The sequence below is a fragment of the Parasteatoda tepidariorum genome, chromosome 8 (assembly GCF_982258835.1).
Source record: "Parasteatoda tepidariorum strain Cologne lab strain chromosome 8, Ptep-v5.0, whole genome shotgun sequence".
Taxonomy (NCBI): domain Eukaryota; kingdom Metazoa; phylum Arthropoda; class Arachnida; order Araneae; family Theridiidae; genus Parasteatoda; species Parasteatoda tepidariorum.
The window spans coordinates 81,369,857-81,441,945 of NC_141762.1; the positions used below are offsets into that span (position 1 = coordinate 81,369,857).

The following is a 72,089-nucleotide window of genomic DNA, read 5'->3' on the forward strand; positions in this document are numbered from 1 at the left end:
CATATTTGCATTTGATTATGGGGATTTACTTCGTTTGTGTGAAAAATAAAATTTGAATTTAATTGCGGATACTTGTTTTTGTTGTTTTGACGATAATTGAGATTAATATTTCAGTAACTCGTTTCTGTATTTTATGACGATTAAGCGTATGTGTATGAAAGAAATTTGACGTTGAATTTTTTATGTGTATGAATAAATGTATAAAGTGTAATGTAAATTCTATTATATATATATATATATATACATATATATATATATATATATATATATATATATATATATATATATATATATATATATATATATATATATATATATATATATATATATATATATATATATATATATATATATATATATATATATATATAACGTCACAAGCGGGAGGAAACGGATGAATTTTCTATTAATCATAAAGAATATGGACGTGTATTACTTACTTAATATTAGATGTCAAAACCACACGTGTTGATTAAATTTAAAAGAATTTAGTAAAAATGATCAGTTTTTGTTATACAAATGAATATTGAACACATATAATACTTTATAACAACGTTTTAAATCCAATCACGCGATAAGTATATAATAAATCTAATGCTGATCTATTATCTATAATAATTGTCATCGGAATGAATTCTTAAAATCCTATTTAATCCAAATTGTCATGACATAATTCGGTTCGATAAATAAGTCAGTGAAGCTGTAATTTGCATTTCTCTGGTAGAGTCTTCTAGGAATGCGAACGTTAAGAAGAGGTTTCCTGAAACCTGAAACTACGCTATTACCAGATGAATTTAAATGCCACTTCTACCCTGACATCCATGCTTTGGAACTGTTCTCGTTTGGATATCTCAACTAAGGTAGTAAGTGCTCAATGTTTATAGCTTCAGGGTCTCAGCAGCCTTGGCACCGCATGAATTCCATTAATGGTTAAATGCATATAGGGCGCAAAACGGATTATTCGACTAACTAGAAGGATTTGACTCAAACAATCATACATTGTAGTAAATGACTTCACGTTAAAATAATCGGGTTAGAAGTTTGGAATATGTTTACGCATAGTGCATTTATAATATCGATTATTTCAGTGCTTAAACCATTTGGCTTTAGATTTGAACTGGATTTATGATATAATATGGGGATGGTATTGCATAAATTTTCACTTAATTGTAACCTGCATAGTTAATAAGTCTCTCCCAAAGGAATACATCATGTATAGTTTTTTTTTTAAAAAATATATGAATTAAGTGACATTAAAATTATGGTTTTAAATTGTTTCATAAATGAAAAATATAACGTTGAAAAAAAAAACTGGATAAAGTTTACATTTTTTTGCCATAGGGAAACTGAAAAAGAAGAAGTTAAAACTACATTAATCATAGCGAAACGAAACAAAAAAGATTAAAACTGTTAGTTTTTAATCGAAATGAAACTGAAAAAAATGGTTAAAACTGGCATTATTCAAATTTAAAAGGAAGAAAAATTGTTACATGGAAATTTATTATAAGCATGGCTTAGTTATAGGGAAAAAAATTAAAATTTATATTATTTAGTAATCGTGAAACTGAATGCTATAACTGACATTATTACAAAGTGGAAATTGCTATGATTGAAACGGAAAAAAAATTAAAAAACTGAATCATTTTTTAAAAAAAAATTATTCTGTTTTTAAATTTCCATATAAATCAATGATATTTTTGCACTCTCAATCATATTGAATCTTTGAAACATCATATCATATAGTCCTTGGACATATGCAGTCTTAATAAGGTGTTAAATTGAACAACATTTTAATTGAAGTTGAAAATCTCTTATAATCTTGTAAAAGTATCATGTAACCAAGGTAAAGATGCATTAGTCCTCATGATGATAATACTTAATGTCGCATTGTATTAAAATTACAACAAGTTTCAACGATATTTTTATCCGACAAGCTTCAAAACTTCTAACAATGTATCAAGATCAACCGCACCCTTAAATGTTCACTGGTAATTGGCATGTAATTGATTGATACGAACAGCGCAATATTTATTTAAAGTAAGACTATCTCTCGATAGAACTTTAAGTAATAAAGTATGGACTAATTTAATTGATTTCTATGTTTACATTATTTGCAAATTGCAATTATCTTTAATAAAATGTATTTGAAATTGATTTCGGACGCTATTTTTACTTTGAGAAAAATAAGTATGGACAAAACTACCATAATATGGTAAAATTTACTGTGAATGTCTCGATGTTTCACCAAGAAGCTCAGTTCTTTTTACCGAAGCGTTTTAGCAATGATTGTGGTAAAATTAACAATAAAATATGGTTTCATAATATTAAATTTGGCTTTATAATTTAATAATAAAATTATAATAAAATTCGGCAAATGGGGTCAAATTTGGTAATTTTATTATGGTACCTTAAAGCATGGTATAAAAACTATTTATTCGATTAAATTTGCTTTTCGTATTTTTGTTTTGTATTAAATATGTGATAATAAGAACTATAATTTTGAAAACTAGAATTTCCTTTAATTGAATGGAAAAATAACGAATTAATGCTCTAAATGTCGCACGTTTTGATTTTTATTACCAAAATTATGGATTCATTTATCACATATCATTAACATGCAATACAGTAATTTTACACCAAAAATTTTTTCCGTGCATTCAGATTTTTCTTACATAATTAACCCACCCTATTTTCAGATGTAAAAAGTTTATTGATTCTAACGCAGATGATAGATTAAAATGTGTTGTAAGGAATAAATTATGCTTTAATTGTCTCGGATTTTACACAATGTCTAAATGTAAGAAAATTCATTTAAAATGTAAATCTTGTAACAAGAATCATAGTACAATGTTACACGGAGCGAACTTTTTCTTCGATAGACAAAATCAAAACAAAAATGCGGGTGTGGCGCCAATGAGCAGGGAAGAAAGAAATAATTCAGTTTCGGAACAAGAAATTGCGCAATCACAAATGCAAGATGGAATTAATAACAAACCGCAAGAGACACCATGTTTATATTCTTTTAATGTAAATAAAAATGTTCTTCTTTCTACAGTGAAAGTTAAAATATTGCAATCGAACGGAAAATATTTGCATTTAACAGGGCTATGCGATTCTGGAAGTATGAAATCTCTTATTACTGAAGAGGCAGCTAATTTATTGGGTTTAAAAAGATCGCGTTGTAGGTCAAATTTAATTGGATTAAAAAATACAGTATTTCCGATAACTGAGAAGATTTATTCGCGTATAAGTAATGATGAGGAATCATATAATAAGGAACTCGAATTGTTAATTTTGCCAGAAATAGCCGGAAATGTTCCTTCGGAAGAAATAAATATTTCTAATTTGAATTTACCCTAAAACGTAAAGTTCGCTAATCCTAATTTTTATTTACCTCAAAAAATATCGATTCTTTTAGGAGGAGACGTATTTTATGAATTGTTAAAAGGAAATCAAATTCGATTAAGGGGTAATTCTATTATTTTAATTGAAACAGTTTTCGGGGGGATGGTTGCAGGTTCGATCCCCTCTACACACCCACATGATTCCAAATGTTATTTCATACAGGACAATGTTGATGAAGGGTTAAATAAAGTTTGGGAATTAGAGTCAATTGGGATAGTTCCAAATGATAATACAGATGAGGAAAGTACTGCTTTAGCTCTCTTTAAAAATTCTGTAGATTACAAAGAAGGGAGGTATCAAGTTGGGCTACCATAGAAACATGATTTTAGGGAATTAAACGATAACTTAACTGTAGCCAGAGGACGGCTAGATCATTTGATTAGAAAATTTGAGAGACCCTCAGAACTGTATGAAGATTATCGTGAAAATTCTGAAAGACTATGAAAATCAAGGCATCATAGAGAAGGTCCCAAAAGACAAAGTACAAGCAGATAAACCGCTATTTTATCTACCATTTTCCATGGTTTACAGAGAATCAGTCAGTTCTAGTAAACGAATAGTTTTTGATGCCAGCTCACATGAAGAAGGTGAACTTTCCTTAAATGACTGTTTATACGCAGGACTTCTAAATCTCCTGATATTTAACATGCTTATATTTTTTCGTTTGAATGCTGTGGTGATCTTAGCAGATATCGAAAAAGCGTTCTTTCAAATATCGTTGAATGAGACAGATCTAAATGCAGTGAGATTTCCTTTTCCAAGTTCGAACCCGGCCATAAGTGAGCATTATGACATAAATATTTTTAGATTTTGCAGAGTTCTTTTTGGTGTCAATGCCAGTCCCTTCTTGCTTTCTGCCACAATTAAGGAACATATCAAAAAATATCAAGAGTTGCATCCCGCTACGACGAATATGCTCAATGAATGTCTATATGTCGACGACTTCATAGGAGCTCTCGACGACGTGAAATCTGCCTTTCAGATGTCGGACGAAGCCAAGAAAATTATGGCAGAAGCAAGCATGAATCTGTGTAAATGGAGTTCAAACAGCAAGGAACTGGTACAATTATGGAAGGATTGCGGGTTCGAAACCCATCCCATTCATTCGAAAGCCAATCCTGCTGCCAATTTACACAAAGTTCTAGGACTGCCATGGCATGTGCATGAAGACTACATCTCTGTAGATCTGAAAGACTTGCTTAAATTCGATGGAAAAGAAAGCATGACAAAAAGAATTGTTTTAAGAACTATCGGAAAACTGTTCGACAAATTGGGTTTTCTTAGTCCGTACACAATAAGACTCAAGTGTTTACTCCAAGACTAGTGGCTTAGAAAGTGTCCGTGGGATACGGAACTTCCACCAGACATTCGCCAACAACTTATTCAGTGCAGGCCTGAGTTAGCTGTCATTTCTAAATTACAAGTTCCTAGAATGATTCTAGACTCCAGTCTAGATGATGCCAAGGTACTTCAAATTCATGTATTTTCGGATGCCAGCCAAAGAGCATACGGAACAGCAGTGTACCTAAGAGTGAAGTACAGTGGCAGAATCACAGTTAATCTTATCGCATCAAAGAGTCGTGTTGCTCCATTAAAGAAACTGACTCTTCCAAAACTAGAACTAATGGGTGCATTACTTGCAACCAGACTCGCCAAAGAAATAGAACAGATTGTAAAACGAAAAGGATCCCCAACAGTTCATTTTTGGACAGATTCCCAGATCGCATTGTTCTGGATCAAAGGACCTCATCATAAATGGAAACCGTTTGTTTCCAATCGAGTGAAAGAGATTCAAGCCCTTAGCAATCCTGAATCTTGGTCACACGTTCCCGGTAAACTTAACATTGCTGACATTCTTACGAGAGGAGTTAGTGCAGAAGTTCTTCTGAAAAATGAGGTCTGGTGGTCAGGTCCCGAGTTTTTAAGAAAAGATGAGATTTCAGTGTTTGATTGCACTAATTCTATTGCTGAAAACTCTTACCTTTCAGAGTTAAAAAAAGGTTCCTCTGTTGAAGAGGATATGTGTTTTGCTTTAACTAATCAAAATGTTATGTTTTATAATTACCTACTTAAACTTACCAATAATTTTTCTAAACTTGTTCGTATAGTTTCGTATATTTTTAGATTTATCTATAACTGTAAAAATCCAAAGAACAAGGCAGGTAGGTATTTAGATTCTGAAGAATTGAACAAATCCGAAACTTTTCTCTTAACATTTGCCCAAAGTGAATACTTTAATGAATGCTTTAATGAAAGGTGAGAATGTGAAAGGTAAAAGTAAATTGTCTTCTCTTAATTGTTTTATTGATAAAAAAGGGTCTTATACGTGTTGGAGGTCGAATTGTAAATTCAAGTGTTAATGATTATACTAAACATCCAATTGTCCTTCCAGCAAAACATCCCTTAACCTATATGATTGTACATTATTTTCATTTGAAATATTTACATGTCGGAGCACAAACTTTGTTGTACTTAATACGTCAAAAATATTGGCCTGTGAACGGCAGAAATTTGTGCAGGTTGGTAATACACAATTGTGTTACGTGCACAAAAAACAAACCAGTTTTAGAGCAACAATTAATGGGTCAGTTACCTAAAGAACGAATCGAACCTTCTCCTCCATTTACCATGACAGGTATTGATTTTTGTGGACCATTTTATATAAAATTTAAAGGACAAAGGGAAGGTGTTTTAAATAAGATATATGTTGCAATTTATGTATGTTTCTGTACTAAATCAATACATTAAGATTTTGTAAGTGACTTAACATCAACAGGGTTTATAGCTAGCTTGAAAAGATTTTTTTCAGAGGTAAGGCCTCTAAACAGTTTCACAGGTAAGGCCTCTAAAATTTTCACTGACAATGGACGAAATTTCGTGGGTGCAGACGCTGAACTGAAACGGCTTTTCAAAATTATTAATTCACCAGATGAACCTTTGGCTCAATATTTTGCCGAGGAAAAAATTGATTGGCATTATAACCCCCCAAGATCACCAAATTTTGGAGGATTATATGAAGCCGGCGTTAAATCTTCTAAATTCCACCTAAAACGGATAGCGGGAAACTCCAATTTTACTTTGGAAGAATTCATTACAGTTTTAGCAGAGATTGAAGGAGTATTAAACTCCAGGCCATTGACTCCATTGTCAGCTGATTTCGAAAACTTTGATACCCTAACACCTGGGCATTTTCTTATTGGGAGACCCATCACTTCCATTACAGAACCCCAACTTGCAGATATCAATGAAAATAGACTCAGTAAATGGGAAAAGATTTCTAAAATTTCTCAAAAAATTTGGAGACTTTGGAAGAGAGATTATTTAAGTAATCTCCAAGAACGCCACAAATGGCAGTTCAGTAAAGATAATGTTAAAATTGGAACTTTAGTGTTGGTGAAAGAAGAGAATTTGCCAGCAACTAAATGGTTAACAGGAAGAATTGAGGAAATATTTAAGGGAAGTGATGGGAAGGTAAGAGTTGTAAATTATACGTTTGCCACAAGGCAATATACTTAAAAGATCAGTACGCAACATTTGTATTTTACCTATATATTAATTCTTGTGTTAAAATTTTCATTATAATTGTAAAGTTGAAATTACGTGTATGTATATTGTCAATTTTTCATTTTATTTTATTATGTAATAAGCATTGTAATTAATAATGATTGGATTTAAACATCCAATCGGCGGGGAGTGTTAAGAATTGCCACGAGGCGGCGCTCATATCATATGACACATTATTATTCAGTTGCCATTCAACTCTAGAACAGAGAACATCCTCCTGTTACTCAAAATGATCTTGTCAATTTTATGTTATTAAGTTTCAAAATAAATGTTTATGTTTATAACAGTCCGCTATTAATTGATCAATATATCACGAACACTAAACAATTAATAAAGCAAGTTTTATTTATTATTATTACATTTTCTTACTATTTTTACAAAGCTAATTTTACGCATCAGTTATTAGTGAGGAAAAGAGGATAAGAGAGGTATATTTTTGTTATGAAAATATATTATTAACTTTTCTATTACCTTTTAATTTGAAAAGTGGTGCTTGATAACGTATCTCTGCGACAAGCAGACATATCATAATAGATTCATGATTCGTGAAACATTTGCACTTGAATGCTTCATTGAATTTATCATATGTATTTCCTTAATTAATGAATATTTAAATTTCATATTATTTCTCAACGTCCGTCAATCACAAAATTTGTATGGCTTTAAGTGAAGGTATGATATAAATTTCTAAAATTTGCAGATTGATGCTTATTAAAATATGAGAATAATATGAATAACAAAATGAAACTACTATTCCGTTAATAATTTTGAATAAAACCTAGTATGAAACATACTTTTATAACTGATTATATGTGGCACATTTATTCGGTCAAAGTCAAAATTTCAGAGAATAATAGAATTGTTTTCTTAATGTTCCCAAATAAATTCATGTTCACTAAAACTGCATACGTTATATTATAAATAATACGCGTTTCAAAGTATCAAAAAGTTTTCATAACTATTAAATTTTATGAACACTAAATAATTATATTTTAACAAATACTTAACAAGCATCTTCCACTTTTCATATGTACCTTTAAAAAATAACTATAGTATTTCATAACGTATTTGTTAGTTGCATGTAGCATGCATTATTGTATATTTTGTCTTATTTTATTACTGACGTTTTACAATAAATCAAAAAAAGATGGATGAACAGATTTTGATACTAAACTAATTTTTAATTAATTTGCCTTATGATTAATTTTTGATTAATAGCACCCATTTGTGTCATATACAGTGAAAAACCACAGAAAACTACCCCGTTTTACTTCAAGGGAAAACTAATGTGTATATTATATATTTTATAGTTTTAGTAGTTTCATGGTGTTTTGTTTACGAATATTACCTTTTTACCACGTTTATATCAACTTGCTTCGTGTATGTCTGTTCGGGTGGAACTTTGCAAACAATTTTAAACTAACTTCCTGACTAGCTACAGACTTCAAATTTGGCACATAGTTCAGAATTGGATGACAATGCGTGAAAATGAAGAGAAAGAAGACATACAAAGTAAAAGATAATTAAAATTAAAGAAAAATTAATATTTTCGCTACTGTCTTTTGTGGTCGATTCGATTATTTCAAATTAGCGTCACATTAGTGAAAAGTTTTGTGTACAGTGAGTGAAAAGATTGAGATTTTGGAAGTGAGTACAAAAAAAATCAAAATCACAAGGAATATTTTTAAAAACCACGTTTTTGTAGTGGAGAATAATAATTAAAAAACAAAAAATTGAAAAACGAAACACGTGGTGTGCATGAAATACATAACATTACACATACACATACACATTTTCTTACTCATACGCATTCTCATACATATGCTCAGCCACATGCACATCCACATATACATCCTCATACACACAAACCACAAAAATAATAATAAAAGAATAATAATTAAAAAACAAAAAATTGAAAAACGAAACACGTGGTGTGCATGAAATACATAACATTACACATACACATACATATACACATTTTCTTACTCATACGCATTCTCATACACATGCTCAGCCACATACACATACACATATACATCCTCATACACACAAACATATTCCGCATACACATTCAGATGCAATTACAGATATACATGCACATATTCCCATGATCACACATACACACACTAATATAACATTACTGTTATGTATTTCATGAGCCCCAGGTTTTTCGTTTTTCAATTTTTTGTTTTTTAGTTATTATTCTCCACTACAAAAACGTGGTTTTTAAAAATATTGCTTTTTATTTTGATTTTTTTATGGTACAGCTGCACGCTGTAAAAAAAAGCATATTTAGTCATTAAATTTTAAAATATTATTAGCAAATATATATATTTGCTAACAGTGCTGAGAGTATTATGAAAAATTTTGCAAAACGAGATATGAACGTAATGTTGTCAGATTTTGGTTATGTCTAAGAGCTTTTGAAAGATACTGTCAAACTAATCAGATTTGAAAAATCACAAGAAACACGAAAAACTCAAGCGCCCAAAAGAATATCACTTTTAAACATTGACAGAAACTAATTTATATCCAAATACTGACAGTTTGACTGCTTTTACTCGACATGACATATGGTGGGGTGCTAAATCTGTGTTAACATTTGACAAGTGGGATGTTGAAACAGCGGTAAAAAATGTTTTCCTTAACTGCTTCAGTTAATAGTTTACGCGCAATTATTTTTCCCAACTGTATAAAATCTTTTAATTTGTAGCACTAGCGATAAGTAGAAAAAGGCTGAAAATGATCATATTTTTTCTCTTTCATTTAAATTTATTATTTTGCACTTTAAACTTTATAAAGCAATGTTTTATTAAGTACTATTTAATTTTTTACTCAAAAACTAAGAAAAAAACTGATGCATAATGATCGAATAATACACGATTGTTTAAATATTAAATTGTTAGACGGCTCTAATAGACAGTGCTAAATGGCTTTGATATCCGTTAAATTTACAGAAAAAAAAATGTCATATGGTTTGATGTTAAAAAAAGAACTGATGCATAGCATTTGAATAATACACAATTACTAAAACATTAAAATACTGTCAACTGGTCTCAATACAATAATCTGTTAAATTTGCAGGAAAAAAAACAGTCAACTGATTGTTATTAAAAAAAACAATTATGCAATAATTCACAATTGTTAAAATATTAAATTACTAGGCTTTGCCGGCCAGATTGCTCATTCTTACTCTGCGAAAAATCTGTTCAATATGCAAAGAAAAAAAAAACTGTCAGTTGGTTTGCCAGTATAAAACCCTTCATTTTCCTGAAAAATAGTGCTGTTTAAAAAAAAGCCTGTCATATAATTACTATTATAAAAAAACACTGCCATAGTAACAAAGAAACTCTTTTATTTTAACAAAAATTTCCATAAAATAACTATGACAGCATTGCTGTCGGTGCGTGACGAGAGCAGCATTCAACGCTTGGATTCGAACCTGGGGCATCTCGTTGGGAAGTGTTATCAAGTAAAAAGAAAATTTAAGCTGTTTTTGTCTTAAAATTCTTAAATAGTAAAATAATATTTAACAGTATGAACGTTTAAAACATATCTACAGAAATATGATAATCAGGTAGAGTATCAATTTGACACTAAAATCGAATAGCAGTTTCATTTATTCGATGTTCAAAACTATAAGCCAATTGGTAAAAAATAAGAGCATGTATGTAAAATAATTGTAAAATGATTTTTAATAAAATGTATAGTTATCGTAAAGCATTAGACTGTGAGACAAAAACTAAAAATTAGATAATTGTTTTTAAACAGTTGACAATTAGGCTGAAAAGCGAACAAAAACCATTTTATCAACAAAATGGCTTTAAGCAGTCAAACTTAAAAAGAAAGTCTGCAAAAAATTTAATACTTATAAGTAGTTTTTACACTTTCAAGTTTTTACAGTGTGCAGATAACCGATAAAAAAAAGAAAAGAATCTCTATTTATCTTTTAAGAGTTTTGTTTTGAAAGAAAAATGTTTTATAACTCGAAAAATTACAATTATTTTTTACAGTCTATAGGCTCCTAGCTTTGCTTTTAGTAAAAGCACAATATTTTGCGTTCAACTTGTAAAACATATTAAATAAATATTATTAAAACCACAGTAATTACGAAAATAAATGCAAATAATCTGGAGTGGGATTAACACTTATGGCACTCTACAGCTCAGCATTACTCTTTCCGCTCTCAGTAGTATTTGGGAGAATTTTCACAATCAATTTAACGAACTCAAACCATAGTTTTTTTTCTACTTATCAGGCAACTTTTAAATTTTTAGAAATATTTTATCGTAAAAATCATTGCTTCAAAATGATTAACATAGATTCGTAAAAGAATTCAGAGTAAAAAAACGAAATTATTTTTTAAAGAAAATTAAACTAGGAACTATAATAATTCCTTTCGCAATAAATGACTTTGCATTATTATTTATAATTTTAGGAACACAGAGCAACTATAAAAAGGCAAGTTGGTGAGTAGTCGAGCATTTCTAATGCTAATTGTAGACCAGCCCTTAGAGCAAGAGTAGTCTGTTACAATTTCACGTCAAAAGAAATAATCAGAATAAGGAATTTTATATATTGCTGTAGCTTTTCCCTAGATGGCAACTCCAATTTTACTGCGAACTGCATTTTTGTAATATCTGGCAGCAATAAAATGTAAAAAAGTTTTGCATAATAGATAAGATGGTTAATGATGTTCTATAAATTGTTGTTGTGTTTAGTTAGAGTTGTGTTTATTAGCAGCTATTGTTTATTTGCTGGTTACATAATTTAGAAGTTTTTTGAGACTACGAGTTAAAATTTTATACATGGTGAATGATTTATGTGATGAGATTCTTAGTATTTTTTTATTGGTGCCGCATATAAATTATTTGTCTTTATATTAAATATAAGAACTAATTATTTTAATTTTTATTTGGTTTCTGCAATTTCTGCTGTTTTTGCATTAGGAATAAAAATGAGTATAAATATTAAATTTTAAAAAACGATGAATTAAAAGTTTCAGCTGAGGAATTAGGTTTAAATGTTCCACCGGGTGCCAAAGGCATAGAGTTAAAAAGCTTAAGTGAAATTAGTGATGTCTACAAAAAGGACGATGAGTTTGTTCATAATCATATTCAAACCATTCTGGAAAAGAAGAACAGTTAAGTGGAATTGTTGGCTATTAGAACCAAAACTAAATTACAATTGAAACTAGTGAATCTTGCCCAGGTTGGAAAGAGTAATCTAACAAACAAATATGTGGAGCAAATTAACGCCCGGTCAATGCCCATAAATTGTATTGCAGAAAGACTAATTAAAAGTCTGAAAGCGTTAGTCATGTCGGTTTTCGTTAAATCTGAATCCTTTAACTTATTTTTTCAATCCATTCGAAAGGCTTTCCAAACGAAAAATGTACTAGAGAATTTAAAAGCAAAAACTCTGTTTTACGTTTTAGAAGGAAAAATGAAACATCAATATGCTAATGCTTTAAAATAAGGAAGATCTGTGCAATAATGAAAAGCTTAAACATATTATTTTAAAAGAATTTCAACAGACTCTCTAAGAATTCCGGAATCGGTTTCGATAGTTTTGAAATTCAGCAATTCAAAATTTTGTAAAATATGCATCGGAACGGAGCTTATTGCAAAATATTTGGTTATTATTGTCAAGTACGAAAAGTTAATTGTTTAAAATCTCTATGTGATCTCATGGCGTCAGATAAGATGTTTGGAAAAGTTAATTTAGAACAAAGAATCCATATCGCAGTTATACCAGATGAAACATGATTGAATACTAAAACTCTTTGTTGTGAATGCGAAATTTTTATAACAACTAGAGTTAAATACAAAACTGAAACACTTACCACCAAGCCATTTTCAAGTTCTGAAAGAAGCAGTTTTATATATATAAGGCAGTTCACTTTGAAGTTTTTGGGTGATATGGCAGCAAAATGCACTTTTTTCAACTCTTAAGTTATTCGTGTCTAAAAGAGGTAGACCAAATGAGCTGGCCAGTGATGGTGGTATGTGTGCTTATAAAGAGTTAAAGGAGTGGATTACCTGAGAAGTTGTCAATTATTTATCTAATGAAGGTATCCAATAGAAATTTAATCCTCTTTCAGCTCCAAGTTTCGGTGATTTATGGGAAGCAGCTGTAAAAGCCATGAAATATCATAAGAGGCAAGCAAGCAATTCAGTAATCCTCATTCATAAAGATTTTTTAACGCATGTTATTGAAATTTAGGCGCGTTTAAATTCACATCCATTAATAAAGATTTCGAATGATCCTGACGATTGCGAAGCAATTACGACATGACATTTAAATTTTTTTTAAATCGAAAATTGAAAAAGAATTCTAGAGCCAGACGCCATTAGTGAAAAACTCTACAACAAATGCCAGATTGAAAAACAACTATCTCATGCGGTTTGGAAACGATGGTCTTTGGAATACCTGACCCAACACCAACGAGGAAAGTGGAAATGCCAAGAGGAAAATTTACAAGTGAATAACCTTGTAATTATTAAAGATCATGTACCCTTTCAAGTAGAAATCAGGGAAAGTTTTGAAGGTATATAAAAGTTAGGATAGAAGATTTCATGTGCTGCAAGTGAAATGTCCGAGTGTCTAAATTAAAAGAATGATTCATAAGCTGTGTTTATTTCCGATCAAAAAAAGTACCTTGAGTTTGGATGCCCATAAAGGCATCGGCCTTGAGTATGTTGTAACTTATCCCTAGAGGGAAAACCAATTTTATCGTGAAAAGCACTTTCGTAGAGTTATATCTGGAAACAGTAAAATTTAAGTAGTTCTGTCTAACAAATACGGCAGCTAATGACTTTCGATAAATTAGTGTTGTGTTTATTAAGATCCATCGGATGCACAAACAGTTTCATGACTAAGGATAAAATTGTTTATATGGTACTAGATATTTCAGGCATGGATGCAGAATTAAAAAATTATTTTTGGCAAATATATGATATAAATTTATACATCACTTGTAAGGTAAAACGATAGTACCTTCCTTTCTACAGTAGCATCGCACAAAAGGCATCGTACGGTACAAAAACAGCACAAGAGTAGTATTGTATTGAACGATATGACTTCTTAATTCATTTATTGAAACGTGACTAAGCTGGCTTAAGGTGACGACAAGTTCTTGGGACAAGACAAGTAAATTTTTCTTTAGAATAGTCACAAAAAAATGAAGTGTTCTTTAAAAATATATAAAATACAATAAATCAAACTCATCATTGTGATCGTTTTGATAAATATAAATCTGCCGTATAAATGTATGAAATAGTGAATAAATATATACTTTGAAATAATAGGAGTTAAACTGAGTGGGAGGAAAAAAAATGTCCTAGAGAAGTAAGTTCAAACGAAAGATATAAGAAATTTAATCTTCAGAAGAATTCTACGGAAGAAAAGTTCAGTGTCACTAAAAGAAAATATGAAAGAATATTTGTCAGAAGGTGTAGTTTATAGTTATGGGAAAGCGTTTGGTGGTCATACGGTTGTCTAATAATTCCGAGCCGAATTGTCCAAATACTTTTGTAGTTTGATGGAAGATTTTGACTTATTTTATTGGACTGGTTCTTTCGCTATGTTATCATGAGCTTTTACTGAAGCCCAGAAAGAATTCTAGTTCTTACTCGAGGCTATTTTTCAAAAAAAAGAAAAGAAAAAGAAGGCTTAGTGTTTTGGGAATGATTTTTTAAACAATTGCAAGCATTTCATAATAAAAGTACTTTTATAAATTACTAAGCGAAAAAACTTTGTTTATATACAGTTGATTATTGCTGAAGAAATTCGATAAAAATATCATTCAACTTATTTATTTATTTATTAAAGTTTATCATAAGACTGCAAGGCGCTATGATGCAAACAGAAATCACTATCTTAAACATGTTTTTATGAATATAAATTGAATTATTTCAATGTCACTTAGCTCCTTTCAGCTGTGCACATATATATTATCGCTGAAGAGGCTGATATGTCAATCTCATGACTGATAGAAAGGAAGTATGAGTTCCTGCGTTGACAATAAAACATTTTCTTTATTCTCTTCAACAGGAGTTTTCAGTGTTCTCCATTCCCCAAATTGTGGCCCTGGACTAAAAAAATACGATACTCTCATTCACCTATAGATGGAAGTATCATAAAGCTACTTAGCACAAAAAGTTTAGTATTTCCCATCGCTTACCATAAGTGAAACAACCAGATAAACTAATAAAACAGCATTCCGCACATAACTCAACCACAACTTTAATCTGACTTCAAGGACAATTACTTTCCAACCTAACTACAATGTTCCCCCAAATTAAAAAAAAATACCCTGTTCGAATGTTCAGTTAAATTTCTTTTTACGGTTTTGAAACCATGCTTGTTGCAAATGGGTAAAAAACATAGAGTTTTGTATCACGGATCTTTAACACTATTAGTTGTGAGCGGTTTAAAAGCCGTAAAGGTAAAAAAATATTCTTAACTGTTAATTAAATGGAATATATGTTAATTAATTACATGTTAGAAAATAATACCAAAATTAATTGAGCGCCCTAGGAGTCAATAATATTATTATCTTGATTTTCTACGTTCCTTCTGAATAAATTAGCAACATTCTTTATTAATTTTGCTTTCTAGAGCGTAGGTTATTTTTTTTAATTTCAATTTGTACCTTGTAACTAAATTTATTAGGAATAATTTTCGTCAATAATAGTATGGCGACATTTTTACGTTTCTCCCCTAAATAAATTAGTACATTAGTACTATTTTTTTCAGTAATTTGACTTACGAGCACATAACCATGTTCACGTTGAACATGGTAATAATGAAAAACAGATAATTAAATATTAAGGAACGTGCAATACGCTTTTTTTATTAATGAGAACTTCAAGCAAGCAACTTTTCGGTTAATTTAAAGCAACACAGAATACAACTATAAACCCACGCCATATCGTAATTAATTGTAAACATGCGACAATTCTGGTATGGTGCGAAAGCAAAGCTGCTTGACGTAACGCTCATAATTGGTGAATGGAAAGATTTTTTATTAAAAAAATTAATCGTACAATATTCTACAACATACATTTTTTAATCTTCTCAAAATGTCATGCAACATTCACTAGTTTCTTCAATTATAAAAAAAGAAATATTGTCAAAATGAAATACAAGAAAAAGCAAAAATAGAAATACAAGAATTATACATAAACCTTGCGAATGTGCATGATACATTCTTCCAGATATTCTACAACTTTTTCCGGATCTTTTTAGTGATTTGCCCTACATATAATTAAAATAATGCAAATTTGGTTTTACTTTAAAATCTTCATACCTAAGGAGAAGTGAAAAACAATTTGAGTAGAAATAATGCCTTAAAAGAGTTCATGTGTTCAAACACTAAATTTTCGAAAATTATAAAAAAATTATAAATCAATTCAAATTATTCTTAAAGGAGATGAAAACAAAAGCATTTTTTTCTTTTTGGGCAGTAATAAACTAAAAGGAGATCTGTTCCCTAGAAGCTTTAAGATATTTTTTAATTAATTATTTTTTAAAAAAAACTGAGCTCCTATTTCAGCTAGCACAAAAATGAAGAATAGCTTAAGTTTTTATTTAATTCTTTTTTATTCTCTCAGCTTCATCTTGGTTTACAGCAACGGAGTATTTCTCACTTGTAGATTAAGTATGTAGAGTATGTTTATATTAAATTTCCAATTGTGCTATGGCAGTGATTCTCCACCTTTTTTTAGTCTCGACACACCTTTAACGATTTCAAAATTTGGCGGCACACAAACAAAAAGATAAGTTTAAAAGTTGCTTACTTACCTATAATACACTGTGTAAAATAGTTTTTGATAATAATTTGAAATGTAGAATAAAATAATATAATATGTACTACACAAACAACAGTACGTTTATTAAGAGATTAATTACAAATGAATAATAAGAATACTTTTAATGAGAAATTTGAGTCAAGAAATCTATGATGTAATAAATCCTATAATAATATATTTATTATTAAAACGAAGATCATTTATAAGATCATATATAATCATTTTATAATTTAGAACATACAACGGAATTTCTCACTCTAATTCTTCCTTTAATCAAAGTAGGCTATTTTAGAAACAATTCACAACCTTTAATTTTAGAGCTTTTAAATGTTTTCAGGAAAGTTGTAAACAAAAATATTTGCCTTGTCTTGAAAAAGGAAAGTAAAAACATTAAAATTTGAAATGCTGATTTGACTCAATTAAAGTAAAATTCAAACATTTTGAGAAAAAAGGGACGTGACTTAAGAACCCTTTCCCTGAAAATAATCCTTTTCGTATATCTTTGCTCTTTGAATTCTGAGTCAACTTTATCAAAAACTCAGAGCATTATTGAAACTGCTTTGGAAAAAGTTTTAAATGCTTTTTTTCGTAAGGAAAAAAAAAGCCGGAATTAAACGAACAGAAACAACCACTGTAAAAGTCTTTCGCTTGAAGTCATGCAGCTTTATCTAAAAAAAATTGAGAGATTTCTAAAGTGATCCATTTAATCTTAACTCCAAGGATTTATTGAACCATAACTAATAGCATCAGATAACTAAGAAAGAATGCTTCACGCGCCTTCGATACGTATATTTCTTTGCCGTGGATTACACTCCCTCAAAGCGTGTTAAAAAGAATCTGAAAAATTACACCTCATTGCAAGAAGAAAAATATCTATAAACATAGAAAATGTTGCTTTTAAACAAGAAGACTAAATATAAACTTATCGTTGTATTTGTCCATTCGTTCACTTCTTCTATCAAAGCAGAGAAATGAAATAAAAACTGCCTCAAGCCATTTTTCAATTCTTATAGAAAACTCTCCCACAACCATCGTTAGTGATTTCATTCGCTCAACCATGAAATGCAAGAAGGAAGACCGAAAAAAAAAGAGGAACAAAACTGAAGTATAAGCAAAAATAAGAAATGGTTAAAGGCATTATTTGAAAGCCATAAAGAATGGTTGCAATGCGAAAAAATTTTTTCAAATAACTGTTAAAGCCACGGTTATAAAGTCGTTAATGATATTTATTAGTGAGGAAGGCGATTTTCAAAAAATATAGTTTCGCGATAAACTGTCGTAGCTAATTATTTATCTCATGTTACTACTGTTCGATTTTAAATGTCAGTTTTTAAATGTCTATTGAAAATGGAAAAAAAAAATAAAGATTGTTTGTCTGAAAGACAAAAATAAATATATTTTACAATATAAAAATGCTCTTCTGAAAGAATATTGCCAAAAGAATGAAATATAGTAATAAATTAAATAATGATATAACGAAATAAAGGTATGACGTTAACTCAATTTTGTTGTTCATTACCATGCTATGCATTTTATTAAAATAATCTAAAAGGAATTAGTGAATTTTACAAGATTTTTTTTCGTTTGTTTAAGATTTGGATTTTAAATAAAAAAGAAGTTGTATTTTTTTTTGACAGCATAAGATTTATAAAATTTGCAATACATTTGAATAACCCTTAATATTAAGAAAAACATTTAATAATTGATAATACATTAGAATAAAAAATATATTCTAAAAATTTAAGCTTGCAGATAACTTTTTCTCTATTCCAGAGCGGAATTTGTGATTATACTATCACAATACCCTCAAGTTTCAAACTTATGGCATTTGCCTAAATTTATAATTTTACTTTTGTGACTGTGCCTTGCATCTAGTTTTTTTTAACTGCGACCGTGGGCCTTCCTAAGCCAGTTGCCCGGATGAACGCTCACATTTCATGTGTGTTGTCGTACGAGTAGGTGACCAAAAATCTTCCTTCTCTGCATATTGAGGAGATAAAGTTTATTCTCTGATATTTGATTATTCTCTTATTTTTATCAATTCGAATATATTAAACATTTTTTTTTCATACATTAATTTGGCGAGATAAGGACAGAACATGTAGAGAAGGAGACGCGTGTTCCTTTCGAAGCTTCAGATATAATTTGTGGAGTTCCAGCACATCTTCATGAGCTATCAAAGTGTTTCTTGTGCTTTGATAAGTAGTTTAAATAAAAGACAATGGATCCAAAGCATGTTCTCCTTTCCTTATCATATGTTCCTGACCAGAGAATCTGAGGTAAAACTCCGCTAACTCCACGTGCCTGAAGCGGTCGATGCGGCAAAACTAATTATTTTTATTCACTCTCTGTGATAGGAAATCAATATTGATCTACTAATGTAAACCATTTTCTTAAGACAATTAAATGAGAACAACTTATAAAAAGAAAATTCGGTTTTACAAACTTAAAAGTAATAACGATGGAAGTTATAATGATCAAAAGTTATAATGATGGAAAAGTAATAAGTTGAATAATAATTTCTTTCCATTAAAAAAATACTGCTGACTCCACCGCTATTTCAAAACATTTTCGTCAAGTGCGATTCTTACTCTCACAAAACCAAAATTGCACAATGAAACAATATAAAATTTTACACACATCTGGGAAAATATTAAGGGATGGATATCAAAATGACACTGATGCAATCATTAGATTTTGAGTAATTACATTCTAAAACTGAGTAGTTTTTCGCAGTACTTATCATAATTTATATTAACGAAAGTTATTAGTAGAAAAATTTTACTTTTTTTTAGCAGACGTGTCCAAATGCCTCTCTTTTTAAAAAAATTAAGTTAGTTTTGTAATAATTTAATAGCTAAATTGACACGGGAATTTTTTTTAAATTTTTCGAACTGTTATAACTGTTTTACATGCATGGACATGTAATCTACTGGTTGCACAAAACTGTGTATTAATTAAATTGTAATGTATTTGAAAAAAGGAAACAAATAAATAATTATAAATCAACGTTACACATTTTTTAAAACTGCATTTAAAAAAGAGTATCAGCATATATTAACAAACAAGACCAAAATACATGAATATCTAATGAGTTAACGAAAAACTGCCATATTACGAAGTGATCCAAAAGGAATTGAGAAATCAGTTCTGGGGTTGGTGCGAACAGCGAGCAGGTTATTGGAGCCCTTGGTAGTTAAGTCATTCTGTTTTAGATAGTCATCCGCCAAATCGATTAAAACTGACGAAACTATGTATATATTTTAGTTTGTTTTAAAAGTGTCGTTGAACAGCCTACCCAATTTTGAGTTTACGACTATCAATGCTTAAATCCATACCCTTGCAATTTTGAATCTGGCCCAGTAGATAAGAGAATTCTTAGATCAAGCCGTACTAAACCGCATTTGCGTTAAATGGAGAGGAAAACCATAAAAGCCTCCCATGTTTACCCCGACGGCAATGAGATTCTAACCCATGATTCAACTACTTTTGAGGATAGTTTTACTTCAGCACTGAGATTGGTGCAATCCAGGAGCAGAATCCCTGGGTTTCACCCCTGGATACCCCTGGGATCCAAACCTGGGTTTCTCATTAGGAGGTGAAAGCTCCATCCCTTGTAATTTGTAATTTTGAACCCAATCCAGAAGGCAAGAAGACATTTGGATGAAGAATTGGGACAAACTAGTCTTCGTGAAGGTGTTTTTGATGGAACGACGTTACTGCGTTATTAATTGCGTTACGTGGAGAAGCCAATGAAAAGGTTCCCCCAGGTAAGCCAAACGTAAAAAGTATTCAAACCCATGATCCGTCTACAGGGATGATATTTTACGTCAGTACAGCCGTTGTTGAGAGCAAAAAGCAGAATTCGTAGAAACCAGCTACCACTGACATTCGAACCTGTTTCCCCTCATTGGGAGGTGTACATCGAGACTGATATTCATCAGCTCTTTTATTTATTTATATGTTTCTTAGATGATTTACCCATCGCTCGATGCCATTAACTATTTTGAGTTTAAATTATAGGTATAAATCGTATTTATTATTTCTTTAACAATACAAAATATATCAAATTCTCAGCACATTTTATGTGGGCAAAATACTATTAACGTAAATAACGTGTGCTTTTAATAAGGTTGTTTCTTATTATAAAAGTATACTGTTATACTAAGGAACATGTTTATTTAAAGTAGACAATGCTATTTTTTTCCACGACAGTTTTCTTCCTGATATCGTAAATTGCATAGTGGATTACTTTCTTTCTCAATTGGAAAACATTTTTCCTTCTCGTGAAGAAATAGAACGTAAAACTACCACAAAGAAAAATTCTTGCTTATTCAGCTACCAGCCGTCAGATAAAGATCAATATATGCCGTTTGAAACGCGGACATTTCATGAAATAGTGGTACGTGTACTAGATATTTGTGAATAAGAAGAAAAAAAGAATAGGAAATGTTTGTTCGCATTACCTTAAAATATAATTTAACATTTTACGGAATTTCTTTATTCAATGGCTAGCTGTTGAACAACCAATTTACTGCCAAAATTTAAATAAAATTATAACAGCAATTTCATAAATTAAATGACACAGGATACTACAAATTGTGCAAAAACAAATTATTTTTAAACCAAAACGTTTATACATTAATGGTGTGTAAAACTTTTAAAATGTGTGTCCAAACTAAATTTTTAATTATAGTTCACATAATTATTTAAGAAAATAAATAACAAACAACATGCAACAAAAGTGTAATCTCATATAAGACCCTTCCATGCAATTATAAATAATACATATTTTTGTGCCTATTTTTTCAGTTGGAATGATAATTTTCATGAAATTTCAAACAATCCAAAAGGTAGTCTCTTAAAGTGCAATAAACCAGTGTTCCCCAACCCCCGGTCCGTGGATCAAATGATACCGAGCCGCCTATTTCATTGAAACTAAATTTAAATTCCTAGGTTTATACCTCAAATTAAAAATATCTGCGTTCCATTAAAATTTTATTTATTTAAATAAAGGGGCCCCCCGAAGGTAGTGAAATAAATTTTTTAATGTTTGTAATGTATCATTGTCTCCGATTACCCCCAGATGGAACCGTCTCATTGCGAAGAAACAAGCTCAGGGTTCTCATCGATTTAACGTTCCAGTAAGTTAAAATGTTAAATCACTTTATATTTATTTTTTCGTGAAAACTGTATTTAACTGTAAGGCATGTTTAGATACAATTAAATAATAATTGATAAATCAAAATAATCTAAAATATAAACAATCAACATCCCCCCCCCAGCGGCCCGTGGTAAAATTATCAAACATTGACAGGTCCGCTGTGATAAAAAGTTGGGGAACACTGCTATAAACGACTTGATACGATCAATGCTAAATGTTTTGGATCTCGTAGAACTTTTAACAGTTGTCGAAATTTTAATCAGATGATAAACTGAAAAATAATATCTGAAATTTAATACATCTTAAACTTTATTGTATGATCAAATTTAAACATGAACTGAACTGTAAAAGAGTCGGTTCCAACACATTAATGAATTTGAAGCAAATCGATCATTGAATATTAGTTTATAGTTAAGACATTTTTCTTTTGAAAATGTGTACTACATCATTATTTTGAATAAAATAAAGTCTAGTTTGCAACTTATAGTTTAAAACGAAAGAACAGCACTGGCGTACAATCTCGTGTAAAGGCTTTTTTATATGCAATAAGTCTAGACCAGTGATTCTCAACCTTTTTTTTTGCGACGGCACACTTTTAACGATTTCGAAATTTGACGGCACACATTGAAAAATATAAGTTTAAAAGTTACTTACTTAACTATAATACACTGTGTTAAATAGTTTGTGATAATAATTTTGAATGTGAAATAAAATAATATGTACTACAAAAGCACAATTATTAAGGGATTAATTATTTATTTCGACTAATTTTTTATTAGTTAGTAACAGTTATTTATGTTTTTTGCTAGTTATTAATTGTTTGCTTGTTTTCTATAGCTAGTTTTTTTGCTGATTATTAATTCTTGTCAACGTCAACTAGTGTTTTTGCTGATTATTAATTGTTAGCTTATTTTTTGTTAGTTTTTTTTTAGAGCTTTTAATTGCATAGCTTACTTTAATGATTAGCTTTTATTTAAGTTTGAAAATTAGTATTTAGCTTGCTTTCCTTTGATAAATAATAATTTTAATGATCATTAAATTTCCTACTTATTTCAACACTTTTTAAAATTGTCAACGACAGTTTAAACACTTCCTTCTTATTTTAAGATTGTGAGAGACTAGACAATCGCTGACAAAGATGTTCCCGCGGTTAAAGAGTGGAAAAATTATAATATATATATATACACTTTTCTTTAATTTAAACTTTACTCGTAATTAAAAAAGCATTATAATTTTTATTGTATCATTTCTAACATTTGGCGGCACATTTTAAGAATTTGGCGGCACACGAAAGTGCCGCGGTGCAGTGGTTGAGAATCACTGGTCTAGATAGTTTTAACTGAAAAATTTTCCTTTAAATTTCTTACACTTTTTGTCCAGCAACAAATAATGAGCTAAGTAAAATGCTGTTTAATCAGACACTACACGGAGAAGAGAAATTCTGGTAAAATTACCATATTATATGGTAAAATCTGGAAAAAATTCATAACCCTGGTTAATAAAACCAAAATATACTATATTAAACCAAACATTAAGCTAATTTTTCCGTTCATATGGCAAAGATTTAGCATATATTCTAGTTTTCCAAATTATAGTCTTTGTTACCACACATTTAGAAAATATACAAAACTAAAGAACTCAAACATGCTCAATTTTATCATGATAAAATAATCAAATTTTGAAATGTTTCTAAATTTAACATATATTGTAAAATCACATTTTATCGTTAACTTTATTAAAATAAAGTTTTGTTTATTAAAAATAGGAAACACTCACGAACAATATACAACAAAGCACAATTAGGATCATGCAAGAAAAATATATTTTTGCAAGATAATTACCAAGTATATTAATACAAGATAATTCTTACAAGATAATTAATAGTACATTTGTTCTGTCGTCTCGCTTTATAATTTCATGTTTGTTCCTATTTGTTTTTTAAAATTTATATATTACAAATTAATGAATTGCATATTTTCGATAAATTCTTTCGTAAATAAGGAATTGAGCAAGTGATATCGTTAAAAATATAAATATGTTGATAATTGAAAATTTCTAACAGAAAATCAAATTCCACCATGTAATATATAAAAAAAGACACAGTCATATATATAGAATTCTTAAAAATAGAGCTATCATACTGAACATACATTTAAAATTATTAAATTGCATTTTTTTAAACTTATAAACTATAACAAGTATACGCTCATATAATTTCTTTAATAAAAAGGACTCATTAACTGGTTATGTCTTATTGCAATATATAGAAATCATACAAAAGGACTAACTTAATAATATATATAGAATTCCAAAATTTGTCATAGTTTCCCAAAGAAAACTTTTAACATTTCAAGTTTCAGCTTAAGTATTTTTAACAGCTCTTTTCATTTAGTATGTAAAGGATTCGTTTTATTCACCATGCATGGGTTAAGAAAAATGTCTGACAAATTCACGCAAACTATATATTTAAGATAAAACTTTTAAAATTTGATAAATTTTTGTCAGCAACCAAAAGGTTTCAAATGATTGGAAATGTTTTTCCATCTTCTAAAGAGTTATATGTTTGTCTTCAAACTACATATAAAATACTATATAAACTAGTACATTGATTCATACAAGTTACCGATGTTGATGCATATATGCATAGTTAAGTTCAATATACGCTGCTTCCTTTCAAAAAGTAATTTATTCCAAAATGTCTTTTCAAATACCAGAAATAGTTCAGAAATATCGTATTCCAAGCAAAATATATTATACATACAAGTTGCTTAGAACATGTGAACTGTCTATATGTAATAAATTCAGAGTTGCACTTTAGAAATAAATGTTATTTTGTATTTGTGGCATAGTTTTAAAGCACTATAAATATTTTGTATATCGATTATGTTTCAAATAGTTAAAAAAAGTGTAATTGAATATAAAAACTTATGTAAACAATTTAAAAGAATTAAATAATAACAATTAAAAACATTTGAAATATCACAATTGTGCATAGTTGAACAAACATTCACATATGCGTACTCCAAAAAAACTTTTTTATGCTGTTTTTTTCATAAATTATGCTAAAAATTAAGTACACTATAACAAAAAATTCGTATCATTTCTCGGTAAAAAGTATCGGCACTTTGGGTGAACCATCTATAAAATCTTTTTTACAGTAAAATATTATACCGTAATTGTTACAATAAGATTTATTTCATTATAGTAATTCAGATATTTTACGATAATTATTGGTGTAAAAATTACAGAACATCAGTTTTTTGTTCTGCAACATGTTTCGGCAAAAATTGATTATACTGAAAAAAGTACCTTATCTCTGAGTGCCGATTCTTACCGTATTTTGATCTAAACATTTTTTCAATGTAATTTTTAGTAATTTATAGATAAAAATGAATACATTTTTAATTCATAAATTACATTAAATTGACCAAAGAAATATTTAAAATTTTTAAAATGTGAAACAACCACAAACTTTAAGATTTAATTTCAATGTCTAATCAACCACCTAAATTTCTTCGCCTTTGAGTCTTAAGTCTTTCCAAACTTGTGAAATTTTAATTTAAACTTGAGTCATATCTTTTTTAGACTTTCAAAATATCCTACAAAATACTATGTCCTTTATTTAAATATACACTATGTTTTAATTTTAGAAAGATATTATTTACTCTTAATTTTTATTCAAAACCTGAAACTATTTTCAAACTTTTCCAAGCTCGAAATTTCTACCCACAAAAGTTCACCCTAAAAATACTTTTTGAAAACCACTTAATCTTCATACACTAGCATAAAAGAAAATAAAAGGCATTTTAATCTCACAGTTGAGAGACTAAAATCCCAGTTATCCACCAAGAAATATTTTCAAGTTATTCTTTTCAGCATCTGATCTCTTATTAAGGTAACCGCCTAATCCATACTTCGACGTAGAAACATTTAACTTCATCCTTTTCATCAATTTGTTCCATCCTTTGGAACAAATTGATCCAACTAGCTAATATTTGTTCAAAGTTGGTGGAGTAAAATTATTCAGCACAGGAGGGATGGTACCCCAACCTTGTGCTCCGTCCATCAATCCTGCGATAAAACCAAAGCCTGTTATTTTGTTACATCCCTCCTACGTATCCTGGCGAGAAGGTTTCGTGTAAATCCCTCATCCTTTTCTCTTTCTTATCCTATTTCTCCCAGTAACCTGTGTCTTTATAGCAAATATGACATCCTAATACTTTGCGAGTCATCATCAATCTCAATTAGAAACTATCTGTATAATCCTATTCCCCAGGGGTTGGTTACGTTTTAGTTAGGGTGTGAAGGAATTGTTGAGTTGCGTTTTTAATTTATCTCAGGGATAGTTTTATTTTCTTTGAATAAGGTTTAGCTCAAAGATTAAGATAATGGGTATTTTACTGCATTGAAAAGAATTTAAAAGGAATGATTTATTGATTCACATAGAAAGAAATAATCAAATTGAAAATTTTAAAATGCTCTAAACGTAAGCCACAAAAAAGATGGATTCATTCAGCATAAGAATGTGGGAGAATTAAAGAGCTTTTCCACTATAGTAGTTTGAATTGTGTTTGTTTTTTTAAATAGCTTTATATCATTTATGGAATTATTTCGATGATGTGATGAAAATCAAACGATCCGCGTCATTCAGAAAAAAAACCTTTTCCTTGACAAAATATGATTATAAAACGGTGTTCTGTGAACACCTTCGAAAATTTTTCACATAGCATTTACGAGATGGTCCTTCTAATCAAAAGTCTATTGCTTAATTTAAAATAAATTTTACATATTAATCGTCTTTTGTTTTTACAGAAGTGAATTATTGATATGACTGAAGTAAGATTGATATAAAAATATAGAAATACTTTCAGTATCTGGTAAACTGAAACAGTTTAAGACCCATGTAAACTCAGAAAATAATCCACCTGAGACTTATTTGTTCGAAAAGTAATAGCTAGAAGATTTTTTAAACCGATATGTATATATATATATTATTTGAAAGATATTGCGTAGTGGCTGCGTAAAATGAAGGAGATGCGTTTCATTATTTTGGAGATTTATTTATTGTTAACTTATTTTAAGAAAATTTAAGACCATTATCCATTTCCTGCTGTGTCTTCCTTTTTTATATTCGAAGCTATATTTCTAGAATTATAAAATATATTAATTCTTTTAACAAGAAATATCGGTGGGACACATTAGGAAGCTTTAGTTATTGAAATGCGTTTATATTGAAGAAAAGTTCATTTTAATTCATTCATTAAATTGTGTGACAAAAAAAAATTATTGGAGAGAGAGAGAGAGAGATAAATCCGTGGCCAAAATTATTTACTTAAAAAAAAATTTTCTGTTTATTTGTATAATTTTTCCATGTGCAATCCATTTCGGACAAATCCGTGGTCAAAATTATTTAATAAAAAATTCCTTTACTAAAAAAACTCCTTTGTTAGTTTATGTAATTTTTTCATGTGCAAATCCATTTCAGGCAAATCCGTGGCTAAAATTATTCACTAAAAAAATTCTTTATTAATTTATACAATTTTTCCATGTGCAAATCCATTTCGGGCAACTCAGTGGCTAAAATGACTTACTAAAATTTTTTTTCTTTGTTAATTTATATAATTTTTCTATTTGCAAATCCATTTGGGAAACTCCGTGACAAAAAGTATGTACAAAACAGGCAATTCATGTTCCTTTCTCTTTTCTATTTTATATTTTTTTCTTAAATAAATATTCATTTTCTAAAACTATTTATAGTCAACTTCTTTAAATTATCCGGTATAATATTACCTTGCGCACATCCATTTTCGGGACCATCCTTGGTAACTAGCAAATCAAACGCACTTCAGTAATGCAGTAAGAACACACTTTTGTTTTGCAGTAAGAACTCAATTTTGTTTTCACATTTTGCAATCTGGCAATCTTGTTACGAAAATATTCTAAATCATTCTTGAAGAATTTCCCGTTCATGTAAGTTCATTTGAATTCGCTACTCGCTTTATAGATTTATTTTATGTTTTATTCTGCTTTTTTCTTTATGTTTAATTTTCTGATTTTACGTGTTATTTTTACTTATTGTGTTCTATTTTATTTGTTGTATTTTTTGTAAAAAATTTTGAGTGCTCCTCACACTATTGTATTGATATATTTTGCTTATTGATACAACATTAGAAATATTGATACAATATTAGAAAGCACTCTTTTTTGCGGATATAATCGTGTGATCTGATGAAAAGATTATAACTTTTATTTTCCGGATTTTTTTTAAAAAAATTTTATTCTTTTTCTTCGGATTTTTTCTAAAATTATTTTTTTTTTATTTTTTATCCCCCAGTTGTTTGTTATTTTTTTGTTATTATTTTTCTTTCCCCCCCCCCTTTTTCGTATGTCTGTAATTTTCCCTCTTTTATCTTTATTTTGATATATATATATATATATATATATATATATATATATATATATATATATATATATATATATATATATATATATATATATATATATATATATATATATATATATATACAGAAAAAGAGAGAGAGAGGCAGCGAGAGAGGTTTAAAACATTTAGATGCAAATAAACTTTTTAATAAAGTAATGATCATTTCGAATACTAAATAACTTTATCGAAATGAGATTAAAATGCAGAAATTATCTTTCAGATTAAATTATCTTCTTCATAACATATATATTCCTCATACAACATTGCTAATTAAAATCCTTTTCTTTGCTCCATATCATAGGTTTATTGCAAATTGACTTAGATCTGAAGAATTACAATTTAAATCCATTATTCCGTTCGTAGAGTATTAATTATATTTTGTAAAATGAGTTAATCTATGAATGACTTCTTGAAAATTTATCTGACATGGATTTAAATTCTGATGTTTATGCAATTATCGCTCATCCAAATTTATATAATAGAAAGATTTAAATTTATAATTGATGAATCTCAAATTCCTTTGCTCAAGTTAAAAACCTTTAAGAAAATAGATTTTATTTGCAAATGTATAGAAATAAAATAAGGAGTTTTGCTTGTCTGTGTGTATAGTCACCCTTATAACTCCAGATGTGTTTATGTTAGTATCCGGTATTTTAGACATTGGGTAAATGGGTCAATTTTAACACTCGAACCTAAAAATCTGTCAAAAATTTCAATTTAATAAGGGAACGTTTTAAAAAGGGAACTTTTCCGAATATTTACGTTTTCTTTATTTGTTATATTTATTTGTTATATTAATTCTATGATCAAAGTGAACGTGATATCATTGGTGGACTGTGCCACCAAATTAAAATTTCTTATGGTATTTGATACCATTTGTTTGTTTTTTTAATTTATAATTATGCTTTAAATAGGTGCTTATATGAAAGTAATTAATTTACAATCAATGGTATTCGAAATGAAAAAATTAATAAATAATGTAAGTACTAAGAGCAAAATTAATGGAAAAATAGTACGAATTCGATTAGATCGATTAATTTTGATACTAGATACTAATTGAGATAAAAAAAACTACATTCTAAAAAGCAAATTTAATAGAGAACTGGAATCAAGTTACAGAAGATAAGCATAAGTGTTTCGTACAATTATTGATATTAATGATGCTTAGTTAATTTTGATAGTAATTAATAATGTAAGTAATAAGATACGCACAAAGGCAAAATTAATGGATGAATGGTACGAATTTGTTCAAAAGAGTCTAAAAAAATCACCTATCTGTTACTGACGCCAATATTACATCATTGAATTAGTAGTAGATAATAATTACATAAAAAACTACGCTGTGTGCTAAAAGACAAAATTGATGGAAAATAATATTAATTCATTGAGGAGAAAGTTAATTGTTTGATTGAATCCTGTGCTGCTTTATTAATTTTCATAATAGATAATTTTGGTATTATGATAATTGATGCAGTTTTAATCGGTACAAAATATACTATTATAAGAGCGATCGGTGTATTCAGTACATAAAAATAAGTCATTATATTAATTTAAGGACTTTTGGAAAGAGTGCATAGAGGACGTTGCTGTATTTTCAGATAACTGAAAAAAGTTATCCAAGTTATTTAAGACAAGTCTTAACTAAACTAGCTTAGTTAAATACTATTGTAGATTTAAAAATAAAAATTAATTGCAATTGGTGAAGTATCATATTTGGGACAGATATACGTTCTGATACACGTCAGGCAAGCTAAGAAAGGCTGAAAATTGAAGACTTAAATCAACATAAAACTAAAACACAATTGCATTATTAGATTTATGTGATTCTTTTCGAGAATATATATTTAAACTTTTATTGTGATAGTACGTGCCTTAGGTGAATTAACAAAAGAGAGAATGATTGGTGTTATTCATTGGTAATATAAGCCTTTCAAAATTAAATAATTTAACTCTAATAAACATAACTTAATAAACATAAATTAATATTTATGTAATACTTCAAATTTATACACACTAATTCTAAATTAAACAACATTAATCTGACCCTTCTAAGTGTTGGTTCTTATTTATCACAAAGAAGAGATAATGACTAACTGTATCCTATTAGTTTTTCTAGCTAAAAATTGTCTGAAACACAGCAGACTTGGTCTGTAATTGAAAAATTAATTTTTCCTCAACTATAGAATTTATTAGGGTGATAATCCTTCAGCATTTATAACAAAAAGTGCTATTTATTCTACCAAATTACAACGTTGGACTATAGCACTACTTAGTTACGTTATTAAATTTTCTTATTATCCTGAAGCTAATTTAAGGAATGCAGGAGATTTGTCTCGTCTTGTAGAAAACGCTAATACTGTTGTATTAATATAATATAATATAATATAATATAATATAATATAATATAATATAATATAATATAATATAATATAATATAATATAATATAATATAATGTAGTATTCATATAATATAATAAAATTCAATATAATAACTGTTGTATTCACATATATATTGGTTTGTTTAAATGTAGCATGTAAAATTGACATGTAAAAATGTCTATGAATTTTTGTTTTGTTTGGCTGGATATCCATTTATTATTCGCGTTTCTCGTGAATTTTGAATACTTAATACTTGTAGTAGCATCTTTATTTGTCTTTTTAAAGCCTCTTGTTTAGTAGATGTGTTTGTTTTGTCAATATTGAATCTAGGAATTTTGAAGTATATTTGAACTTTAATTTTGTAGACTTTAGATTTTCGCTATGTAGTAAAATCATGTTCACTAATTTTGGAGGAGAGCTGTAGGGGTTGGCTTTGGTCACCGCACCATACAGAAAAGGCTGAATCTAGATTTAACATTTACAGGTGAATATTATGTGCGAAAAATCAATTTGATGAAGTGTGAGGATGTAAAATAGCAATAATACTTAATTCCATAGCAATGTTACATTATCATTGTTAATATTTATCTGTTGGTAATATCATCGTTATAGATAAAAATAAATTGTTGTTTTGGTAAATGTCCTCAGTGGATAATGTTATTCAATATCCACACACTAAAATTGTGTTTTTAAAGGGAGCACACAATAAATATATTTAAAAAAAACGAAGAAGCATGTAGGTATCTCTTATATATTTTTATTACAGTAAAAGTTGCAAATTTAAAATATAGTTAGCAATAAATGTTTCCCAATTGTGAAACAATAATGTATCTTGATTGTGGTAATAAAAAAATAGTTGACTTTGAATTTATAATTAGTGTACTTCTACACAAGTGGAATATTTCAATAATATTAAATTTTATTAAAAGAATATTACTGTGGTATTTTATTTATACATTTCATTATCGTATATTTGTCGTAATTTTGGCAGAGGAAATTTTCGCTCAAATTGAAATAGCATTTTATGTATAATCAGTTAGGGACATTAAGTATTTTGACAAATGTTTAATGATAAGCTTTTGAAAATGAGTTTATATTTGAGATTTCGAATTTAGTTCCGAATTATTTAAACATTTAAATATTTCCTTTCAGTACTTTCTTGAATTTTGATTCTGCATCCACACTCAAATGCAAATTTCGTTCGTGTAAATAGTGCGTTCTCGGTTATGTGCACTTAAAAATTACCATAAAATATTTAAGAACATTTGTTTATTTTCTTTTCAAAAGAGCAATGTCATTATCGACATCCATAAGACCTCCAGGCTCTGATTTCTAATGACAGGCGCCATCAGTGTAATCTCAAGATTTCAGCGTCATAAAAATAAAGAGGGAAAAGTTAACTCGAGTTGGATGTTATAAAATGGGCGTTATAATCTCGCGTCTGTTATAACCAGTCACCCTACACACCCGACTTCTCCCTTAAATTTCTCTAGCTTTAAAGATGCTATAATGAAAGCGATCCATATTCACGTCTGGCAAAATTTCCTTCTAATATTCTAGAAGCGGAGTTTAATATTGCACAACAAATCCTCAATCAAGTCCCCTTTCCTTTCCTCTTGTTATTATGCCTCAGTACTTGACCCCCACTTCAAGATATTAGGGGTGGGAGGTAACAGAAAGTGAGTTAAGTGAAGGGGAAGTAACAGGGGAGTGCCAGCGGGCTTAGAGGAACGCGAAGTGATCAAGCATCGGTTGAAGTAATAACTGTCATTTGAGTGTGAGGGAAATTGACAACGATATATTTTTAAGGGTTTGAATTTGAAAGGTAATGTTTCACGACAGAAGTGTTAATCTCTGTTAGATGTTTTGAAATTTTGAAAAGCATTCCCAGGCAATGTTAATCAAATTTTCTCCATATTTTTATATCACATTAAACTATCAATCTTCTTTAATAAAAGATGTATAATTAGGATGATTTTCGGTATTCTTACAGCATTACTTAAAAATTTAATTCTCTAATACAGACATATATTCTAATACTCTAACGTTAGGGAAACAATTAATAAAATATTTTCAGACGATGTATTTTTTAAGGCTTTCCTACCAAGAAGAGAAAATACCGATAATCCAATTATTCATTTTTATCAAGTTTTTGGTCAAATATTTCTCAATAATAATGTACACAGATTTTAACTACGGATAGATAAAAGTTAAAGTAATTGCCATTTTTTTCTCTCAGCAGTTATTTCAGCAGGATAGTGCTTATATCGTGCTTAATAGTGCTTATATCGTGCTTAATAGTGCTTCTATCGTTTTATATATTACCGCTTGGAGGACAACATATTTGAGGAAATTTATTAAATACTACTCCTAAAAAAATGTTTCTGCTCTGAAAGTGCAGAAAAAAAAAACAGTTTTAAGTCTAAGTGAACAACTAGGTCATACTAAAATGTGTAGAGGGTTGACAATATGACACTAATCAAATGTTTTAAGCACGTCTAGAAACAAATGTTTCTCTAAAGAGGACACTTAATATCAGAACCTTACAAATTATGCGTAGTTTTATAAAGTATGGTTATGCCTTGAGTAACTATAAATGGACTCTTTGATACTTTATTTAAGAAAATTTTGTACTTTTTCACAGTTTCTTGTTGACGTTCTTTGACAAAAATTGCAACTTTTATTTTTATTTCATAATAAAGATCTAACTCTTTTGATTCTGAAACTATTTTAGTTTTTATTCAAACAGCATTAAAAGTATTGTTATGATTTTTCAAAAGTTTGTATGCTGACCAGTAGCACTGTTACCTGCTCATTTTGGTAGTTCTTTTTCTTTCTCAAGACCACACATTTCAACACAAAAAGAACATTTTCTCTAGAACTACTGCTCAATATACCTGATTTTTGATATAGATAATCTTTATATTATTATCATTAATTTAAGGATCGTTATTACCCAGATATTTATTCGAAAAAAAATTATTAATAAGAATGTGATGATTTACTACATTTTTTTTGTTTCGAAAATGTTTATATAATATTTATGAAATAATTTTAAAAAATAAATATTCTACTTAATATTATAAATAAAAGCTTTCTCGAGACTAATAAAAATAGAATGCTGATTGGACGAAAAAAAATATTTAGCTTGTGTGTCTCCTCCCGTTTTCGAAAACTTTTAATACAAACGATACTCTTTTAATATCATGGAATTTTGTTGCTTGCTGTAACCTTCTAATATTGCATCTCTGGACTTGGGCTAAATTTATAGATGAGGTAAGTTAACCAGGTAATTAAAATAAAGATTTGTAATATTTACTGCCTCGTGATTTTAGATATGTAAAATAATTTTAGTAGTTGCTTTAGAAATAGCATTATGGATTCGAAATTAAATAAATCACAATATTGTAACAAATCTAACGTGTAATATAGGCATGTATAACATCCTATAACATATATTTATTCAGTTGTACTGTATGGCTGAGACGATAAGTTGAACATAACAACATAATAAATAACCTAGACGGTACTGATGCAAAAATGATATTTATAATATTCCACCAAATTCATTGCTACATTAAATAGCTTAAATTTATTGCATTTCAAATATTTCAAATAAATGCGTTTTGTCTCAGACAGTGAAATAATGAAAACGTTTTTAAAAGACATTTATAAGAGTACATTATTTGCAATATTTATAAACATTTACCATGTAAGTATATAGCAACATTAATTGCAAAATTTATTGCTAAAATATTTAAGATAAACTATTTGAATTTTCAATAAGCAAGAATGACAGCCGTATAAATATTAAACTAACTCAGAACATTTTTTAACACCAAAAAGTATTTTTAGAAGCAACCCGTATTAGCTTTTTTTTCTTATTTCATTTCCCTCATTTAAAATGTGGAAATTATTTCTTAAAAGCAAACATTTCAACGTCAAAAAAAAGGTACTGAATATTTGCTTTTATTCCGTCTTAAATCATCTTCAATGTAAGCAGCAATTTCATAAATTCTTTTTTATTGCGCTGTTACTTCTCTACAGGGCAATCAATGTGTTTTTTATATCATTTTAAGTTCAATACTTGTAACTGAATTCCACCGTATTGAGCTCCCTTCATCAAAATTGACGTTTCTAAATAAACAAATGAAAAAATTCACTAAAAAGCGATAAAATTTCCTGTAACAGCTTTTAAGCATCCTCTCATTTGATGATGCGGCAAATATTTTCACACAGCTTAAGTTATTCCCATTAAAAGCCTGCGACCGTAAATTTTATGGTTCAATTCCGAATTTACGGTTAATTTAATGTGTATTTTAGAACCACATTCTTTTTCATATTCTTCTATAAAAAACAGGTTGCAAGAGTTAGGTAAGGGGAAAAAAAAGGGAAAATGATGTAACTTTAATCCCTTTTTCTTTGCAGAAAACTTAAGCAAGGGAAAAAAATGAGAGCTGTTCTATATCTCATGACTAAGCTATAAATAACATTCTGAAGAAATAAAAGGACTTATAGGGGGTCATGAATCAGCTTGAAGGTAAAGCGGAGAAAGTTGATACAAGGATCATATTTCAGTGATACTGTGTGCCATAAAAATTAAAGCCACTGAACTATAGCAGAAGTTGAGTGAACTATACAATTTTCTGAAAGTGTTTTCAGGGAGAAATAAGTTTCATGTATAAACAGCGTATCATCTTAGATACTGTAAACAAAAATGAAGCCTGAATAGAAGAGATATTAATACCAGAAATATAGTTTTACTTTAAAAATACATATATTTTTTGTATTTTTTAGAAAATCGTTATTGACGTATTAAGCGCCAAGTAATCAATTAATGCGATGAATCGATGCATATTATTGCTGATCCACCATTTTCTTGTTTAAAGCGGTTGAAAACATTCTTTAATAATCTATCTTATAATTTTTTTCTTCTGTGATACCATAAACTAGGATATTTCTCTATATATTTGGCGATACTACAGTTATTATTCACTTTGTTAGGTTCTACTAAGTAATCATAGAAGCAGTGTTAAAAAAAATTGTTATACGATAGGTATTTATTTAAATTCGTTTTGCTAGGTTGTCTTAAGTAATAACTTAAGTAGTGTTGAATAGTTAGTAATAGGTTGCGAATTAATTTAGAATAATTTGGTATTTTTACAGAAATAAAAGCTTTGTTATAGAATAATTATTCAAATTTACTTTCGATTACTTCTTAAATAGTTATATTCCAATCAGGTGAACCGGGTTCGAATCCCATTGATGGCTGGTTGATATGAATTCCGCATCCGGTTTGTGCCGGTCACAGTGCTGACGTAAAATATCCTCAGTGGTAGACGTATCATTAGTCAGAGTCCCCTTACAGTCAGGCTGACCATGGGAGGTTTTCGTGATTTTCCTCTCCATGTAACGCAAATTGATACTCATGTAGTAAGGTGCATGAAGAAAAAACAGGGAACCGCATGTAATGGAATGGTTGGATCAGTTTTCTTTCTTATTTCATGACAGTTGTGGAAATCATTTTAATACTTACACTGCCAACTCTACCGAAATGTTCTGAACTCATGCTTATGATGCTTTGTGTGATTTAATGGCTGACGGCTAGATTTAAAATTATCACTAAAATTGAATACATATAGAACTTTGACAGTATCGCAGACATCTCTGAAAAATATACGTACTCTTTTGGGAGTTTACTTCCGCTGAACTCGGGAAGCGTTCTGCTCTCATTCTGCTGGTTTTGGAGATGTTACAGTACTTTTTTCATCGATTTCTACGATCATCTGTGCTTTTTGTAGTCAAACTAATACGTTTTTATTTCAAATTATTGAAATCAAGTTTCCGTGTCTAGAGATTAGAAACTGAATTCGTTAAATTCCAATTTCTGAGAAGTACGTGCAATTGCACAATCATGAATAATATGATTATTGCAGAATAATAATTATTATAATAGATAAATAATTATTTCTGAAATAGGTCGTTTGCACTATAAAATTCATTTGCTTTATAACTATTGTAAAAAAAATATTGTTGGAACATTATTTCAGAACAAATGCCTTGTACTCCAAATTGTCTTCCAGCTAAGGCTAACAACATTTCCTTTGGTGATTTAGGATACATTAATGCTTTAGCTTACTTGAAACCTACTGGCATGCTAATGTCAAATAAATGAAATTACTGCTGTAAGTATGCCATGGCTTCCTTCTGAAAGACAGAAAAGAATATTCGAAATTGCCTGATAGAGTTCATCTAATTATCTATGCTAAAATAAGTTACGTATCAAACATACAACTGGCTACCACAAGAAGTAAATAGAATTGTTAAATCAGATATACATCATTTCTCAGAGCCAAAACTGTGATTCAAAATGGTCTTCCGTCCCGCAGTCGAATAATCGTTAAGACACGGTTCCCAGCAGATCACCAAAGTCAAGCATCACTGGCTGCGGGCAGTGTGCGGGTGGGTGACCACTTGGATCAGTCTGCGTAGGGACCGAGGGTGTGCGGTATTGGTCCTCGTTAAACTGTGCTAGCGTAAAGTGCTCGACTTCGCATGCAGGTCGTTGGGCAAAGGAACTACAATAACTACAACAACAAAATGGTCTTCCACATTACGCTAACAAAATTTCCACTAGCAATAAAGTATACATTAATGTCTAAGCTTACTAGAAGCCTACCCACATGGTAATATCAACTGAATGAGATTGCTGTTTAAGTATGCCATGGATCCATTATAAAATGCAGTAAAGAGTATTTCTAAATTGCCTGATAGAGTTCATCTAATCATCTGCGTGAAAATAAGTTCATTAACAAACACACATAGGGCTACCGCAAGAAGTAAATAGAATAGTTAAATCAATATCGATGAAGCTTTTATAACCAAGAAATGAATTCTAAATCGATATGGTACAGTGGCAACGGAATTTAAAGTCCCTTCAGATTTCTTAAACAGTGATTCTTAATCAGACAACCACCTTAACTCCAGGTCCGTTCTAATTAAAGCTTCGGAAAATAGGATAGCTTTTCTAAGGGACAGTAGCATTTTCTGAATTGTTGAAATTCTCTGGAGGCCAAAGGGAATGGTTTAAAATCAAATTGAGCCATTAAACCAGCAGACTGTATATATGTTTCGTGAATAATTAAAACTGACTGTAATGTGGAGAATCAAAGCTTTTCAATGTCACTTGAGACGCTGGTGTTTATTAGCTAAATGTTGTTAAAACGTGTGTTTTGCTTCAGTTATCTAATAAACATAGTGAAAAAAAATTGAATAATGAAGAGAAAAAAAGTTAATGAGCTTTGAATTTTAGTTCAAGTTGTTTACCATTTTTACCTTTAGAAAAAGAAGCGTTAATTATGTAGTTGACAGGATACGTCTACTTTTTTATTCTTTAGATAGGTGAATACGTGTCCAGATTTCGTTTCAGTAATTAAACTTAATTGAAAGTATTACTTACTGAAAGAGATAAAAAATATATAAAGATACTTGTCAAATCATTCTTTTCTTCGTTTCCTACATTTGTTCTTCATAGTAAAAATTTTCATGATAAAAAAAAACGAAAAAAGAATTACGTTGATATTTTTTTTCCTTTTTCAAAAAAAAAAAATATAGACTCGCTAGAAAAATTTAGGAAAAATGTTATGGGAATACTTTTCGATATCATTAAAAGTAGAATTTTTTTAATAAAATGTATTGTTCTAAATAACTAACAGAATAATTATATGTGTAATTTCGCTTATAATTTAAATTTATTATTATTAAAAAATTAGAAAGAAATAAAATTTACAAAAAAAAGTTTATTTGAATTCATTAGTTGTTTTAAAATATCGTACTGTCAAAAATCTTTAATTCATATTTAATTCATAATAAAATATTAATAAGACTTCATTTAGTAATATCATACATTGCATTACTGCTTCTTTTAGACAGAATTTATCTAATTAAAGAGACCAATGTGCGTTGTAATTTTTCTATCAATTAACAGCATTTGAAAATATTTTATCCTTGAAAATTTAGTACATTTTGAGTAAATTATATCGCTCATGGGCTACAATAGCGGCACAACTCAAAAAATCTAGTTTTGAGATAAATGGGCTTAAAGCTTTCATTGCTAAGCAAAATGCATAAGAAATGCTTTAGTTTGCTTAAACTAAGATTACCTTCAAGTTGAATAATAAGTTGTGCTAGTATTGCTGCTGAAAGAATGGGTATTTTCATATTTATACCTGTTCTTAGTCCAAAACTCGCGCTTTTTGAGTTGTACCACTATTGCACCCCATGAGCGATATGCTTAATAATCTTTGTTTAAAGTTTGTCCATTAAGCAATAAAAACTATTATTTATTAAATTGAATTTTATTAAATCGAAATTACAACTGAAATTGTTCTTTTCTTTTTTGAAAGTAAAAATAAAATAATTATTCTTCCCAATTTATACTGAGATATTGTTATTTTACTGTTGTTTTTTTTTAAAGGAATGATTCAAAAAGAAAAGTAGTGTGAAAACAACTGAATAAATACGAAATATAAATTCGAATTACATAATACTTCACGTAATACTTTTTCCGCTTTTTGGACAACTTATCACCATTTCTGGATTAAAAATTGAAATTTCAAACTGTTTGAAAATAAAAAAAAAATTTAAAAAAATGTCACATAATCATGTATGACCCTTAAAATCATTTTTAACTTTAAATCCTTATTACTGAATAATAGAGATAACTTAATGTCTTATTCGTTAGTTTTTAAATTAAAATTAAATATTCTATTACAATAATAATAATAATAATAATATAATGATGTAAAAATATTTCCAATAGGATAATTCCAAGAGTTGGCCACACAATTATGAGGTAAATTGATCAATTATTGCATTTATCAATAAAATCTTTCATGCCTTTCATATACTTGACAAATCATTCCTTCGTTCGTTTCCTTTAATTATTTAAATTATTATTTTTATACGGAGAAAAGATTTTTATGAAAAAAATGCAAAAAAACAATACGTTAATTCAAAAAATATATTTTTTAATTTAAAAAAATTATTGGCTCATTAGATTAGCACATGAAAATTTCATATGAATATTTTTCGATATAAATTTGAATAGTAATTTTTTTTTTAATTTATCGTTCTAAATAACTGATGGATTAATTAATTGTGCGGATCCCTATCCAAAATATCTTAGCATACGAAGCGAATGCATGCATTAATCAATATGAAAAATAATTTAATTCCTATTTGTAAAAATCAATGCAGGCAATTTTCATTTTTTTTACTGTCAGCCTCACGTGGAATCGCCCAATAGTAGGTGAATACAGAAATATAACATTGAACGCTTTGCTGAGGTAAATAGTAATTTCGTGCATTATTATTTATTCTGCCTGTTTATGCGAAATTCTAAAAGAAAAATCGATTTTGTGTAACAAAAAGAAAATAAATAATATGCATATTCTTAGCCATTCTAACATAAAGTATAAAGTGAACATTATTTCTTAATATTAAACTATTTGTTTATTAGAAAACTGAAACGCAATTTACTTAGACAAATTTAGGACATGGCTATAAATTTTAAGTTCAACATAAACACTAATTAAAGGCAACTAATTGTCAGATAAGAAGTTTAAGGACAAAAGCATAGTGAGTTATACACAGGCAATCTTAAGTAAGAAAAATTTCTTCTCACAGAGCTTAATGGCGAGAAGGAATGTTTTGGTTTCTGTAAAGGATCAAACGTCCGATATTCTGGCGTTGTTATCACCCCGAGTCCTACAGAACTGTATGCTTCTGATGTCGTGAACCAAAGATAACTTCCCGTGATTACTCCTATTTATCGGCCAGCTATGGGGATCGCCTGACACCTAAACGTTACCCTCTCTGTACTTATCGGCTCATCTAAATGACGCCAATTCCCAACCTATGGAACAGATGGAATTGAGTTAACTGCTTTTGGAACCACTTTTACAGATTTGTGGTTAGATTTCGAGAAAAGCGAATCGCTGTGAGTTGGCGATATTGGCAGAAGTCGGATATAACTTGGATAAAAGCTAACGTATTTATTGTTTGATTTCTCGAATGGCTTTACTTCCCTATTGCATATACTGATCCAGTAAACATTTCTGCTGGTTCTTTCTTCTTGAATTTAAACGTTTTCTTTACACAAAAGTTATCTTTTGCACTTTATCAGCAACAAGATTATGGTGTGTATTTATACTTAAATTTACTTCGTATTTTATTATTTTATTACCATAAATATAATTTGCATTAAGCATCTGTAGGCCATTAGAGTACATTCATTATTTATTTTATATATAATATATATTATATTAATATATATATATATATATATATATATATATATATATATATATATATATATATATATATATATATATATATATATATATATATATATATATATATATATATATATATATCATTTAATAATCCTTTTTACGTTACTTCTTTATCAAAATTTTCCTTCGTAACTTATTATTCCTGTTTAAACACGTTCTCGCATTGTATTATTCGCATCTTGCCTTTTAATTTTATATTTAGAGTGAATAAGGCTGTAATTAACATTTTAAGTTTTCCCCTCAACCGAACGTGAGAACAGGAGAAATCTCTTGACCTTCATTCCTATATTTTGAATGAGTTATAATTCCCTTTTTTCTTGTGACTTTTCAGTTCATTTTGTCTTGTTTGGAAGGTTTTCTCTAGCTTTTGAGAGGTGAACACTTTGATTTTGGAATATTCGGCTTTCCAGGCTATGATTACTTCACGCGCTGTAAGATTTTGAGTAAAATGTTAATTATTAAGTGATAGTATACGGCTTTATTGCTTTTACGTGGCTGAAACCGGTTTGCAATTGTTTACGTTCGTGTATCAATCGGTTAACATTGTAATGCAATACGAAAGAAATAAATACAAGCGGGAAATATATAAAAAATCTCCTGAATAAAAGCCCATTACATATATCTTTAAATATAATACATTGCATGTAAACTCGTGTAAAGCATGTAATTATTAAAAAACTACAATGCATCTAATAATTTGATATACTTATTACAATATAAAAATATAATACATCATATAATAAATATTCTATATTCATATAATACATCTTTTAATTTATCCAATCGTCGAATTTATAGTATTTATCACCTAATTTAACCATTGATGCACGAACGTTTACCGGTTCGCACTTGTTTACGTGCAAACCGGTCTTAGTCGCGTAAAAACAATTCAGTTGTATAGTATCACCTGATAATTAGGACTATACATAGAATCTTATAGTGCGTCTAATTATTTAATAATCGCAATAGTTAAATATTTTAAAGGCAGAGATGCAGCTAACTTTGTGCAACGTGCTCCATTTGGTTTGAGAAATAAACAATTTAAAATAACACATATTTTTACTATATTTTCGAAATTTCCAAATTTTAAGAAATGAAGAAGATACAGAGATACGGAAATGGCTTTTTGATCTTATCATAATCGGGCTCAAAAGCATTAAAGAAGCAAATCCGTTCACAAATATTGCTGTCAAATGCGATTTTCATATGTAATACCGCATTCATCTTCGAATAAATGGTTTCCTTCTTGCTATCTGCTTGAAATTTCTTTCAGCTCTTTATTTATTTATTTTTTTTTTGCTTTACCTCTAAAAGCTCATTTTTGCTTTCCCTCTACATGAACACGTCATATTTTACAGAAAGGAAATAACTTTGAAAAATGATTCTACTATCATAAATCCCATTTTCTTCGTATTGCGCTGAGATTTAAAGAAATATTGATAATGCTCAAATTTTTAAAGTGATGGCAGCTGCTTGAATTTATAAAAACAATCATCGTTTAACTTCAAAATTAAAGGGAAATATCATAAAAGTGATCCTTTTTTATTGAGTAAAATATTACTCTTTATTATTTCTTTATTATGTTATATTATATATATTCAAAATGAAGATAAAACAAAGGAAAATTACAGACATTTGAAGAAAAAAAGGGGGGGGGGAAGAAAAATAATATTAAAAAAAATAACATATATATATATATATATATATATATATATATATATATATATATATATATATATATATATATATATATATATATATATATATATATATATATATTTATATACATATATATATATATTTATATACATATATATGTATATTTATATATATATATATATATATATATATATATATATATATATATATATATATATATATATATATATATATATATATATATATATATATATATATATATATATATATATATATATATTTATATACATATATATATATATTTATATATATATATATATATATATATATATATATATATATATATATATATATATATATATATTTATATACATATATATATATATTTATATATATATATATATATATATATATATATATATATATATATATATATATATATATATATATATATATATATATATATATATATATTTATATACATATATATATATATTTATATATATATATATATATATATATATATATATATATATATATATAAATAAATAAATACAAGAAAACACTAAGAAAGTTAAGAAAAACAATAAGTAACATTTATTGCGCTTAAGCTGCAAGTAAACAGCACTCATTAGATAAGTTCAAAATGAAGAATAAAACAAAGAAAAATTATAGACATATGAAAAAAAGGGGGTGGGAAATAATAAGTAAAAAAACAACAAACAAAATTTTATTTAAAAAAAAAAAAAAAAAAAAAAAGTGAAATGATAATTAAAAAACCGGAAAAAAAGCCGGAAAAAAAAAGATATAATCTTTTCTTCAGCCCACACGATTATATCCGCAAAACAGAGTGCTTTCTGATATTGTATCAATAAAGCCAAAGCAAAATATATTAATACAATAGTGTGAGGAGCACTCAAAAAAATTTTTTTTATAAAATAACTACATAAAAATAGATCATAAAAAGTAAATATAACATGTAAAAACAGATAATAAAATAAAATAAAAAGAAAAAATAAAATAAAAATAAAAAACATTAAAAAGGGGGGACTATAAAGCGAGTAGCAAAATCATAACAACTTACATGGACAGTTACTTTTCAAGAATGATTTAAAAATGTTTTCGCAGAAAGATTGCCAGATTACAAAATATGAAAACAAAAGCGCAAATTGAGTGTAACAAAAGGGTTCTAAAGTGTCGTTCTTACTGCACTGCTGAAGTGATTTGTTATTCTGAGTTTTGATTTGTTAGTTACCAAGGATGGGCCCGAAATGGATGTGCACAAGGTAATATTATACTGGATAATTTTAAAAATTGATCATAAATAGTTTTAGAAGATAGATGTTTATTTAAGAAAAAATATAAAATAGAAAAGAGAAACATAAATTGCCTGCTTTGCAAATAATTTTAGCCGCGGATTTGCACGATATGGTTTAGTACATAGAAAAATTATTTAAATTATCAAAGAAAAAATTTTAATAGATAATTTTTAACACGGATTTGCCCGAAATGGATTTGCACATGGAAAAATTAACAAAGAAAAAATTTTTTAGCAGATAATTTTAACCACGGATTTGCCCGAAATGGATTTGCACATGGAATTGTATAAATTAATAAAGAAATTTTTAGCAAACAATTTATCCACGGATTTGCCCGAAATGGATTTGCACATGGAAAAACTGTATAGATTAACAAGGGAAATTATTTAGCAAAGGAATTTTTAGTAAATAATTCTAACCACGGATTTGCCCGAAATGGATTATGATTTTCCCATGTGCAAATCCATTTCAGGCCAAAATTCATTGCCGAAATTATTTACTAAATAATTTCTTTGTTAATTTATGTAATTTTTCCATGTGCAAATCCATTTCGGGCAAATCCGTGGCTATAATTATGTACTAAAATTTTTTCTTTGTTAATCTTTCCATGTGCAAATCCATTTCGGTCAAATCCGTGGTTAGAATTATTTACTAAAAATTCCTTTGCTAAATAATTTCCCTTGTTAATCTATACAGTTTTTCCATGTGCAAATCCATTTCGGGCAAATCCGTGGATAAATTGTTTGCTAAAAATTTCTTTATTAATTTATACAATTCCATGTGCAAATCCATTTCGGGCAAATCCGTGGTTAAAATTATCTGCTAAAAAATTTTTTCTTTGTTAATTTTTCCATGTGCAAATCCATTTCGGGCAAATCCGTGTTAAAAATTATCTATTAAAATTTTTTCTTTGATAATTTAAATAATTTTTCTATGTACTAATCCATATCGTGCAAATCCGCGGCTAAAATTATTTGCAAAGCAGGCAATTTATGTTTCTCTTTTCTATTTTATATTTTTTCTTAAATAAACATCTATCTTCTAAAACTATTTATGATCAATTTTTAAAATTATCCAGTATAATATTACCTTGTGCACATCCATTTCGGGCCCATCCTTGGTAACTAACAAATCAAAACTCAGAATAACAAATCACTTCAGCAGTGCAGTAAGAACGACACTTTAGAACCCTTTTGTTACACTCAATTTACGCTTTTGTTTTCATATTTTGTAATCTGGCAATCTTTCTGCGAAAACATTTTTAAATCATTCTTGAAAAATAACTGTCCATGTAAGTTGTTATGATTTTGCTACTCGCTTTATAGTCCCCCCTTTTTAATGTTTTTTATTTTTATTTTATTTTTTCTTTTTATTTTATTTTATTATCTGTTTTTACATGTTATATTTACTTTTTATGATCTATTTTTATGTAGTTATTTTATAAAAAAAATTTTTTTGAGTGCTCCTCACACTATTGTATTAATATATTTTGCTTTGGCTTTATTGATACAATATCAGAAAACACTCTGTTTTGCGGATATAATCGTGTGGGCTGAAGAAAAGATTATATCTTTTTTTTTTCCGGCTTTTTTTCCGGTTTTTTAATTATCGTTTCACTTTTTTTTTTTTTTTTTTTTAATAAAATTTTGTTTGTTGTTTTTTTACTTATTATTTCCCACCCCCTTTTTTTCATATGTCTATAATTTTTCTTTGTTTTATTCTTCATTTTGAACTTATCTAATGAGTGCTGTTTACTTGCAGCTTAAGCGCAATAAATGTTACTTATTGTTTTTCTTAACTTTCTTAGTGTTTTCTTGTATTTATTTATTTATATATATATATATATATATATATATATATATATATATATATATATATATATATATATAATCATTTAATCTATTCTGAATAACAATACGAAATCATATACTGACAAAATAGAAGAGTTTATTGAAAGAACGAGGTAAGTGACATTTCTAGGGGTATTTATGAATAGGTAAGAATGTCTTGAAGTAAAAATAGCATCAATATGGCGGTTGCACTAATATGATTTTTATTATCAAAATAGGAAGTGGTAAATAAAATAAGACAAAGAATTATTAGTGCTGTCTCCCAATAAATCCTTAATAAATTGTGCCGGGACCACTTTATTCTTACACCGATTTTCACTTCTCTGAAAATGTCACTTTCCTAGTTTTTCCACATAGCTCTTCAATTAATAAATCTAAAATAATTTGAATTTCTTACTTATTATTATTTATTGTCTTCCTCGATGACTTTACGTTATTATATTAAGAAAAGCACGTTTTTTGTAGTTCATCCAATCAGAATACAGATTAACTTTGTTTATCATCATTCGGCATTATGGTATTGCTCGGGGCAAACTAGCGATAGTCAAAATTTACCACTATCAAGTAATTTTCTTCGGTGAATATCCCTTTCAAAGGGTCGTAAAACACTTATTTCCACAGCATCGTTATTAACCATTTGTGGAATTCTTATTAAAACTGCACTAATTACCATTATACCAGTCTTACATATTACCAAAATTAATTAACAGTCATCTGCGTTTTTCAATTTTCTATCATAAACGAACTTCCTATTAACTTTTTCTCCATTATCTTTGCTTTTCAACACGTTGTTATTTTTTTTATTTCTATTAATTATAGATAATGCATTTTACCAATATTAATGAAGCTTTTGTATCAATAATATTATGGTGAATAATAATATTCCTAAAATGAATAAGCATACTTTTCCTCCATTAACTTTGCTTTTTAGTTGATAGTTTATTATTTTTCCTCAATAGAAACATATTTTAAACAATAACTAAGCGTCATTGTCGTCTAAAATATTATAAGAATTTTCACGGTCCCTCGAAACGATTAACTACCTTTACTCTTTTAATTTTGCCTTTTAGTACGCAGCATATTTCTTTTATGTCAATATGCATACATTACCTACATTCAAAATCAATGGCGTCAATAATACTATAGCATTTTTTTAAGGTTTTTTTAAGCGATTGGGTACCTTTACTCCATTCATTTTGCCCTTTAGTACACAGAATATTTCTTTTATTTCACTATATATATATTACCTGCATTAAGAAACATTGGCGTCAATAATAGTATGGCTATTGTTACGTTTCTCTTAAGCGAATTAGTAGTACTTTTCCTTTTATTATAGCAAAAAAAAATAATTACATGTACAATAATTACAAAAATAAGTACATGCCAAAAACTTTTTTTTTGATCAAATAGAGTTTTAAGCTATCAAATATTACAGATGTTATCTTTGAAATATATTAAAAATTAAGTTGTCTTTAATTTAAAACAAAGTTGTCTTTAAGTTTAACTTAAAACCATGGCTAAAACGCTCAAGCAATCAGAAAACTCCATTTTGTTTCTCTCCCATCCCGCTAGAACGATTTGTCATAGAATGATCTAATGCCGATAGTAACCTTCCTCGCGCTTCGAACTATCTGTATTCCAAATATGGAATTAGGAATTTCCACTTTTTTCAAGCAAATTTTCTGATTAGTTTGCGATGTTTTTTTTTTCTTATCTCAATCAGTATTTCCTCATATCTTAACTGAGAAAAACATGGTCAAAAGTACGATATTAAAATTTACAGTATTTCTGGATCTATAAGATACAAGAAAGATCAGTAATCTTTACTGGATCTTTGGGTATCATGTTGATAATTTTCACAAAATATGGTCTTATAAGTGATAAATATTCACAGATGTGATAAAATTTTTTAGTTTTATCCTGATAACTTAGAGCATGACATAAAATCCATTTAGTCCGTTAAATTTACTTTTTAATTTTGTATTTTTTCCTAAAATGTGTGGTTATAGGAACTATAATTTTGAAAACTAGAATTTCCGGTAAACAGTTACCACAGTGAGCGACAAAATTACCATATGAATGGTTTATATACAGTATATATAGGTTTTATTAACAAGAATTATGGTTTCTTTTGCCAGAACCATACAATACGATAATTTTCCAGAATTATTTTCCCCATGTACGTAGGTAATAGTAATTATAAGATTTTTTAGGGAGATATTAAGCTCATCATCACGATTCGTTCAGGAAAGATTTATTTATATTTATTTTTAAAAGAATCTTACAGATTACTTTAAAAAAACACAAAAATGACACGAATCAGTTTCGCATTTTTAGATAATATTTTTAACTTTTACCTAAAAATGTAATCGTTACTGTATCGACTTACAATGGGTGCAGTGTTCATGCGAAACAGCGTATTCTTACTTTCTTATCTAAATCAGACGGATCAGACGGTTAATGAATTCATAAGCGATCTCAAAGTTTTTACAATTTTTATAAATTGACAACTTTCTTATCTAAATCAGACGGATCAGACGGTTAATGAATTCATAAGCGATCTCAAAGTTTTTACAATTTTTATAAATTGACAACTTTCTTATCTAAATCAGACGGATCAGACGGTTAATGAATTCATAAGCGATCTCAAAGTTTTTACAATTTTTATAAATTGACAACTTTTTTTCGCCCGGTGAACTTAGTTTAATTCTTATAACTAACTTCTCAATTTACTGCACAAAACATGTAGAACTACTAATCACACATTCGTTAACCACTAAATTTTTACTTTATTGTAGCCATTAAGATGAAATGTACTTTGTACTATATTACTGATTCAAAAATAAATGCTTCAAAGTAATCAATAGAATAATATTCCAAAAACGAGGTAATTTCTTGAAATTTAACTGAATACAAAACAGCCATTTTATTATGGCAAAAGTTTACTTATATTTAAAAATTGGAAGTCTTTAAATTTTAAATAATTGAAGCCTAGCTTTTTCCAGTCATTTTTTTCTCCTGTAAAGAGAATACTGGCTTCAAGTTAATTAAAAAAGTACAGTTTCCTCTTGAAATTCTGAATTTATGTCATAAATATTTCATGGAATATGATTGGCAGCATGAATTACTAGTTTTAAAATACTGAAACACGAAAGAAAATGTATTTACTTAAAATTTTAAGTGTTAAAATATAAAATTTTGGAGTATTTAATAATTCAGCATCTTTAAAACAGTAAAAAGGAATTTTGGAGTAGTTTTGATTCCCAAACGTATATATAAAAAAAGAATAGATTTTGTTCAGATAAGGAATAGTTTAGAAAATATTCTCGGGCTGAGGAATAGTTAAAGAAAATTTACATTTTGCAACTGCAATCTTTAAAAAAGAGAACTGGCAAGTTCAAGGTATCACAGGACGCTCAAAACGAAAAAGTGTAATTTTTATTCGTTTATTATGAAATTTTAACCGAACATTGGTAGCATTAAAGAAATCTGTGCACAAAGTTTTTAAAAAAATAATTATTAGTTTTAAAGACATTAGTTTAAAAGTTAAATTTATAGCTAATAGTATGGTTTTTAATTGTTGTAATTAAAAAGCTCCCTGTGAACGAACTTTAATTTTAAAATTAAATTTTCACCTATACTCGTTGTTTATGGGCATTTAAATTAAATTAATTGGTTATGGTAACCATCTAAAAATATAACGTTACTATTCATTAAAATAATAAAAACACGCTTCAATTATACTTGTTCAATTATTAAAAAATTAAGATATTGAGTTATTCAAATTCATTTATAATTAAACAAGTCGCATTGAAGTGTGTCTAAAAATTTTTTTAATAGCAATCAAATAGGAACTGGTGCACAAGGAACTTTTTTAAGTAGTGAGAACATTGAAGAATTCCATTACGAGAAAAAGCATTTCGACAAAGAGAGCTATACTTATTCATGTATGGACCTTTAAAATTCATATTCTTATAACTCGGTAAGAAAACCACTGATTTAAACATGGTTTGTTGCCTATTACTTTTTAAAGTGTAAATTGTTTTAACATCTTAAAAAATCAAACAATGGATTTTGGTGGAATTTTTGTTCTGTTGGACGTCCAGTGTTCCTTTAAGTTGATTGAACTTAGAATTGTTCAAGTTAGTGAATTATTTGAAAACTATTTGCTAATTATTTAAGGGAATTTAGTGTTTTATTTCCCATTTTCCTTTTATTCTTTTTCTGTTTTTTAGAACAGCTTAAAGGTGAAACGAATTAAAAAGTTTGGTGTTGAATGTAAGCGAGAACAGAGCGGCTTAGCAAGAGCTCACATTGTCCGGTGAAAAACTCTGTCTTTACGCCCTTTACAATATATTGCATAAATTAAAAGGGAGGTTTTTGGTAGCATTATAAGTTTAAGAAAATGTAAAAACTTAAATTTACCCCCCATTCGTTATCCCTTTTTTTATATTGTATAAGACTTTGCAACTTTTCATAGGTAATGATTTTTAAGACAGCATAAATCGATAATCTCACCAATTATCATTAAATCTCTCAATGTACATTCCTACTCTAATTTCTATGACGCATATTTTATTTATGGTTTTCTATATAAAGATCATGTTGTTTTCTAAGGAAATTTTCATTAAACAAATCACCAATTTGATTAAAAAAATTAAAAATTAGACTGCGTGCAAAGCAATCTGCAATATTAATAGCTCAATTTCTGACTAAATCGAAAACAATTTTGAAGGAGTTATGGAGCCCACAATTAGCAAATGGAATTCGGGATATTTAATAGAGAAAATCCTGTTACTCTGACATTCATTTTTACGTATTTTTCATGAATTCAGTGCCCCTCTAAGTTACACCCAGGAAAAAATGTCCTCTTGTAACCTCCACTTGCTACACCACTGAGCGAGGAATTAGTTTCTTGCTGTTTCTCCTTAAAAACATTCTTTCCCTTCGTCTGAAAATTAGAGTTAAGATTTCTTGTGATCTGTGAGTGTTTAAAAAACATCTTCTCAAAAAAGTTAAACAGTATATTATTTATAAATTAAATTTTACTTTTTAAAGCATTCAAAATGTCTACCTAAATAAAGAACAAACGTCTTATTGGTAAATAAATTATTGATCTTCCTGAAAAAAAATTTAAAATGAAAATCTTTCTTGTTCAATACTCTATCAATATTTTGAATTTAAACCTGGCAAATTCATTTCAAAATTCCTATAATTTACCAAACAAGACTTCGTTTCGCAGTTTTGCCTGTGGTTACAACTTAAAAGGCAGCATCGCATCTAACTAATCTTATCTTATAAAAGAAATAGAACACTTCATTTAAATTCTTCGCTTGAGAATGAGCTTTTATCACTTCTATCTCATGGGCTTGGTTTCAAAGGGAACTATTATAAATGTCATGAAACTTGTACGTTTGTAATGAGGCAAAGATATATTTTTCTTACCCTATAGGGGAGAAATAAAAATTGCACTATTTTAAAAAAGTAGTTATTAAAACCGTAGATTTATAATAAGAAAATTACAAAATAATTTTTAAAACCAAATGTTTTAAACATAGTTACTTTTAAAGAGCAACATTATAATTATGAGTGAATGATTACTTAGTCATCACACTAAGAATAGAAAACAGGAAATTTAATTGACCAGATAGTATTCTAACCAGCAGCATTCGTTGTTCAAAGCAACCAGTTTTAGAATCAGAAGAAGAAAAATTGTGACGTAAGTGAATGAAAAGAAAGCTACCGTAACATTTTATTCAATTTTCTGACATATTTTAATGTTCATGTTTGATAAAATTGTCGGAAAGAAATGCATTTTATAAAGGTTTATTCTCTTCTGGTGCTAAGCAAAATATATTCCCTGAAAATACTATTATGATATTCTAGCGAGAAAGTAGATTGTCAAATAGTGTAGAGTTCACTTTTTCTGCCAAATACCATATTATTTTTTGATGAAATCTTTAGCAAAATTAATGCAAATACAACCTTCTAGTTTTAGAATCGACTCCTTTGCTAAAAGTGGCATAGCTCTGCTTTTATTTTCTCAGGCATCCCTGGCTTTTTCAGAAGTGTATTCCCATTTTATCAATCTATGCTGTCCCGTGGTCCCACTATCCCTCCTGCTTACAACTGGTGTTAGAGTTATAGCCCTGGTGGTTTTCTGTTCCTCCAGGGCAGCATACAAAAACAGACTGCCCTTTCTTGTTTTTGCAGGGGTCCTCTGAAATCTAGAAACAATGGCATTCAAAAAACAAAGTACTAATGTTTAACCCTACATGTTCTAAGTGCACTGCCTGTCAGGCTACACCCGACCATAGACTCGACTGCCTTGGTCCATCTAGGACATCTCTTTGTGGATCCGCTCTAAGTGCTTGCTATACTCAGAGCAGCTGGTATCATGATCTTTATTTAGCTTTACTAATAATTGAGAGCTATCAACAACAACAGAATCGAAAAAGGAATCGTTAGTTTTGCGATTGTAAAAGTGTTATTTTAACGAAAGCTTAACAATTTAAAAAGGTGATTATTAAGAAGAATTGAATCTTAAACCTCTAGCTTAAACAGAGTTGTTTTGGATTGAAGATTGTTGGCTAATACTTTATCCTTAATAAATTTTGTAAATATATTAATGGAATAAATTCACAGTTTCTGTTCAAGAAATCAAAATTCATACAGAAAGTATTTTGGAGGTCAATGGGATTTATCTGATGCTTTTAAACGTAAGCTGGTTTCGTATTGAATCATACGTTATTAGTCGGCCATTCTGCTAATTCTATATGGCAAGTGTTTAGTAGAATATTATGGTTTCATTGATTCTTTTAAACATTGTAAACTAGATTTATATTGAATAACACCCTATCGGTCGGTCATTCCACAAATAGAGCTGAATCTTTTAAGCTGGCTTAATAAAAATAATGATGATATGAAAACATGAAAATCTGGTTGACAGAGAGAGCTTAGAAAGGATCTGAAAAATTTAACAACGAATTTTTCAAAAATATTCAGTACATAAAATAATAGTGAAACTCTCTTAATTGCTAACTTATATGAAATAAGTAACGCAAATAACATCATCAAATACACTCTAAATTCCAAAGGAATTAAAATACCGATTGAGCAATTTAAAAGTATAGAGTAATATTGTATAGTAAAAAATAATATTGTATAGTAAAAAATTGAACAGGAAACCATAACGTTACAAGTGTCTACATCGTTGGCGTGGTGTAGTAGGTCCCACACTATTTATCCCTATTGCATTCTGATTAACTATACAATCATTTATTTTGGTAGATACTTATATACTTATGAAACTACGTGATTTTTGCATTTTATTCACAAATTCGTGACAATTTTGCTTGAATATTAGTCTAAAGTTGAGCCCAATTGAATTTAGCAGGTGCCAATCTGATCATTCTTTAATGCATTCTAGTTTATTATACAATCATTCATTTTGATAGAAGCATAAGGAACTACATGATTTTTGCCTTTTATTCATAAACTAGAAACAATTTCGCTCAAATATTAGTCTAAAGATGGGCCCATTTGAATCTAAGATTAAGCAAATTGGATTCGGTAGTGTACTACATTAGCATTCTTGATAATTAAATGTGATTCTATTTTGTACTTCTCTATAGTCCTTTATAAGTTTTAGAAAATTTTGCATTATTTATTTGCAGAAATACGTATTTAGCATTTATATCACTAGATAAAATTGGCAAAAAAATAAACTGAGACTTTATGCAGAATTTTTTTTTAATTTAAAAAAAATTTAAACTCATATAATTCTTCTATAGTTTATTTTCCTTCATGCAAAATTTCCATTGTGTTTAACCCATTGACGGTTCTGCACGTAAAATGTTGTACTTTAACCTATAGTTTTCTCTATATAGAAAACCGGTTTTTCGAAGTTGTTAGGAAAAGAAATAGTGTATAGGGGTAATAAATTCTCTAACTTTTCTTGCATTCTTTAATGCATTCTATTATTATATTAAATATTAATATATATATCTGGGGTGTCCAAGCTCCTTAATAGTCGAGCCATTTTTCAAAATTTGAAATTTTTCGCTAGCCGCAACTAAATACGTAATTAAAATGTACGCAAATAAGGTTTTAATTTCTTTTTTTTTTACAGAAATTTTATTTATTGAAAACATATAAATGAAAGTGCAAACTATGTGTATTGAATTTAAGTATTAAAAATAAAGCACATTTATTTTACTTATCTTGATATTTCTTTAAAATTTGGTGAATAATTGGTGACAACACTTCTCAGTAATTCTTTGAGATGCTGGTTAGTTAATACTGATCGATGTTTGGATTTCGCGAATTTTAAAGTGGAATAAAATGATTCACATAAATACGTTGTTCCGAATATTGAAATAATTCGACAAGCAGCTTTTTTTAATTCAGGATACTTCGTTTCTGGTGTAAATTTCCGAAATTAGAAATCGACGTCGACTTATATTTTAATTGTAGAGCTTCATCTTCTTGCATCCCTATTAATTATAATTCTCCAGATACTTTTTGGGTTATAATTATATTGGAAATGGAAAACACTCACCTTGAATTAAGTTAATTTCGAATGGATTCAGAAAAAAATCAAGAGACGATTTAAAATATTTCAGGTCTTAAAATCTATTTTGTAATTCCGTCAATATTCCTTCTATCTTTTTTATGTACTCGTTGTGTTTTTCTTGTTTAATATTGGAACAATTTTTTTTTTATTCGAGGAAAATGATTTCCTTTTTACGTGACCCCCTGTTGTAAATAACGTTTTTAAACTTGCTCATTTTGACAAAGATAGACTAAAAATGCCATTAAAAAATATATAGCTTTTGGAGTAAACTTAGTTTCAGATTTTAAATCCCACACTCGAACTAGGCATGATCAAAAATTATCAGTGTTATTTATTATGGAATATCTAAAATCGTGTTTTTATGAAATAATTTTAAAATTCTTGGGAAAAAAAACCCAACAATTATAGAAATTAATAAAATACCAGTTGCCGTATTTTTGCTGTGGGAAATTTAGATGTAGAACAGATGTACAAATTAACAATAAAATGCGTAAAGAGTCATTATGTAAAAGCAATATAAAATCTATCACGAATTGAATTTATTAATATTTAACTAATATTAAATAATCAGGTAACTTTCAATGAATAAAAACTTTAAATGCTATTATTAATCTTACATGCACTATATTTCATGTAACAAAAAATTAATTATGAAAATTTATAATTGTTACATCACCCCCTATTGTTCTTTATAACAAATTTCCTCTTTGATGGCTATGCAAGCAGTGTTAGAGAGCTTCAACCGCACTTGCTTAGCCAAACAATGTGAAGTGCTTAATTGCGCCTAAGGTTTGCCGCATAAATGAGAGAATAATCAGTTCCGGAAATTGCACCCAGTTACACACTGTGAGTCTAGAAAATGAAATACTCCAACAGTATAACGAATACTTACGTAAACTGCACCTAGAAAAGGAAATTTTGACGAAATCATATTTCTTTTTTTATTTCTTAATGTGAATTAGTTTGTTGGCCACATTAATTTAATGTGTGTAATTAGAAGAGTGCTTACAATTTGTATTGCTGACTAATTGGAAATTATTTTATAACATGTTTAATTTAACACACTTTGTGCACAAATTATGACATTTGTCTCAAAATTCATACATCAAAAATAAGCAGTTTCCGCAAAATGCAAGTATTGCGCATGACATAAGTGTTACTTTAGAACTAAATAAATGTTAAATAAGCTTACACTTTACGTAAACAACTTGAAAGGCTGTAGTAAATTATGCATGATATATTCCAGATATTCCATGTTTAAAAATTAGTATATTTGCTGCATTAAGAAGGAAAAAATTTAGTGGGAACAAAGAAGAAAAAAATTTAGCAGGAACAATTGCAATGGATTTATCAAAATAGTTTACTAATCATTATTTTGGGTATAATGAGCAAAACAAACTATATTCCAAATACATAAGGAGCTGCTTTAAAGACAAGGTACAGAATTAAAAGTGTATTTTTGATATTTGCGTGTCAAAAATTTTTTTTAACTACGCAAAAGTTGGATTTTATTGCGTGAAGAATCATATTAAAATTTCAACCGAAGAGGAAACACTCCCAAGTTAAACTCGCAAAATAAAATTCAATGAAATTTTTATAGGTGTTAGAAAAACTTGTGTCATATTCAAAAGATTAACTGCCAAATCGCAGTAGAAATTGTGTTAATTATATTAGGGTTATCAAAATCGCAGAATTATTAATTCAAAGTAATTTTTCGCTTAAAGAATGAGTTTCAACAACTTTATGCAAATTTAGAAACGTTATATTTGAATTGTATCTCCGTCAATAGATCGCTAACCTGCCAATGAGGAGAACAAGGTTCGAATCCTAGCGATGTCTGGTTGATACTACTTTTGTTCCCGGCTCGCACCAGTAATGGTGCTGACGTTAAATATCGTCAGATGTAGACAAATCATGGATTAAATTTTCTTATCATCGGTCCAAACATGGGAAGTTTTCGCGGTTTTCCTCTCCATGTAACGGAAATGCGGGTTAGTTGCATTAAAAAATCTTCCGCGAAGCCTAATTAGTCCCAATGCTCGAAGCTGTAATGCATTTGTTTTCTGGGCTGGGTTCAAAATTACTAGGCTGCAGAGTTGAACATTGATAGCCACAAAGATAAAATTCTATTATATTCCGTATAGTATAAAATATAATATAATTGATGTCTTCAAAGTAAAGCATGAAGTTAGGATGAGGCGTGTCCCCAAGTAAATACAATAATGTTAACTGCTACTTTCCAACTTTATTGTATTTACTTGGAGACACACCTCATCCTAGCTTAATGCTTTACCTTAAAGACATCGGATTTTACAATGCGATTTAGTTCAAATTTTAATAAATTTACCAGCTTTATCTAATTATATAGAACCAAATTACTTCAGTTGTTTTGATTGTAGCCAAGATTCTTCAAATTTAACCTCGTGTTTGGATTTGAAGTAAGTTACATAGATTTTAACCTTGTGTTCTAATTTTAACTATCCCAGCAAAAACAAATCTGTAGGTCCAGCTCCACAAAACTGCTGTTTGCCACCAGCTAAAGCGACGGGTCTGTGCCGGCAAAAGTCACTTTCAACTGTACTAAAGTGAATGGCTGGCCTTCTGTCGAGCCAACAATACCGGCCTATCGATGGCCGGTAGTACCTAACCCAGCAGTTACTGTCTAAAACGCGCTGGGTGAGTGATTGCCCGACATTTTCCAGTAGAGGGTAATCAATGAATCAATAATTGAGGGCCAGCAATTTATATACACCCAGCAGCATCCCTTTAGTTTATAGAGGTTTACGAGAGGTCATTGACCTAGTTACAGGAGTAATTAAAACCCACAAACCTAATTTTTATTTAATTCAATTAGCTAAATAAATATCTAGCTATCTAATACATTTCTGAATAAATTATTAATATATTAACTAAGAAAATATTTCTAGGTTAATTTTTTCATTTAAATTGTTTTATGCAAAGAATATTTTTTACACAGTTCAACCCCTTAGTCCTAAAGATTTGCTGTGCACAATTTATGCTTCCACTTATCAATACATTTTTAAACTAGGTAAACATATGTAATAATCTTTTCTTTACAGTGATATTCTACTTAAAAGCAGAATAATAAAACTGCTGTCCAGAATTATGAAAATTCTGTATCTCACAAGTAATTTTTCAAGTTTTAACTTGAAGTCAATATATATGTCTATAATAGCTTGTAGTCAGTATATATATGTTTTAAAATAAAAGCTGTGTTCTTAAGGAATCTAGTGATACTATTGTACCCTATACAAAAATAAATACAACCTACAGCCGATAATATTAAAAGGCTGTCCGGAGATGATCATTTAGTGCGATACTGATCATGAATTCATGTTTTACTGATTATATTTAGTTTTGCAGCAAATTTAACAAAAAATAGGTGTATTGGACAAAAATGTACTAATGTAGCCAGTCATGTAATGAATTGAATGTACCCTGAAATTAGTTAAATGAATAATCAACATTGTCTCTTGCAAACATTTTATTATACAAAGACATATAAATACAAAGACATAACCTTAATCAATACAAATATTACACAAATTTCAATTTAATTTTAAAAATAATAAAAACAACAGAGAAATCATATCTTTGTCTACATAGAATCACTTGGAATAGCACAGAAGAGTTCTCCTGAAAGAGAGGATAATAAAATAAAAATTATGCAAATCGTACATTTTAAAAACATAAGTATTTATGTGAAAATGAGCTTTTAAAACTAAAATTTCTATCTAAAAGTTTTTGCTTTTATCATTTCATTGATAAATTTTGACTCATCAAATTAGTCTTCAAATTAGTAACACCATGCAAAACATACACCTGTCTTATAATTTAGAAAGATTTTGAACATAAAATTCCTTTCTGAATGAAATTATTGAATATTGACTCACGAACCCATTAAGATTGACAACTAGTACATGAAAATCTAACTGTTAAATGAAAAGTTATTCAGGGTGTTTAATTTTGTGCTCACCTTTTCTCAGAAAATATTTAATTTTAAAAAACATGCAGTTTTTTCTTCATTAATTTTATGGTGCTCAATTTTATTGCATTTAATATTTAAAACAATTATGATATTCTAATGTAAATTATTGTTTCAAGGAAAGGTATAGAAGAAAAATTACTTTTAAATATATATTACTTACATGCACGAATGTATCAATAGTATTTCTTTTTCGCTTTACTTTTATGATTAAATTTTTAATTGTATACCCTTGACAAAAAAAATTTCAAAATTTACAACATTTTTCATATTAAAATAGGCATCAAAACAATAATATGTATTGAATTGAAACCAGAATTGAAACCATATGAAAAAGGTTGCTCAAAATTTGCTAGTTAAAAAGGCAGATAATTTTACAATTCTGTAATAACTTTATAAATCAATAAATTCTTAAATTACTTTAATGGTGATGCTTTGTGAAATTAATATTTTCCTCATATAAAAAACACAAGAACTAGATAAGAATAACGACAGATTTGACCAATGTCACGATTTCCGTAATGTCTTTATATAACTGGTATAGATGCAAGACAAAAAATGAAAAGTTTACATAAATATTAATAACATTGTTTACATCTCTGATGAAATTTCTTTCCTTCAAATTTTTTTATTAATTTAGTTCCTTCTTTTAACAAAAAATATTTGTTAAATACTCCATTACTATGCCTAGGAATAAAAAAGGGAAAGGTGCTTCCTAAAAAAAAAGGGTACACCGAGTTTTTAAAGGGCTTTTAATTAACACCGAAAATAGTTAACAAAATGTGTACTATTATGTAACAGCTGAATTCGATTCTTAACGACTGTAAAATTACCATCCTATACCTACTATTTTACATGTATATTTCAAAAAGTAGTTCTCACCCATTATCAAAATGAGAAAAATTTGTAGCTTACAAAGAAAAAAAAAACATGCTAATAGAAAATCATTGTGCAATAGAAAACATTGTGCAATAGAAAAAAATATTGTTAAACTTGAAGGCTTTTTCCATAATTTAAACTATTAACTAATAAACGATTAATTAAAAATAAATATTGAAAGGTACATATTTTTTAAAAAAAATATTCATTTCAAATTTTTTTAAAAAATCTTTTAATAAACTTATTGATACTAAAAAAATCTTTTACAAATTTAACCAGTTGAGAATTAACAAAGTAAATATTTGTAATGGTATCTGAATCAAACTTATTAACACGAATAATTTTAAAAGTGTGTAATCATCATTTACACATTAAATTTTTTAAAAGAAATATTATCAGACAGTGTCGTCAAAGGGCAGTGAGGACGGTTGGCCCTTCTCGAGGAGATACACTGCATTTTTATTTGATACAGAAAAATTAGTTGTCATTTTCTGTAGATTAGAATAGCAGGAGTTGCACATTAACCACTTTCAACATATACTTTTCGAATTCTAGCAAATAAACTCTGTAATAGGATACACACATTATGGGCCACAAATAAAAAGAAACAAAACTTATTTAAATCTAATGAATAATTCAGAGAAAAATTAGACTGAAAACATTTAAACCTGTTTGATTGCCCAAGGACAGGAGCGTTACAATGGGCGTTTCCTTATTATAGACTTTTTTCCCCTTTTTTTTAAATTGCAGGCATTGGGGGGTTGTCCCATTGGCCACAGGAATGCCAGAACTACTACTTTCTTCTCGTTACCCAGTGGGCACCTGTGGTGAAGCAGGGTCGCCCACGTCACACAACCACAACCCGTTTATAGGGCGGAAAGTTAAAAAAGAATCTTTAAAAACTTCAACATTTCAATATGCAATTAAACTGGTTCTGATGTTTTTCATCTCGTTTAACTCATAAAATCGTAAGATTTCTATAATCTTTTTGTTTCTGTCGCACTTAAATGTTAGTTTAGAGATTCCTAATGTGTTTACATTTTAAACTTCTGTTTCAAGAAAACTTTTTTGTTTTTAAAAAGGTAGGTGTATATATTTTTGCCAAATAAAAATATTTTGTACTATTGAAGAATAGATAAATAAGTGAAATGTAGGTGTTATTAACATTATTTCTTAGTTACCATAAATAAAATTTACTTACACATTTTATTAAGAATTTTTTAACTTTTACGGGGCATTTTATTTGCTTGGACTAAAAAATTGTTCTTATCGCAAAAATTTTTTCTACCAAATAATGTCTTAGAAGGCATTCAATATTGTACAGGTTAGTTTCAAGATGCTTCAAATCAGTACTTTGCCGTTACTTTTTTTTTTTCTCTTTAACCTACACGTTTTTAAGCTATGTTAACAAGGTAGGTTTTTAAATATGATTGTGTTTTCACAATCAAAATCTTACTGTACTTAATAAAAATTTTAAAAAAATATTTTATATACATCAATAAAATTTATAAATATAACACTTTTTTTCATTGAATAGGGAAGTGAACGATTAAAATGAAAATTAATAACCATTATTAAAATATAAAACTACATACAGTGACCAATCACTTCTGCGCCACCTCTTTTATGTGCCTTTTGCATATATACAAAGGTTTTCAAAGGCCCTTGATCATTATATAGGAAAATAATAATAATTATAATTCTTTATGCATCATTCAGAAAATAAATATTTCAATTCAGCACACAATTTTTTTTTAAAAGTCTGAAATTTTGATTTTATTTTTTGTTTAAATAGAAAAAAATAATCCCATTTTTTAGAAAAAGTTTTCAGTTTAAAGCAAATAAACAATCTTCGTTACAGATAAAAGGAAATAAGTTACTGGATCTAGTAATACAGTTTATTTTTTTTCCCTATGGGATTTTTTTCACCTTTATTGTTTCTAGGAAGACATTTTTTTATATGAATTTGAATAAGGTGTCTTATCTATCACACCACCCACATTGAAACAACCATATATACCACCCATATGCTTTCAAAATTTATCTAGCAGTGTCTTTCCCACCACCAATTAAAACGTTAGTTTTTGGTCAAGGAATGTAAAGCTATAGCGATTACTATTACTCAGTTTACGCGAAAACAGAGATGACAAAAACATTACTCGAAATCATTAAAAACAATTAGAAGGTTTAGCCGCTATTCACGACTATTTGTAGTTTTATTCAGCTATTGAAACTTTTCTATCTAGCTTTTCTTATTTGTATGAACTTACTGTTTTTAAAATCTTATGGACTTTTTCTCTTGGTCCCAAAGACTGAAGCTTAATGAGAATTCACTGTATTTTATAAATGAATTCGCTTAATACATTAAAATGTCCCTAATCCTTCTTTAAAATCATAATTCAAATAATAATAATTAAAATAATACTTCTCAAAATAATAAATTATTTATGCACATCAAAGATTCTGCAGATGATAAAAGTAATAAAACTTACAGAAATTCATGGTGGACTGGCACAGGTTTATCAACATTTGAAGAGCTAAAAGGGAAAAAAAAGGGTCTTATTTTTATGTAAATATTAACTTGAGATATACAGTAAAAAATTTTTTCAGTAAACTTTTAGCAGAAATTTAAAAAACATTATACAACGGACACCCAGAAAGATTAAGTAAAAATTAGAATAATATTTTTTAGAAATTTGAATGAGAAAAATAACTTGCAGGCTACGACATTTTATTAACAGAATCGTCATCAATAAAACAACAAAATTTTCTAAGTTCGCCTCTAGGATCACAAAATATAAGGTCAGCGTTTAAAATCTTCCAAAGAGTTAATTGAAATTTATTTTTTTATTTCCACTTAAAGATTCTCCACAAAAAATTATTGTAAATTTAGCTTTCGCTGAATCTGAAGCTTTTCTTATGTGCATGAACTTACTGTTTTTAAAATCTTATACACTTTTTCTCTTGGTCCCAAAAACTGATGCATAAGGGAGAATTCACTGCACTTTATAAATAAATTTGCTTTATACATTAAAATGTCCCTAATTCTTCTTTAAAATCATAATTCAAGTAATAATAATTAAAATACTACTTCTCAAAGTACCTAATATTAAATTAATTATGTACATCCAAGATTCTGCATATGATAAAAGTTAAAAAACTTACTGAAATTCATGGTGGACTGGCACAGGTTGAAAAGCTAAAAGGAAAAAAAAAGGTCATATTTTTATGTAAATATTACCTTGTATACAGTAAAAATATTTTACGGTAAACTCTTAGCAGAAATTTAAAAAGTATTACCCAATGGACACCCAGAAAGATTAAATAAAAATTAAAATATTTTTTAGAAATTAGAATGAGAAAAATAACTTGTAGGCCAGGAAATTTAGAATGAGAAAAATAACTTTTCGACCAGGAAATTTTATTAACAGAATTGTCAACAATAAAAAAAAACACAAAATATAAGGTTAGCATTGAAAATCTTCCTAAGAGTTAATTGAAATTTATTTTTTTATTCCCACTAATAGATTCTCGGCAAAAAATTATTGTAAATTTAGCTTTTGCTGAATCTGAAGCTTTTCTTATTTGCATGAACTTACTGTTTTTTAAATCTTATACGCTTTTTCTCTTGGTCCCAAAGACTGGTGCATAAGTGAGAATTCACTGTACTTTATAAATGAATTTGCTTAATACATTAAAATGCCCTTAATCCTTCTTTAAAATCATAATTCAAATAATAATAATTAAAATATTACTTCTCAAAATAATATTAAATTATTTATGCACATCAAAGATTCTGCAGATGATGAAAAAAAAAATAAGTTAATAGTTGCTTTAATAAAGCTAAAAATAAGTAATAGTTGCTTTTCTCAATTTAATTTATGTAAAATAGAACAGTTTCACATAAAAGTCATTTTTGAAATTTAATTTATTTTGAAAAAAACTTTTCAAATTGATTATAATCAAATTTTTGTCGTTTCCATATGGTTCGCCCCCTAGTACAATAATTTAAAATATGTGCGTTTAAACCCTCACTTTGCTGTGGTCAGACTGACAGGCAAACAACAACTATTTTGCTCAAGCCAAAACAGATTATGAAAATAAAATAAGAAAATTATCAATAAAAAAAAGCGGCTAGATTTTTTCGTTAAGCCGTGTTTCAAACTACTCGTAAATTTACGTTTAAATTAGTGTTCAATGGAATCTAATATTAAAGCATATTGTGTCTAATAAACTATTATTAATAATTATATTAGTCTAGCACTTCCATACAAAGCTCAATATAAGGATTTGATATTTAGTTTAAGAAAAAAAAATTCCTTTAAGTGATAAGATGTAAGTTGTCAATGGAATAAGAGTTGAATTTGGAGCACTTCAGCTACTTGGAAAGTGAAGTTGATGAGAACAGAGACGCAGTACTTCACTCAGTTGGAAAATAGTAGAAATTTCAATTGCAAGTTACCATTGTTACAAACATGAAAGCGAGATAATTCAATAAATAATAAATACATTAAGTAATAAAACTTACAGAAATTCATGGAGGACTGGCACAGGTTTTCTAACATTTAAAGAGGTAAAAGAAAAAAAAAGGTCTTACTTTCATGTGAATATTAACTTGAGATGTACAGTAAAAAAAATTTCGCTTAACTTTCAGCAAAAATTTAAAAAGCATTACACAACGGGCACTCAAAACGTTTGAATGAAAATTAGAATAATATTTTTCAGAAATTAGAATGAGAAAAATAACTTGTAGGTCAGGAAATTTTCTTAACAGAATTGTCAACAATAAAACAACAAAATTTTCTAAGTTCGGCTCTAGGATCACAAAATATAAGGTTAGCATTGAAAATCTTTCAAGGAGTTAATTGAAAAACTTTTATTTCCACTGAAAGATTCTCTGCAAAAAATTATTATAAATTTAGCTTTCAGTGATTTGGAAGCAGTTATAACTTGTTTTCTCAATAGAATACAAGTTAAATTTGAAGCACCTCGGCTACTTCGAAAGTGGTCAAACATCCTTTTAAGAAGTTGTACTTGTAAATAAAATGGTATTATATTCTGTCTATAGCGGTCAGGAAATGATTGTAATTTAAATTGTCAACAAGTACAGAGCTCCTGTAGATTTTAGTACTCTAACTAGTCGAAAAGTAGAAATTTTGATCGCATGTTACCAATACGAGAGCGAGTTCATTAAATTAATAATAAACACAGCAAGAAATAAGAAAACCTATAGAAATTCATGGAGAGCGCTAACAGGTTTTCTAACATTTTTAAAACTAATAGAAAAAGAGTTGTTTGTTATTTTTATTGAGTATGAATTTTGTTTTCATATTGTATTGAACTTTTATATATTTTTGTAATCCCTATAAAAATCGGGCATTATTTTATATGAATATTAACTTGAAATTCACAATAAAAACATTATTCACTTAACTCTTAACAAAAATTATGAAGTAACTTAAGTAGTAAGCGCAGGCATCTATGCGGCGGAAGTGATAGGCAGTCAAGGGGTGCTTATTTCTGCCCCAACCGCTTATTTCTGCCCGCTTGCTTATTTCTGCCCGCTTGCTTATTTCTGCCCGTCTGAAACTTGGTCTGCAGCGTCATGGGGAGCTTATTTCTTTTTTTCTTAAGCCTAATATATTTTTAGTTTCGGTTTCTGTTTTTAATTTAGTTTCGTTTTTTAAATATTATTTAATTTATTAGTTTTTTGAGGGTGGCAACACTTATTATTTTTAATATTAATTTTTAAGGATGGCAACACTTAGAAACTTTGTTATTTGGGGAGATTTTGTATATTATAAAGTTGTGACGTCATCTTTTATTACATAACACATAAATGATATCATGCTTTTACTCTAGTGGCGCCATCTATATGAGAATTTTAGAAATAAAATAACTTTAAATCTATTTTAATATTTAAATCTGTTTTAATATTATTTATTAAATATAATTAAGGCTGAGGATCGAACTCACGCCATCAAAAAGCCTTCGTGGGTCAGTGGTTATGATATCCAACTACTGACCCACGAAGGCTTTTTGATGGCGTGATAATTATATTTAATAAATAATATTAAAAACACATTTATATAATAAAATAGATTTAAAGTTATTTTATTCCCACATAGATGGCGCCACTAGATCAAAAGCATGATATCATTTATTTATTATACAATAAAAGATGACGTCATAACTTTATAATACACAATTTCTCCCCCAAGTAACAAAGTTTCTAAATGTTGCCATCCTTAAAAACTAATATTAAAATAATAAGTGTTGCCACCCTCAAAAAACTAATAAATTAAATAATATTTAAAAAACGAAACTAAATTAAAAACAGAAACCGAAACTAAAAATATATTAGGCTTAAGAAAAAAAAGAAATAAGCTCCCCATGACGCTGCAGACGAAGTTTCAGGCGGGCAGAAATAAGCTAGCGGGCAGAAATAAGCAACTTCCGGTTTGTAGGTGGGCAGAAATAAGCAACTTCCGGTTTGTAGGTGGGCAGAAATAAGCAACTTCCGGTTGGGGCAGAAATAAGCACCCCTTGACTGCCTATCACTTCCGCCGCATAGATGCCTGCGCTTACTACTAACTTAACATTGATTTCAAAATATAAAAGAATTTTGTAATATTTTTTTTTTGTATAAGTGGGGTTAGTCAATATACAATTAAGTATGAGCAACTGCGTGCTAAAAAACTTTCCATAATCTATATTTTTTTTAGGTTGTTTAAGAATTCACAGCACGATTCTTCGCAATTATTTATATTAACATGTACAAATAAATTTTTCATCTTAATTTAAACTATTTAGTATAAATTATTAAACCTTTACCTATTTTTACACTTGAATTTAGCTCAAAAATTTCATTAAAATGAAATACATATAACAGAAACAATTTTTAATATTACTAACAGCAATTAGTTAACTAAAATCTAAATATTATTTAACATAAAGAAATAAGTTTTAATGAAAATTCTTGATTATTATACAAACCTATTTTCATAATATACTTAGATAAACCTGATTTATATCATATGCTACAACATATTATGAATTGCACTTAAAGAGTCATCATACAACAGAATTTATATTTGTTTTTGGCGTGCTACTGCTCGATTGTCGCTAAAAATTTGGCGGCGATCTTGGTGTTGATAAAACATTTGTCTGTACATTTTCATTGAATTAAATTTAATATTTTTTATTATTCTATCTTAGAAAGGTGTTAATTATGATGTATTAATTGAATAAAGATGATTGCCAATCTAAAACATAGCGCCAAAACAGCACTTCAAACGCGGTTCTTTGTAAACCGAAATCTGCACGTCGTAAACATATTTGAACAATAGTAAATCAAAAATGATTAAAATAATAACTTCAATGTAATAGAAAAAAATAAAACCTTACCTTTTTTGAAAATTATAAGAATCCAACGTGCTTCTTTTTCTAAACAATAAATTCACAGTTACAGTTACTCGCTCGACCGCTTCACTGGCGGCAGCAGACAACTTTAACTTGGTGGCCCATTGGGTAGATTCAGACTGACGGGATGCGGCTGTTTGTAATGTACAGGCCCAACACTTCCTACAATGTTGGCAAAAGTTCATAGGGTGGCCCAGCAATCAACCCAGCTGACAGTAATTTGCACCTTCACTTTTCAATCAGTACCGTCAGTAATTTCGAAGATGGCCAGAACTTATGTTTTTGCTGGGATGTTATATGACATTTTAACCTAGTTTTATGCGCCGTATAACCAAACTATGGCTCTTTCACCTAAAATTTACATCACTCACTCACTCAATTGTTGTAGATCGATGTGGATTACATTATTAATAATTTAAATTTTAGCAAATATCATTTTCTCATTAAAGATACGCATGAAACATAAGTCTCTTTTACACTACTTACATCAAACAAATACTCTGACCGAGGATGTTTGTGTATAAAGAGACGAGCCATGAGCATTTCCTCATAATTATACAACATGTTGAGGAATGCTGATTGTGAGCAATCGATTGTATTTTAAAAATAGTGTCTCTATGAAACGAATCAATTAAAGTTGTTTGTGCATAACTATATCTAAAATTTTTCGACCGGAATGTTTATCTGCTATGACAATAATTAAGAAAAATCACAATTTATAAATAAACAATTCAATCAACAAGATTTTTCAGCCCAAAATGTAGAAACAAATAGCATCTAGCTAATTCATATAAAAAATTGTAAGAATACACGAAAAAATTAAAAAAATTATTGAATCTACTTTTTAGTATCAAACCCAGCAAGAGAAATGTATAGCAAATTTTGATTTCGGGAACTGTTTTTTGTTCAGATCTCAACATGCGAGCTTAAAACCTGGTGTTAAAAAAAAATCTATTTTTTGTCACAGTTTTTCCATTATAATCTAGAAGCTAATATTCAACATATGGGTTTCTTATCAGTTCTTAACAAATTAAAATCTCGACTTATATTTTAAAACTGTTTTCTTCCAGTCTTGAATATTATATCATGAATCTTTTATTATGTAGCATATATATTCAATATATAACGCTATATTCTTTACAATATAATTAGTATTTACTGTTGATTTATATATACTATTAAGGTGAAAAATAAGTTGAAGTTCTAAAAAAATTATGGTAGTTATTAGACACTACGATAAATTATCAAATTAAACAAAAGAAACATGTTTAACAATTAGAAGATAAACTTACTGATCGATTTAAAAATCCTTACTATCTTATAATTTATGTGATATTCTTTATGCTAAAACAAAATATCAAAACAATTGAAGTTCTGGGAAAAAAAGCCATAGTGTTTAGCAGACATATATAATATTTTCCTATATATATATATATATATATATATATATATATATATATATATATATATATATATATACAGTGGCGTAGCGAGCTTAACTCGCGCCCGGGGTACAATACCCTTTTAGCGCCCCCCCCTCCCATTCGAAAACCATATAATATTATATGTAAAATATACTCGCAAATAAATAAATAAACAAAGTAAAATATATAAAGTCATAGACTCAAGCTAGGCTTTAAATTTGAGACAAAAAATGTAGTTGAGAGAACAAGACTAGATTTTGAAATGTATATGATCATCTAGAATTAGTTCAAAAGATATATATTATTTATTTTACATATTTATAAAGAAATATTTTAGAAACACGCAGTTTTAAAACAATAAAAAAGTAAATATTTATTATCTCTAAGGAGATACATATATTTAATAATCATATGATTATAATACATTAATAAAACTAATTACTATGACTAAATTTTCCGTGTTTTTGATGAAGAAATGCTAGGTCACTTAGGCGATCTGTCAAAATTAATTTTAATTTGCTGAATGAACGTTCGCAGCTAGCAATTGGTACTGAGATAGTCAGGAGCATTTGTAATGCCGCTCTCAGATTTGGAAAAACATCTTCTCCATTCGAGATTGATTATAAAAGTAAGAAATTCTAATGGAGTTTTAGGTTTAATTTCTTTTCTACTGCGGAGTAACATTTTAATGTCATATATTTTGATAAAAAGTTCTATTACATAGAAATCTGTATTATAAAATTCACCCGGATTTTTACAATTTTTTTTCAATGTCGTTATCATCATTATCCTTGTTTAATAAATTTTCAACGTCTTGTAGAAATCCAAATTTGAAATTAATCGTTTACACATTTCTTGTTGGAGACGATCAAAGGTGCTTTCCTTCCATAACGCGGGGAAATTTCACTTTCTGCTGAATGACCACCATAGCCAATTCTCCAGGCACGTATTGTTGTATCCATATCCCATTTTTCACAAAGAGACTGCTTTTTCTATTGCCTCCTTACAGAGCTCGTCTCAAATTTCGGCTAGTTCAGTCGCTAATGATTCAAGATCATGGAACACTTCTCTAAAATTCATTCTAGGATCTTGTAATCTGAGCTGCACACGATCAATCCTTCTTAAGATTTCGTACCAGAAATGAACTAAAGTTACAAAACTAAAGGTTAGTATATTTTACAACAGAATTGTAGCTTCACTTCTGTTGTCACTTGTAGTGGTAGTGTGCTCTGCTAATTTTTCTATTAGTTCTTTTATAGCCCATAGATGATAACGATAACCGCTCCGGTGGCGCTCCATCGCGTTTCAGATGTGTGACCTGCCATCACGGCAGCATTATCGCAACATTGTGATCTGCAGTTTGTTGATGAAATTTCATCGTAATTTGATTTCTCGAAAATTGTATTTTTGATGGAGGCTGCATCTTTAGCATATATTTCAATAAAACTCAAAAAAGATTCTTTGATGGAAACTTTTTTATTGATAAAATCAGCATCTACTACATACCTAGCGACTTGGGACATTTGTTCTCGATGAGAGATATCAGGAGTTGAATCAAACAAAAGTCCATAATGTTTATTTCGTTTGATATCGTTTATTAGTTGATTTCGAACTGTAGATGCCAGAAGATGTTGTTGTTGTAGTTCATTTACGTCGCACTAGAGCTGCACAATGGGCTATTGGCGACGGTCTGGGAAACATCCCTGAGGATGATCCGAAGACATGCCATCACAATTTTGATCCTTTGCGGAGGGGATGGCACCCCCGCTTCGGTAGCCCAACGACCTGCACGCGAAGTCGAGCACTTTACGGTAGCACAGTTTAACGAGGACCCATACCGCACACCCTCGGTCCCTGCGCAGACTGACCCAAGTGGATCACCCACCCGCACACTGACCGCAGCCAGTGATGCTTGACTTCGGTGATCTGCTGGGAACCGTGTCTTAACAATCAGTCCTCTGCGGGACGCCAGAAGATGAATGAATTCATTTGTGGTGACAAATATGAGAACAACAAATTTTCCTGTTAACAAATTTTTTCATACTCTATTCACTTAATAGAATCGTCGAATAGATGTAGTAAGTAATCTTATTTGATTTATTACTTACCAAGAATGCTTTGAACTTGAAAGGTAATAACATAGTGAAATAAACAATATAATTTATGCTGACATTAAACTTATATACAACATTTAATAACATTTCATTTTTATTCTAAGCAGAGCGCGATGACAAGGACGTGAATTAAATATTGAAATATATTTAATATGAATTTAATATAATATGAATTAAATATTATGAATAATATTTATGAATTAACATTTATTATATTACACTGGCACTAATTTAAAATATATTTTCCAGAAATCAATTATAATAAAAAAAAATTATCCAGCAATTTTTTGTTTTGCGGACCATTTGGCGCCCCTTTGTGAGTAGCGCCCGGGGCATGATGCCCCCCCTTGCCCACCCCTCGCTACGCCACTGTATATATATATATATATATATATATATATAGAGAGAGAGAGAGAGAGAGAGAGAGAAAGAGAGAGAGTGCTTTCGGTCATTTTATTATCTCACATGTAGAAATAAAGAAATGTTTTAGAAACAACTTAGAAGGTATGAATAAAGCATTATAAGGAATAATTTTAACCAAAAATCGTTTTTTTTTCTTCGAAATTTTAATCAATATTTTGTTAAATTTCACCAATTATGTCCTTATATAAGAATAATTAAATGATATACTATATGACACATTTTAATTTCTTCTTATTCAAACATCAAAGGGAAATATATAAAGTAAATCAAGTTTATGAATATATTCTACAAACAAAAATATCGAAAGATATTTAATTTAAGCATTACCTGTTATTAAATTGTTGAAAATATGTTTTGTAGACAATTAGAGAAAACATTTTTTAAACTTTTGCAATTCTAACCAAGAACTTATTTTTAAGTTGTGTTTTTGCTAGTTGATGCTTTTTCAGAGTTTTTCTACAAAATTTTCTTAAGCAAGCTCTATAGTCATTATAGATATCCTTCCTTTGTAAGATTTAAAAATTATGAAATTCCAAAATTTTGATTTAAGAAATATTATTTTTAGCTAAAAAACTAGTTATTTTTGTAATTATTTTGTGATAATGTTGCAAATGGTTAAGCACCTTAAAAGTTTTGCAAATTTACGTGGTAAAAATAAATACGCTATTTTAATAACGAGTCATAAAATTTTTTTTTTTACTCATGCAAACTCTATAAGTTGTTTATTCTGTTCATTTTCTGTTTAATTGGATTGCACCTTGAACGCACATTGGAATTGAAGAAAGTAGATTCGTTAAAGTTTTTGATACGTTTTCCTACCAAATTCTCCAATACAAGTTTTATAATTATTAGAGATATCTTTCCTTATGAGAGTTTGAAGTTACGTAACTTCAAAATTCTGATTTTAAAAGCATTTTATTTTTATAGGCTAAATAAATAGTCCTTTTCACAGTTATTTTGACGTAAAGTTCTAAATGGTAGAGCATATTAAAAGTTCAGTGAATTAAAATGGTGAAAGAAATATATTCCAATTAAGAATTGCGCAATAAATTTTTTTTGTTTATATAAATTCTTTAAGAAGTTTATTTTGTTCCATTATTTAAAATCATCTGGATTTTTCCTTAATCGTTTGAGGGAGTTAAAAAAATTGAAAAATAAAGAATGTTTTACGAAAAAAAATAAAACTAAAAAAAAAAAAAATTAAAAAAGCTTTCATTAAGCGAATACAACTGATTTCATCTTTCTATTTCCCCATTATGAAGAAGAAAACATTTATCTGTTTTTTTTGTTTCCA

At 28.7% G+C, this 72,089-nt stretch overlaps 2 protein-coding genes and 1 long non-coding RNA gene across 5 annotated transcripts; 2 read left to right on the top strand and 1 right to left on the bottom strand.

Annotated features, from left to right (window-relative positions):
- The first annotated feature begins 3,814 nt into the window (after window positions 1-3,814).
- On the top strand, window positions 3,815-4,729 carry LOC147806476 (uncharacterized). The gene has a single exon (XM_087149641.1). The coding sequence runs from the start codon at window positions 3,815-3,817 to the stop codon at window positions 4,727-4,729; it is 915 nt and encodes a 304-aa protein (XP_087005767.1).
- Window positions 4,730-4,837: 108 nt separating this feature from the next.
- On the top strand, window positions 4,838-40,578 carry LOC147806477 (uncharacterized). Its single transcript, XM_087149642.1, has 5 exons — window positions 4,838-5,567; window positions 6,182-6,876; window positions 11,408-11,438; window positions 13,310-13,519; window positions 40,457-40,578. The coding sequence occupies exons 1-5, from the start codon at window positions 4,838-4,840 to the stop codon at window positions 40,576-40,578; spliced, it is 1,788 nt and encodes a 595-aa protein (XP_087005768.1).
- Window positions 40,579-58,014: 17,436 nt separating this feature from the next.
- LOC147806478 (uncharacterized) lies at window positions 58,015-67,125 on the bottom strand. 3 transcript variants are annotated; one of them, XR_015435913.1, is made up of 5 exons: window positions 66,820-67,125; window positions 63,941-63,970; window positions 62,578-62,611; window positions 61,905-61,949; window positions 58,015-58,184 (listed from the first exon to the last, which is right to left on the bottom strand). It is a non-coding gene; the product is annotated as an uncharacterized LOC147806478 (long non-coding RNA). The 3 variants fall into 3 exon arrangements; XR_015435914.1 differs by lacking the exon at window positions 63,941-63,970; XR_015435915.1 differs by lacking the exon at window positions 63,941-63,970 and having other exon boundaries at window positions 66,409-67,125.
- Window positions 67,126-72,089: the final 4,964 nt, after the last annotated feature.

Excerpts from the sequence above, each read along its gene's own strand:
- LOC147806476 (XM_087149641.1), top strand. The coding sequence starts at position 3,815 with ATGAAGATTATCGTGAAAATTCTGAAAGACTATGAAAATCAAGGCATC.
- LOC147806477 (XM_087149642.1), top strand. The coding sequence starts at position 4,838 with ATGATTCTAGACTCCAGTCTAGATGATGCCAAGGTACTTCAAATTCAT. Across the intron at positions 11,439-13,309 it reads AACTATAAAAAGGCAAGTTG|AGCCAGACGCCATTAGTGAA; the intron begins GTGAGTAGTCGA and ends AAAGAATTCTAG. Across the intron at positions 13,520-40,456 it reads AATCAGGGAAAGTTTTGAAG|AGCTTAATGGCGAGAAGGAA; the intron begins GTATATAAAAGT and ends TTCTTCTCACAG.